Consider the following 52079-nt stretch of genomic DNA (forward strand, 5'->3'; position numbering starts at 1 on the left):
CTTTCCAAACAAACTCTAAGAGAGAGAAATGTTAAAATTGTTAACAATTTGTTTTTTTTTTGTTTTTTTTTAATCTTATATTGACTAGCAAAATTAAGCAAACAGGGTTGATTATTACGATATCGGTAATTCTGAAAATTCAATATGGTGATCTAATCTTTTAACATATTCTTTAAATATTGCCTTGGAGAGAAATACAATTAGTAGTATTATTCAGAGCAAATATTGTAAATTTTTAACGATGTTACGGTATTTGTAGACATATTCAACTCATAATGTATTTCATGTAAGCTAATTGTTGTACTAATCGCAATCCAACCACAAAGTGGCCAGTAAAATTTGTGGAAGAACTAAGTTAAATAATACTACGGTCGCCCACACGATTTTATTCTAGTGGTAAGAGCACAACACGTGATGTGTGAGTTAGGCGTATACTGCTCTAAACAAAATCTTGATATTTAAGTAGAGAAGGGTAGAGGGAGCGAATCCATTCTCTAAGTTTTGTCATTTTTAATTTGTACTACCTTATAAACTTTCTTAGTTAAAGAAATAGCATCCACCCAAACCATTAAATCTTGAGGGAGTTACACACATATATATACTTCTTCACAATTTGCTACAAATGATCTTGGCTTGAACAAAGAAATGGTGGGCCTTAAGGATGTAATGGACAAACTAAGAGGTAGACTAAAAGAAGGATGTTCAAACCTTGATATCATTTCAATCGTTGGCCTGCCTGGAGCGAACTGTAGAGATCGAGATTCAAGTCTCAAAGTTAACATGGTTGTGGATATATATTCGTCAAATGGAGAAGCTTTTGGAGGATATAGGCATATAGCAAATGAGTATCTGTTGGACATCTTACCGAAATTAATACTTTATCACAAACACTTGTAAGGAATTCTCAAAGTTCTTGAGGATATTTCACCCAAAATAGGGTGATTTGCAAGCTCTTCCTCAACATATTTTTCTTGTAAGGAACATGTTGATATGATCTTGGAAAGGACACCAAAACTTTTCGAAAGATTCGATGTGAAGTATTGAAATTTGATGAACTAATCCCTGCATTTAACAAACTTACCAAGGCATTTACCTTGATAATCAATCAGTTGAATCAAGAAATTGACATGAATGTCCAATTTCGGCATAAATCTTGGTGAAGTTACAACTCTTTCAAATCCTGACGTACTCAAACTGCTACGAGTTACCATTAGTTCCAATACATGGAAAGTGAATACTGAGAAATTCGGCAAACTCAAATTCTCAGAATGGGATGATCATGCTTTTCCATGCCTTGAACACTTGATGTCGATTCCTTCTTGCTTTGAATACATGCCTTTCCAAAATTACATTGAGGTGTAACAAATCACTCACTTCTGGTTTTGAGGTCTTCATCTATAAGTAGATCAACGATGCTAGATAGCTCCAATACTATCATGTCTCGTATTGGTTATATATATTTTTGTTTAAACCATTATGCACGAGAATTTAACTTATTTATAGATTTTAAGCAGTTGTATCAGCTGAAGCAATAGGAAAGACCAATCGAGAAGCTTATATTATACTCTGCCACTGATTTTACTGCTTTCTTTACTTTTATGGATTGAGATACATTGTGTGTGTGTCAATGGTTAATCGATATTGTAATAACGGTGTTTTCATCTGTCAATATCAAGGTCTTTGACATGATGATTTTTTTTATCGTCCATTAGACGGACATTGTTGTCTCCGTATATGGTCTAGTGATGATGGGATAATTAATTTACAAGCAAGTCCACACTGTCGAGCAGGTTGTAGAAATAACATTGCCTGCTTACTCAATGTTTCTTGTGATGGAACAGAAGTAATTAAGAATGTTATATATCCAAACAAGGAACATCTTTCTCTGCTACAAACAATCCAACATCTTCCTATGGAATCATATCAGCAAATAGAAGAAACACAATGTCATCTGCTATATAACGGAGATATGCATCCGAATACAACAACTTCAACCAATCTTGGACTCCATCCAAGAGGGCACAAGCAAAAGATAACTCGCTGCCTGTCTTACGTAGTTAGATGATCTGAATAAATATATCAAACAGAGGATTGTCCTTGAAGTTCTCCCACATTGCTGCTCGAGCGCCTCTTGCATAGTGTTGCAATATATTGTTGCAACTCTGAATAGACAAGTTGAAAGGAATCAATCAGTTGGAGTGTCTAACCCGCCCCCTCTACCCTTTTCCACTTAAATACCAGACTTTTGTCAAGATCACGCTTCAAATTCATAACGTGCGTCTAATTCACACATCATTTACTACGCTCTTACCACTAGACGTCTAGACCAACCAGACATCATCTACTACGCTCTTACCACTAGACGTCTAGACCAACCACACCATTTACTACGTTCTTACCACTAGACGTCTAGACCAAAGCTAGGGGGCAACCTTGTTTAGTAGCACTACTTCCTCAAATTTTCTTAGGGTAATGTATGCATATACCCCATCCGATCAAGAACTTACTTGTGGGACTATAATAGGGCATGTTGTTGTAAAGTTAAAAAGATGAACTGATCGAACATTTGCCTAAAATCCGCCGATGAATTGGTTGGAACACCATAGAAATTGACTGAGATCCAAGAACTGATTGAAAGTTGAAACAATCAAGCAACGGGCTGTCTCAACAAGTTTGGGGGTCCAAAGTCAAATTTGATAGTGATGCCTTATTTTTATTTAGTCCTCATATATAAATTGAATAACTATAACATACTCAACGTAATCTTACAAGTGAATCTCGAGAATATAAGATGTACGCATACCTTATGTAGTAAGAAAAATTTTAATGAAAAAAATATACTATAAAGTTAGAATAATAAAACTTATCTAAAAAAGTTTAAAAGCTTATATAATGATATTGAAATAGTTGCTCTCAATTTGATAAGTTGCGTTGATATAATGATATTAAAATAATATAGATTTGTTGCCGTGCTTGCAATTTAAAGAATACTACACCATATTAAAAATAAGTTTGTTTTTTTATAATAAAAAACACAACAATTTTTTTTGCAAAATGCAAAAGATTTTATCATTTGGTAGACTTTATAATATTCAATAATGAGAGAATAAAATTAGAAAGGGGAATAAAAAGGGTGAATGAAGAATAATAATATGGGTTCATGATAATCGCCAAGTTATAAATAAGTCAATAAAATAGGAAGTCAAGTAAGAAATGATATTACAATTAACTAAACATCATTCCATTTCTCAGTTATTATAATATATCATAAGTGATTGCTTTAGTGGTCTTATGGTCAAGACGACCCTGGCAACAACTAAGTGAAATTAGACTGAGATGGTTTGGGCATGTGCATAGAGGAAATGCATAGATATTCCAGTACGGAGGTATGAGAGGTCGATGAATGATTTAAAGAGAGGTAGAGTTAGGTCGAATAAGTATTGAGGATAGGACATGATGCAACTTCAGCTTACGGAGGAGTGAAGACATGACGTTACATAAAAAATGATCTTTTGCTGTAATTAATTAATGGCAATAGCTTAATTACCACTAAATATGTATTTTTAGCAGCAATTAACACTATTTGTATATGTCCCTAAAGTTTTTAGTAACATTATATCTAACGACACTTAACTAATGCCGATAAAGACTTTAGCACTCTTTTTTAATATGTATATTTATTGTCACTAAAAATTATTTCTGTTGTAGTATGACCTTAAATAAGAGGTTATCGAGGACACAAATTAGGATAGGAGGTTAGTTAGATAGTTGAGTCTTGTCTGCTTATTCTTCTATACTATTAGTCGTGGTGTTGCTATTGTAGTTTCTTGTCCTTTCAGTTTGATATTATTATGGATTTTTTACATTTTCCATTATTGTTGTATTTTGTTATGACTATTGTTTAGAATGATTTATTTGACAGGTTGTCTATAGTATTTTGTGAGGACTTTCTCCATTTCCATTAAAACTTCATATAACTTTGATCTGTTTTTTCCTTGATCTGAGAATTTATCAAAAACAGTGTTTCGACCTCCGAAGTAGTAATAAGATATGCATACTTTTTAAAAAAAATGAAAACACATTTTATTCAATTAAAAACTGGACTCATTACAAGGCCAGTGGCCTAACTCTTCAAAATATAACAAAAAAAGGATAAACTCTCACCTACCCACCCCTACAAATTAACTTTCCCCTTTAGTCAACAACAACTCTCCAATTTGGAAAGTAACCCGACAAATTTCCTTCTCCGCCACGGCCATCGGGATCTCTTTGGAATCAATGTCGGTTCTTCCTTCATGGGCGGTTCCTCCATCTGAAACCAAATAAGTATTTTTGCACTTTGATGGATTATGCAAAGTACGAATTTCTTCTTCTCATTTTTCTTTATCTGTACTTCCCGTTCTTGACCTTTACTCCTTTCATCAGGGTCTATGTGTAATACTTCCTCCAAGAAACGATGAGAGATGATGTAGCTCGGCTGTAATCGAAGTCTCTGAAGTCCATTAGCTAAGTACTTGTCCCCTAAATTTATAAATTCATCCCTTCCCCCCTTGTATTTTTAGAATAAGTTGCTTGTTATGGTAGGAAATAACTCTTCCACCAGTTTCACCATGAATACTGTCATTATTCTCGTACTGTGTTGCTATGAAATATATATGCTTACTGTTGATTTGTCTATCTTCTTGATCTTTGTCTTTATTTGATGTCTCTTGGCTTCTCCTTTTATTTTCTTAATCGAAATCATTGTGCATTAATTTTGTGTGTCCTAATCCTAAAGTTTGGTATTTGTGCTTTGTCCAAATTGAAGATCCTTCTTTCCTTCAAAGGCAGCTCTTGCCAATTGTGATACTCATACTCCATTTGTGAGTCCATAGCTATATTAGCCAAAGAATCAGCCAAACAGTTACCCTCTTTGAAAATATGAGTGATTGTTGTTCTAATCTTCTGAGTTATCTCCCTTATCTCCTCTACCTTCTCTATTAGTTCCCAAGGTACCCTCCAAATCTTTAGGATGAATTTCCTAAGGCTTAGTGAATTCGTCTCAATTATGACTTCCTGTAACTTTCTCTTGAGACACTCTGTAAGTGCTGAAAGCATAGCCATTGCTTCAGTTTCCTGATTTGTTGCCCAACCTATCCCTTTAGCTTTGGCATAAATTAGATCACCCCTACTGTCTCTAATGCAAAATCCATATGAGTTTTGTCCTGGGTTTTCTCTGCATTCCCGCGTGTGTTACATTTTACTTGATGTGTTTCTAGTGGTCTCCAAATGACACTTAAGAAGTGAAGTTTAGGCTTATAATTATTTAGGCTGAAAATAAGTTCCTGCCAGGACCAACTTATCTTCATTATCCATGGGAATTGACACTTCACCATCTTTCTCACCATTCCTTTACCAGGTCCACCATTCCCTCATATCTGATGTCATTACCATGTTTGAATGCATTTCTTCTTTTCCATAAACTCCACATGATGATTCCTGGCATAACTTTATAGATGGTCTTTAGTTTGTGTGGTGCCTTCTGTTTCCACCAAGAAATGGTGAGTTGTTGTAGATGCATCCCCTCTATGTTTATTCCTGCAAAATTAGCAAAAAAGCTTCATAGCTTGGTAGCTATGGGGCTGTTAGAAATAAGTGAGTTATTGTTTCCTCCTCTGTTTTTTTATCACAACACAAGCATCTGGAGATTATGTTAATCTTCATCCTTTTCAAATGATCATCTGTGGAAATTCTTCTCTTCCACAGGAAGAAGTTGATCTTAAATGGTAACCCTCTGTTCCAGATTAGATCATAGTCCCTCATTTGTTCATGTTTACCCCTCATCAGCTCCCAAGCTGACTTCACCTTGAATTTACCATGTGAGTTTGCCATCCACCATGCTACATCATTTCCAAGTTGTATGCTTGGTGGTGAGATGTTCTCTATTATGTACTTGTCATCTCTATTGACAGTTATTGTAGCAATTTGTGTCTATTCCACCTTTCTTCTGTACTAAAATCTTTGACCTTCACCTCTTCTTTTTTTGCCCCTTCTTCAATGTGATATAAAGCTCCTTGTTTTGTCTAATTGTCAAACCAGAAGCTAAAGTTACCAGACTTAACTTGCTAACATATTTCCTATTCTACCTCTTCCTTGACTGCTGTCATTTTCCTCCACACATGTGAAGTCCATATCCCTGAGCTAGGATAGGGTGGTATTTCTTGCAATATTTGTTCCACATATAGGCTGCCCATATTGAGTTTGTGGATGTTCTAAAATTCCACCAGAGCTTAGCAAAGAGTGCCTTTGAGACATCATGTAGTGATCTCTACCCCAAACCTCCTTCCTTTGTTGGATAACACATTTTATCCCAAGCGACCCAGTGTTTGTTCTTAGCCCCTGTTGTGTTAGCCCAAAAGAATTTTGCAAAAATTCTATGTAACTAGTTAATGACCCCATCTGGTGGGTTCATGGCTGATAAAATATATATTGGCATAGATTGTAACACGTGCTATCAACACATGTCTTCCTCCAAAAGATAGTAGCCTGTTTTGCCAAGAACTGATTCTCTTAATCACTTTTATTATCAAGGCCTCAAAATGGTATTTGTTCTTCCTTCCATAGAAAATGGGGCAACCTAGATAAGTAAATGGAAAAGAACCTTGCTTAATATCTGTAATTCTTCTTATTTGCCTGCAAACTCTACCTGGTACTTTTTCATGCAAGTAAACTAGACTTTTGCCAAGGTTAACCATCTGTCCTGACACCCTTTCATAACCTCTTAACACATTCATCATCTTTTTCATGGAGTTAGGATGTCCTGAACAAAACAATATGGTGTCATCTGCATAAGACAAGTGATTAATCTCTGCACTCCACTTTAGTACTCCAAAACCTTTAAAATCTTGATCCAAGAACAAATGATTGAGATATCTAGCCAACACCTCTGCTGCAATGATAAACAAGGTTGGTGATAGTGGGTCCCCTTGTTTCAATCCTCTTGTTGAATGGAAAAAGCCAAAGGTTTGCCTATTTATGAGCACTGAATACCAATTGTTAGAAACCAATCTCACTACCATGTCTATTATTCTCTCTGTGAAGCCGAAACTTCTTAGCACCTTAGTGAGGAAAAGCCATGATACTCTATCATATGCCTTAGACATATCCAACTTCACCACCACATTATGGGACTTATTTATTCTGTTAATGTCTCTGATAATCTCCTGAGCCAAAAGGACATTTTCAGTGATATTTCTCCCTTTTACAAATCTTGCTTGATTCTGTGAGATTATATCAGGGAGCACTGTCACTAATCTGTCATGTATCAATCTTGATATGATTTTGTTAGTGAAAGTACTTAAACTGATTGGTCTCAGATCACCAAAGTTATCTACCACTTTTTTTTGGGATTAGTATCAAGTTGGTATGAGTAATCAATCTTGAAAGCTCTTGTCCACAGAAAAAAGCTCTTACCATATTATTGATATCCTCTTTTATAATGTCCTAGCAGCATTGGAAAAACTGACTAGAGAAACCATCTGGACCACTTGCACTGTCCTCATTTAGGGCAAAGACCACCCCTTTAATCTCTTCTTCTGATGGTGTTTTTTCCATTTCTTCATTTTTCTCATCTGAGATTAATTTAGGAATGTTATTCAGCATTAAATAATCAGTGGGATTATTGTTCTCCATAAATTGTTCTTTAAAAACATTCAATGCCTCATCTCTTATATTTTGAGTTGAATTTATTATATCTCCCTACCTGGACTTTATTGCTGAAATCTGCAACTTTCTCCTTCTTTCCTTTACATATTCATGGAAGAATTTTGTATTCCTACAACCGTCCTAGAACCATCGCATCCCAGCCTTTTGCTTCCAGTATTCTTCCTCAATGTGTAAATATCTTTTCAATTTTGCTTCAGCTTGTTTTAATAAACTCTTGTTCTCTTATGTTGGACTTATTTCTAGTTGAATCTCCTTAGCCCTCACTGTGTCTTCTAAAGTTGCTCCATGTTGGAAGATATTTCCAAATGTTGTTCTGCTCCACTGCACCAATGTTGCCTTTACCCTTTTCAATTTGACGTGGACAATATTAAAGGATGATCATGTAGCTTCTTTCTCCCACACTTCTTCCACCACCTTCTGAAATTGTTGTGCCTCATCCAGAAATTTAAGAATCTGAAAGGCTTTACTACATGTTCTTGAGTTGTGTTACAAGTAACATGTAATGGAGCATGATCTGACCCTTCTCTGATCAAATGGTGAACATCTTGTAACACATTCATAAACTCATTATTTCCAAAGACCCTATCAAGTCGTTTGAATATACAATCTTGTTCAATTCTCCCATTCGACCATGTATAGCAACTTCCTGTGAACTTTATTTCATTTAATGCACATACATTTATACATTGAATGAAATCTTCTACCTCTGTTTGAGTAACTGGCAGTCCTCCTAGCTTCTCAGAATCATTAACTATGGTGTTGAAGTCTCCTCCTACCAACCAAGGGCAATTAGTATAGTTTGACATATCCTCCAAATCTTTCCACAACTCTAATCTTTCTAGGGCACTGCATCTAGCATAAACTGCAGTAATCTTGAATGATTATTGTAATGTTTATGCTTGAAAGAAACAGTAAGTTGTTGTATTGTATCAGTATAGTCTTATTCATCCCATTCCTCATCTTAAAACACCCAAATCTTGGATGCGAAATTAACTTTGGCATGATGCTTGCCAAGCATTCTTCTATATCTGCCAAGATCTTCTGGACTTTGAAAAGGCTCTAAAAGAGCAATATATGAGTAGTGATGTTTTTTATTTAGGTCCAGTAATCTCTCAAAAGAGTTTTGAGATTTTACTGACCTGATATTTCAAAATAGAACTTTGCTTATCATTGATTATGATCTATAGGTCAAATCTTTCTACTCTTTGTATTGACATAAGACAGGTCTGCATTATTGTATCTATTCACCCCAAGTCTTCATTTTATCTGCTCAATTTGTCTAGGTGATAAATCTCCATCCCTATTAATCTGTTGTATGCTTGAATCCTATGTGTCTTCTTTTCTGTGTCTTGTTTGTCTTGCATGGTTTAGTTTATTCCTTTTGATAGTCTCAGTAGATTAAAGTTATGTTGCAGTGACTCCCTTTAATGTAACATGTATTTCCTTTGTTGGTACTGGTGTATCAATCGCATCCCCTGAAGTTACCTTTTCTGATGTTCCTATATTGATGGCATTCTCTTCTTGTGTTGCAGTAATCATTTTTCCCCCTTCTGTTTTTGTGTATCTATACTGCCAGGAAGAATTGTATCTGGAATCTCTGCAATATCCTCTGACACTCCTGTGCAAGTTCCTCCTCTGTGCATTGTTTTAGAGGATACTATCACACTACATTGTCCTCCTGCTTCGATATTTTCTACTGATCTTTGTAATACTGCTTCTGAGCTTTTGCCCTTGCTACCCTTAGATTTGTAGGTTCTTGCTCATTGATGTTCTTTTTAAGGACTGTATATCTTCTACTAAAGCCCCAAACTGATTTTTTGTAATTACTTTTGAGTTTATCTCCTTTGTTGTGCTTTTTAATTCCAAATTTGCTCTGGTTTTCTCCCTCGACTGTATTCTTTGTCTATCTTCTTCTTGTTCCTTAAATTCAACTCCTCTTTCTTCTTCCCCTTCTCATTTCTTTCTCGATCATTTTCTTCTTTAGTGTTAGAGGTTTCTTCTCTTCCTTCCCCTTTGTGACTTGAATCTCCTTCTCTCCATTTTTTTCTTGCTCCTTTCCTTTACTCAACTCCTTTAGTCTTGTGGATACAACTCTGGATGAATAATATAACACTCCTTCTCGTTATGTCCCTGCAATTTGCATGTTTTGCAATACTTTGGAACATAGTCATAGTTAATTGTCACTCATTTTTCCATGATCTCTCCTGACTTTCTCCTCGTTCCGATGTTAATTCGTTTTGGGAACTCTCTTAGCAGATCCACTTCCACCTTTACCCTAGCACAACTTGGCCTAGTTTTGTTTTGGGTAGCCATATTACTTGTAGTGGTCTCCCCACTGCGCTGCCATTGAGAAAATTGTCTCCTTGCCAAAAAAGTTTGGAGGAAGGGATGGGAAAGAAATCCATGCTATGGATGTGGCTGTTTCCTCCTCTAGTTCAAATAGTGGATCCCATTTGAGTGTCCTCATTGGGTATGACCAATAGTTATGTGTTATGTAAACTGGAGCTTTGATAGCAGATGCACATAGTCTTCCAGTAACGATGCCCTTATCAATACATACATGTTGCTAAGTAACCCAATATTTACTTATCCTTCAGTTCGCATTGTTTTAGTATTAATTTTCTGAGTTCTTGAATGTCTGGCCACCCATATGAGAATTTTCCCATCACTGATATTGTAAATTTTCGTTAAGGATCATTGTTAGACCTCCTCCTCTCCTAAACTATCTTTGGTTCCCCATGTAAATATGTTATAGGTTTTCTAGGTATGGCTTGATATGGTGTTGTAGGTGTTTTGACAGTGTCTGCGTACGAATTTTCTTTGCTTCTGCCATTACTGGAATCACACCAACCTCCCTGGTGGAGGTTGGCCGGTGGCCGTGGCATAAGGTGGTGATATGGCGGTAGGCAAAATTAAGGGTACGGTTGACGGCGGCGGCTGTAGTCTTCTTGAATAATGAACACATAAAATCTAATAAGATATGCATACATTTTATCCTCCCTAACTTTATTTTATATAATTAAATGTTATCGTTATTTAATATTAACAACTAAGTGGAATGTATGATAAATATGGATTTAGACATCAACTGACAAGTTTTACTTTGCAATGTTGCTCAAGTAAGAATAAAGGATTGGTTCAATGAACTTAAAAAGCACAAGATTTTTTCAACATTATGATGTCAACCAATTGATATATAGCAAAACTGCCATCATAAGTTCATCACTCATGTATTGTCACACTCAGGAAACTTGTGTAAATTTTATTTATCTATTTTAAATTTTACAACTTTTTAAAAAATAATAAACAATATGAACATTTTATTGCAATATCTATATTAATTTATATATAGTTTTAAAATTTGAGAAATAATTTAGATAATAAGTAATTAATGTTTAGGATAAAATTAGAAAAAAATAATTATATAATTTTAATATATTAAAAAAGATAAATACAAGCAAAAATTATTTTTGAAATACCAATAAGTAAAAAAAAAATTGAACGAAAGGAGTAAAGCAAATGTAAATTTGTGATGTCAGACATCTCTTTGCTCTTTATTGGGGACATAATGAAAACTTCACAATAATAATATAAGTTATTATTTAATAAAATAGTAGTCCTGAAAATAGATAAATATTATTATGATGATATATACATATTAGTGCAGAAAATTAATACTTGAGTCGTGCTGGACACTATCTTAAAGAAATGATTTCAACGGTGTGAAATATTTTCCTAGGATTAAACAAGTCTTTTCTATTTAAATAGAGAATACAAGAATTGGCAAATTAATTAACATCAACAAGTTATTAGTGAGAAAATAAAATAATACATCATATATTTGGCTTTGTAAATACACTTCAGAATAAATTCTTTTGAAATATATATTTACTTCCACTCTTTTCTCACAGTGTTTACAACAAGGTGAAGGAATCTGTTGTTGTGGCATTTGCAATATAAATACTATTTTTTTCTATTAATTTATATCATTGATAATTTAAAATATTTAAAAGATATTATATAAAAAAAAAATTGATTAGTTAAATTTTATTGTATTGTATGTTTTTTATTTATCATTGCTCTTAAGAAACGACCCATCTAAAACAATGGCGTGTTATCTTAATGTTTTTTCTAATTTGGATTTACTTATTATTTAGTAATCATTTTATATTCTTTAATGTCGAGGGGGCGATCAGCCACTTGACAATAAGAAGAGGGGGGTTTGGTTTGTACCAGGCTCTAAAAGAGTTTTCTTCGAGCAATACCTTTTTATTTTTAACTCTAGCTCATATTCTACTTTTTTGTAGGTTTATCTTTTGAATTGTTGATTGTGACATTATGTAACGACGACCAAGCAATATGGTATCATGATATGGAATCATGAGATGAAATTGAAGGTTTGTTTGGACATGCGATATGAAATTTTTGTGTTGTATATTTTCTCATAAACATAAAAATCTCATAAGTTGTAAAACTATTAAAATAGCCCCAATTGTTTATTCAATCTTATCAAATAAACAAAATATTATAAAATCGCATAATAAATTATTACAAAGTTATTTGTTCTCCACTTAAGTAATTGTTTCATCTAACTTTAATTTAATAAAAAAAATTGAACATAAATTGTAGTGTACTAGTCTAATATAATCCTCTCACATAGTACGGACAATTTTCTCACGTTGAACTTGCATTTCTTGATCATGTGACCGAGAAGACAAACCAACATTGTTACTTTGAGTCATTTGTTGGTCAATATCCTCCGCAACTATATCTTCATGTTCATAGACCATAAATATTTCATCACTGCTTTGGTATTCTCGCAAATAATTATGTAACACTGCACAAACTATGACAATTTTCACTTGTGTATCAATATCATAATGGTAATGCCTTGTTTCAGTATTCTAAATATATTTTTCCAAGCTCCAAAAGTTCGTTCAATCACATTGCGCAGAGATAAATGCCTATAATTAAATAATTCTTTGGCATTTTGAGGCTCTCTTTCACTTCCTCGGTAATCTTGCAAATGATAGCGTAGTCCTTTGTATGGAGCTAAAAATCCTTGTGTTTCGAAAACCAACATCAACAACATAATATTTATCTACCAAAAAACATTTTATAAAGAATTACTAAAAGCATATGTGACGTAAATGAGACAGCTTTGGGTAAATAAATAATATTTATTCTAAGGATGTAATTTAAAGTTACCATGTGGCGGAAATGGAAATTGTGATGTTGGTTCAACAAGTGCATTCTCAAGTACTTTACTATCATGTGCAGTACCTTCCCAACCAGCAACAACAACAAAGGTAAATCGCATATCAAAATCACAAGCACATAAGACATTTTGTGATGTTCTTCCTTTGCGATTACGATATGCTTATTGCACCGCTTTAGGAACCTCCCCTTCTATATATGTTCCATCAATCGCACCAACACAATCCTACCAAATAAAAAATACATCAATATTAGTTTAGTGAACATGAAATAAATTGGAAGCATTATAGAATGCACTTCATAAAAATAATGTTTGTAAGAGTAATAAAAATAGTGCTTCCAAGACAATGCAAAGTCATAAAATAAATATTATCTCTTTAAACAAAGTTGATAGGAAATATGTAACTAAATACTAATAACTTACACATAAAATATAAATGTTCACTTATTAAGGCCATAAAATAAATTTATTAATGTGATTGAAATTTTAACTTAAACCAAGGCCAAAATCGAGTATTATGTCGAATTTTGGAATGTACACCAGTCATATTTTTTGGTTGTATAAATGTTGGTGCCATCTTGCTAATTGCCTCGGCAACTATTTTAACATGCCGGTTAATTGTTTCAAGTGAATGTTGAAAAGTTTCACAATCATGAGGTGTGAGTTAAAGTGACTATATGTTGGTGAGAATAATAAATTTTATGTCGGTGAGAATAATAAATTTTAAAAAGTAGTGATGTGATTATAAATTTTATTTACATGTGAAACAAATGGTTAGTAGATATAAATGTGGGGTTGTTTTAATAAAATATAAACTCATGGATCAATTATTGTATTTAAATATCTCAAATCATGATATGGAATCACCATATAATTCCATATCATGATTTTTGGAGAATATGGTATTACCTCTCATGATATGGAATCATGAGATGAAATCAGCGTAAAATCGCATGTCCAAACGCTGATTCCATCTCACGATACCATATCGTGATATGGTATCACATGGCCAAACGCCTACTAAGCATAATCGATCTTCACACCCGACTTATTCATGACCTTCAACACTCTCAACTTAACCATTTGCTCCTTGAAATGCACAGTTGCGAGACCCATGCTTCAGTATCATGTCTATTTGTATTTATATAAATAATACATATATAATAAAATTGTGTTCTGCCAATGGTAGAGAGAACGAGAGAGGGCAGAGAGAACATGAGCGATCAGGCAAGTGAGAGAGGATAGAGAGAGACGAGAGATATATGCGCAAGAGAAGGAGAAAGAGAGGACATAAATTTGTTATAAAATTCTAACGGTAGCTACAAATTGTAATTATTTAGACTATAATTATGTATAGTAAATTCATATCACATAATTGTCATATTATGTAATTTTTCCTACATTCAACCGCTTGTCTTATTTCAGACTTATTATACACTACTCTATTCTCCTCGTGGAATGGAACAAATCAATGGGCCGAGCATGACTTTTCATCAAAAGTATATTATTTTATCTAAATCATCATTATATCATAACTATAGTCTATAATGCATTAGGACTTGAATCCATCATATTATCCTTAATTAATGACATAATTACTCAAAATACAATGAGATTAACTCTCAAACCTTTTAAATATATATATTATCACCGTTGATGATTATAGACTTAAGCAAATTTAATCATAATGAGATTTTATTATACCATCTCTCACTACATCAAAAATGATTTTTAGCAGCAATTAATTAACGACAATATCTCAATTGCCGCGAAATATGTAATTTTTAGCGGCAATTAGCACTCTTTGTATATGTCCCTAAAATCTTTAGTGAGATTGGATCTAATGACACTTAACTAATGCAAGTAAAGACTTTAGCACTCTTTATTAATGTGTCTATTTATTGTTGCTAAAAGTTGTTTTTGTTGTAGTGTTTACTGGATATAAATATATACAAATATTCCATATTAGCACTTGAAAGAAAATCAATATTAAATCTGCCCTTTAAATTCTTCAATTCTTTTCCGAAACATTTAAAGTCGTTAGAACTTATCATAATATAATAAGGGTAAAGTGATAAACTCACTAATTATTATTTTCTTAATAGGTGTGTCAAATAAAATAAATTTATGAATACATAGAAAATATATGTTTGTATGAATAGTTTATCCGAAAAACCAGAGGCTTGGAATGGGTGACAATTTCATCCAAATTAGGCACCTCGATATTTTGAAAAGTATCTGGGTGGAACATATCATTCATATTTAATTAAATTGGACCAATAGAAATAGTGTATCAAAACTCCTTATTTGACTCACCAACTCATTGATAGTACTCCCTCTGTCCCTATTTAGTTGTCCACTTTAGAAATGACATACAAATTAAGGTAACAATGATTAGCATAGTGAAGTTACAATTTTATCCTTATAGTACATTTTATAATTTCAAAATAAATTCACTCAAGATAACTAATCAATGTTGGGAAGTTCATAAGTTTATTTACTTTATTTATGATAACTTTATTTAAATAAGGGTGTAATAGGAAAAAAATTGTTGTCCTTTCTTGATATGTCAAAATTGACAACTAAATAGGGACAACTAAAAGAGGAAATATGGACAACTAAATAGGGACGGAGGGAGTATATCACAAAATTAACTTTGACACGTTCTTTTTAAAAAAAAATTATGGCAGATTAGTTTATCCATATTAAAGAGAATTTTTCATCGTGTATGACTAAGAAACTAAAACAAAATATTATACAGATGAAACCATGGCAAAAAGAGTAATATTTAATTGCTAAAATTGTAGAATATAATTGAAATGTATGTTAGATTTGCGTACCTGCATACCTCATTCATAAAGAACTTTCAATAATTGGACAAATAATGACATGCACCAATTTTATCTCTGAAATTAACGTGTGACTCACGAATATGTTTGACTAATTATGATGGCTTTGTTATCTCAATATTTCGTACTGATAATGTGTTATAAAATTTTACTAACTTAAAAGAGTAACAATATAAAACAAGAAAGTAGACAAGAAATGAGAGACACGAGAAGAGAGCTTTCTTATATTTTCAATAAGTGTTTCTCAAATCTTCAAGTGCGTATACAATATGACTTATTATTCTTTATTTATAGTATTGCATAGAGGCATGTAGACAAAAAAGAATATTATATACATGACAATTAGGGGAAAAATCATGGACAAGTGGGAGTTGCTTGGATGATAAGCGCAAAATAAAAGTTTCTAGAGGCTGGGTAAAAATAAATATTTCCTCTGTTCAATAATAGTTGTTCACTATTGACTTGACAGTCTTAAGAAACAATAAATAATAGGGATAATATTACTATTTTATCCTTTGACTTTATTAAATTTAATATTTTTGAAAAATGTGTTGGATGAGAAATGTGGGAGGGAGGTGAGACGTAAGTCCCTCGGCATGAGGCGACACCTCATGAATCTTTAATTTTTTAAAACTTATGATATAGTAAATTAAAATTGTATAAAACCATAAAAAATATTCTAAAAAATAAAATAATTGTTTAATTTTTTTAGAACATAATCAAAGAAACTCATAGCAAATAAAATTTCTAATATAATTTTCAAGTAAAATTATGCAATTATATAAAAGCTATTATGAGATACAAATCAACTCATAACATGCATCTTAAATTTCAAACAATTAAAGAATCACAATTTCTTAATATATATTACGATCATATAATCAATAAACTTTGTAAGTATCATAATTAATTAATCATTTCTCCATGAATAAAAATAAAATTACTTTCACATAACGAAATACTAGAATATGATAATTTTGAGACGTAGGACAATAAAATGAAAATCAATGATAAGTGAACGATGTAAAATTTGACCATATAGCTCTTATAAAGAAATGTTAAGTGATATTCACCCTTACGGTATTCTCAAATAGTAGATTAGCAATACTACGACTTATTATTCAAGTTACTCTCAATTTTGTTATTTCTATCGATGAAAAACTATTAAGCATCATTAATTTATCAAAAGATTATATATGAGGATCAACAATGTTAATTAAGGAATTTGACTCATAATTTATATAGAAACTCTTAGGTGTGCACTGGACATTAAGCATGTTTAGAGGTTTACCGTCGACACTTAAAGGCATAAGCCTCACATAACTAATCCCCACACGTAAACCTCGAAGCGTTTTGTCAATACCTCACCCTAGATGAGTCCCAAAATTACCTTTTAAAACACTAATTAAATTTCTTGGATAATCCTTTATTTATTTCATCAATCAATATCAAGAGGAAAAGTGTAAAATTACCCCTAGTTTTTTCTCCCAACAACCCAAAGCAACTCCAAACACTATCCTAAATCCACCAACCCCACCAAAATCTTCTCTTTTTTCAATAAAAAATAAATTAATCCAATGTTGCATGAATTAATCACGTTATCCTCAAATCTCAACCGTTAATTACACTTAAAATTCACCACTTTTAATCTTTACGTACCAACATTTGTTCCTCTATTTATACTCACCACACTTGCCTTCTATCACAACCAAAAAAAGAAAAAAAATCAAAACATTTTTTTTTGTTATAAGTAAATTCCATTTTTCTCTTAAGTTTTTCAATTACAATTCTAGCCATTTTCTTGATCCAATGGCCTCATCAATTGCACAAAATGTACATGTCAATGTTCATGATCCATTAAATTGGGAAATGGCTGCTGAATCTTTAAGAGGGAGTCATTTGGATGAAGTGAAAAAGATGGTGTATGAATTTAGGAAGCCAATTGTGAAACTTGAGGGTGAGAATTTGACTATTGGACAAGTTGCATCCATTGCAAATGCTAATAACAAAACTAGTGGGGTCAAAGTGGAACTTTCTGAAAGTTCAAGGGCTTGTGTGAAAGCTAGTAGTGATTGGATTATGGATAGTGTCAGTAAAGGAAGAGATATTTATGGTATTACTACTGGTTTTGGTGCTAATTCTAAAAGAAGAACCAAAAATGGAGGTGGTCTTCAAAAGGAACTTATTAGGTAAATTAAACAACTTAATTTTCATCTAAATTTTTTGATATACAAAAGGAACTTATTAGGTAAATTAAATAACTTAATTTTCATCTAAATTTTTTGATATATATACTGATAGTGTAAATAATTTTTTTTTACATTTTTCGAAATAGCTTGTCGACTACCTTGTTTTTTCGATCATTGATGATCATGACGGTACTCGTAGAGTTTTAGTTATTCTTCGTGTGATCTAATAGTGTAAAGACTTCTATAACTCTCTGTGTTATGTCGATTATCTTATTTTTTTGTGTTTTTGTCGGTGCATACTTTATAATTATTTTTCATATGATCTGATAACATAAAAATAAAATTATATTTTTGTGACACGATTATAAAAAAAAATCTCAATCTCTATATAGAGAAGCAAAAATGATTAAGCATATTTAAAAAATAATTTAGTAATTTTGAGTCAATAGCTATTACAATAATTAATTATTCACTATAACTCTCATATGTCCTTACAAAGATTATTTTACACTCTCGATATAACATGTCTGACTGTCTTATTTTTGTGTGTTGTTTGATTTCGTCGTTACTTGTATTTATTTTTCATATGATCAGATAGCCTAAAAAAGATTTTATAGGATATAGGTATTTTATCGAACTATCTCTATTAAATGATGTTCAGTATTAGGTTTGAAAAAGTGATTTGGAGAATAAATATTTAATGCACAGATAAAACATGGAAAAATATAATTGTTTTTTCTTGATATGTAAAAAGTGACAAGTAAAAATAAAAATATATTTTAGAAGTAAATGACAGATAAAAGTGAGCGGAAGGAGTATATACTGTCATATTGTAAAATAATATGATCATATTAGCAAGTTATTAGTTTATTTTTCAAATTATCATATATTAAAGTTAGTATGAAAAGTTACTTATTAGTGTTATAAAGTCAATAAATAATGTGACATATCATATTACTCCTACTTTAATTGATGGGGTTTATGGAAATGGTGTGTGTGATGGGTGGGAATATTTTAATCATTTCACTTCATTCAAAAATTTTCTTTTCTAAAAAAAATAATTCTTTATCAACTTGGAAGGACGTGTGCAGACTTACGAAGCATAAAAAATGCCTTTAAACTATGTGAATTGAACAAAAAAATAACTTGAGTTAGTAGTTTAGTCTAAAAATGTTTCTGTTGTCGATAGTTTGATTCAAATAATAGGGTGCTCTTCCTCGAAGTATCGACATATGCTCTATTGACACTTGTTATATTTTGTATATAGTTAGTAGAATTCAGTTCAAAATCTAATCTTGGATGACACTGATTTTACAGGTTCTTGAATGCTGGAGTATTTGGCAATGGAACAGAAACTTCTCATACATTGCCACATTCAGCAACAAGGGCTGCTATGCTTGTTAGGATCAACACTCTGCTTCAAGGCTACTCTGGCATTAGATTTGAAATCTTGGAAGCAATTACAAAGTTGATCAATAGCAACATCACCCCGTGTTTGCCCCTCCGTGGCACGCTCACTGCCTCGGGTGATCTTGTCCCTCTATCATACATTGCTGGTTTGCTCATTGGTAGGCCTAATTCCAAGGCTGTTGGACCCAATGGTGAGATCCTTAATGCTGAAGAAGTGTTCCGTGTTGCTGGTATTAGTGGTGGATTTTTCGAGTTCCAGCCTAAGGAAGGATTTGCAATTACAAATAGCACAGCAGTTGGTTCTGGTATGGCATCAATTGTCTTGTTTGAGTCCAACATTCTTGCTGTAATGTCTGAAGTTTTGTCAGCGATTTTCGCTGAAGTGATGAATGGAAAGCCTGAATTCACTGACCATTTGACACACAAGTTGAAGTATCATCCTGGTCAAATTGAGGCTGCTGCTATTATGGAACACATTTTGGATGGCAGCTTTTATGTGAAGGCAGCTCAAAAGCTTCATGAAATGGATCCTCTTCAAAAACCAAAGCAAGATCGTTATGCTCTCCGAACATCTCCACAATGGCTTGGTCCTCAAATTGAAGTCATTCGCGCTGCAACTAAGATGATTGAGAGGGAGATTAATTCAGTGAACGACAATCCATTGATCAATGTTTCAAGAAACAAGGCATTGCATGGTGGTAACTTCCAAGGCACCCCTGTTGGTGTCTCTATGGATAATACAAGGTTGGCCCTTGCATCAATTGGGAAATTGATGTTTGCTCAGTTCTCGGAACTTGTCAACGACTATTACAACAATGGGTTGCCATCTAATCTCACAGGAGGAAGGGATCCAAGCTTGGACTATGGTTTCAAGGGAGCTGAAATCGCGATGGCTTCTTACTGCTCAGAACTTCAGTTCTTGGCAAATCCAGTGACTACCCATGTCCAAAGTGCTGAGCAACACAACCAGGATGTGAATTCCTTGGGCTTAATCTCAGCTAGGAAAACAGCTGAGGCTGTCGATATCTTGAAGCTAATGTCATCAACCTATGTAGTGGCACTTTGCCAATCTATAGACTTGAGGCATTTGGAGGAGAACTTGAAGAATGCAGTTAAGGACACAGTTAGTCAAGTAGCTAAGAGAACTTTGACAATGAATGCTAATGGTGAGCTTCATCCAGCAAGATTCTGTGAAAAGGAATTGCTTCTAGTCGTGGACAGGGAATACTTGTTTGCCTATGCTGATGATCCTTGCAGTTCCAACTACCCTTTGATGCAAAAACTGAGACAAGTACTTGTTGACTATGCAATGAAGAATGGTGAAAGTGAGATGAATGTGAACAACTCAATCTTCCAAAAGATTGGAGCATTCGAGGACGAATTAAAGGTTGTGTTGCCTAATGAAGTTGAGAATGCAAGAGTTGTTCTTGAAAGTGGCAACCCTTCAATTCCTAACAGGATCACAGAATGCAGATCATATCCATTGTACAGGTTTGTGAGGAAAGAACTTGGAACAGAATTGTTGACAGGAGAAAGAGTCCGATCTCCCGGTGAGGATGTTGACAAGGTGTTCACAGCATTGTGCAATGGACAAATCATTGATCCATTGTTGGAGTGTCTCAAGAGCTGGAATGGTGCTCCTCTTCCAATCTGCTAAGTGTTTGCTTGCAAAAAATGGACCTTCTTTTTGGAGGTAATGGTGAAAAAGATGTCTTGTATTTGGATTTGGCTTTGTTTTTTTCTTGCATATGTTTGTTTCAGGTTGTTTAGACATCTCATTTAACACAAGACAACAATAAATGTTTCAGTTTCAAATAAGTTGGGTCGGTTATATGAATCTTCATTTCTCCATTAAAGTTCAATTCATGTCATCTCCATTTTGTGTTAGGAGGATTCATCAAATGAATTGACAAGTTTTACAATGGTTGCCAACCTACCGCTTGATACCGGCAATGCGAGCGCTCACATAGGTTGAGTTTCATTTTAGTGTAACACAACAATAACCACGCTTCAGTCCCAAACAAGTCAATATCAGCTATATGAATCATTATTTTTCAAAGTTTCACTCATATCATCATCATTTTGTATTAGGAAGATTTATTATGAATTGACAATGCTTGTTGCCAACCCTACCACAACCTTCCTTCTATACTCACGTAATTTCATTTTAGCACAAGAAATTAAACAAAAATAATGAACAGTTCAGAAAAAAAAAGAATGGCAATGGGTACCAAAAGCTGAATGTTTATTGGTTGACATCTGAACCTGTAACAAATATCAGGTTTTCCTCACATATGAAATTAAGATACTTTCACCTGGCTGTAAACATCGAGTGTGAATAAGATTTTTTCGTGCTCAAATGATCGTGATATAGTCAATGGCATAAAAGACCATGAAGCTAGCGCTCATATCGACATACAAGAAATAAGACATTGTTTCAACAAAGCTACTATTTTCTCTGACAGCATATCTTCAAAAAAACTGTAAAAAAATAATAGGCAATTTCATTCCTGTTAGATCAAATATTCAATCGGTATGAAGCCAAAATTTTCAAAATAAATGGGTGAAAGGAATCATTACCTGTATACTAGTACTATATTCAGTGCCTAGAATTCCTAGAAATTTGACAAGCCTGATCTGTAACTCACCATTCTAGAGACCAGCAAAAACCCCTAACACTAGCACTTCAGAGCAAAGTGACCAAATTTAGCTTCCTGTGCCAAGCTAAGACTGGTACTGTAATTCACCACTATAGGTCACACCAAAAGATGAGAAACAGTCCAGCTATCAACCCGAGCTAGACCTAATATATGATGCCCTGGATATCGAAGCAAATTTCTGCTGGCAGTGCACCATTCATTGGAAAATTGGTCCTATTTGATCATCGAATGAGAAGTTTCATCACCTTAATTGTGGACTATGTTGTTGGTATTTCCACCAGGTGAGTAAAATTGTGGTGTAAGAGCTACAACAGGCTGGAATTCAAAGAATTCATTGTTGGCAGCGGTCTAAAATGTAGCAGATGTGGAGCTGGTCTCCGTTGTTCACAGCCTGCTCCAGGCCTCGCTGCATACCTCGAAGTTTGGATCGAGAGTTGACTTGGTGTAAGGATGACGGACTGATAGTTTGGCGTTGGGGTCGGACGTGAACCACTTGTTGGCAGATCAGCAGAGGATGTTGTTTGCAAGGTGGCCCTTGCACTTGTCCGTCTAACTACAGCTAACTCTTCAACTCTAGGCAATTCAGCATTCAGAGATGGAATGGCAGCCATTGGAAAATTCTCAGAGTATATTTGAGGATCAGCCACTTGTTGCTCGGAGTTGACAGGTTCTGAGATGGATGCAGTAACTGCTGGGACACTACTTGGTCTGTTTGGTAATGATTCTCCAGATCCGTTAATAGTCCTCCCAACAACATCTGGAGAAAGCACACACTATAGACATCATTTATAAAACTAGACAAAGTATCCAAGAGACAGGAAATGTTTAAAGTTAATAGAATCCGAAAGTAATAGAGCTTGACATGTTATTTATCCTAATTATGTTTCACATTTATATCCCAAAGTTATATCAAAAGACTAGACAAGTTCAGGCTCTGTGGATAGACAGAATCAGAACAGGGAAAAAAGAGAAATATGAGACTATAGCTTTATATTTGAACATTTTGTCCACTGCTAACAATAGAAGTTCTAAAATGCTTGGCTCCACTAATAACAGATTGATTGAAGTGCTTTCTTTTAAAGCATATGCAACTGCAGATACCATAGTTATAATCAAGAGATGAATCATTAGGAATGCATACCTACAGTCATCTCCAGTGGCCCAACTGAATCAGCAGTATCTTGTACTTGTGTCATGGCCTCGGCAAGCAACTTATGCACATGCACTTTGTTGAAGATCGTATCAAGATCTTCTTGCTTTTGAGATAATTCCATTTCAGCAATCTGAAGCAGCAAATCATACTTCTTCATAATTGAATCTAGCTCTTTTTCAAATTCAGATTGCAGGAGCAATTTCTGCATAACAATTATAAATCAAACCTTAAGCTGTCTTTGCAATGTGAAGCATTGTCATAATTAGATTAAAAAAATAAACAATAAATGAAAAGACACAAATGAACAAGAAAAGGACAGAGGTCAGAAGGACAAACCACATCTTCATGCAATTTCGTAATTTGTTCTCTCTCCTTTTGTATCCTCTCCATCTCCATATGAAATGGGTGTAGGTAAGGGGATTGAGGCAGGTTAGGTGTGTTTGGAGAGGCATCGGGACGGCATTGATCTTCGTGGCTGTTTCTGCTTTTCATACTTGTACCATTCACTGCACCCATACTCGCATGTTGTTGCAGTGGCAAATTTCCTATAGACCGCTGAATAGAAGAGTCTATTGACCAATTCATGGAATCTAAAATCTGGTGACCGGAAGAATTAATACAAATCTCATGGCTCTGATGATTGTCTTTAGTTGGTTTATCACACTGAGGACTACGATTAGTTGCAAGACGCCTGCATATATTCTTATCACCAGCAGAAAGATGAGATGTTCCTAGAAAATGGGATTGGCATCAAAAACCAAATATGTCAGTGCCTGATGATAAAAGAAAATTACCGGGAACAAAGACATAAATTAGGCACTACATACCAAGTTTACCCTGGACATGCAATTTCCTTTTCTTCCTTAACTTGGGCTCTGGAGTAAGATGAACTTTATTGCCCTCTTTTTCAGAAACTTGTTCCCCTTTAGATGGCTGATTCAAATCACCCTGGAGTCTAACTTTCCTTCTATTCCCTCGTGATGGACTAGGCAAGTGTTTCCACCTAGGAACCTTTCCATGCAGCAGATTTGTCCAGAAAACGTGGGGAGATTCATTCTCCAGCAATCCTCTCACAAAAGAAGAATCATCCATTTGTTGCATTTCCAGTTCACCAAGTAGAGATTTTTTACTTGGATAAGTCCCACCATTCTGCTGTACTTTCAATATCTTTGAACAGCTGTTATAAACACTGTTCTCACAGTTACTAGACAGTAAACCTAAGCATTCAGCAACGACATCATCTAAAGCAGCAACTTCAGATGATCTCTTTGAGATTGAAGATTGTACATGGAAACAATCAAGCATATTGAAAAGATAAGAGGCACCCCAAGTTAGCAGCACATGGCAAGCGGCTTGTTTCATATTCTCTATATTACTGTCAATTGTCAGACCTTGCTTTGCAAGAATTAGTGCTTTCTCTTCAACAGTAAAACATGAATATAGACGTAATACCTTTATATGCTCCGACTGTGAATAAACTGTAATCTTCTGCAGGGATCTTAAATCATTATTTGGGTCCCAGTCACTGTTAAACAAAATAATTATATCTATTCCCGAAAGCTTGACACTGGGAACACAGGCACGAGTTTCCATCAAAACAGCAAATTTCCCACTTCCCTTATTGTTGAACTTGTTCAAGGTAGCTTCCTTCATTTTACGAGTAACATTCCCACTAATGCTCGTATAAGAATCCCCACCAAACTTCCGATAAATAAAATCATCCAAGATATCCCCAATGGAAATAACACCAGAGCCACCAAGAGACTGTAACATTATCAACATAGAATCAGTTAAATTTACAAACATTGGCACTAGCCCTTACGCAAAGTATTAGGAGACAAATAAAACAAGATCACATGTGTATTAGAGCAAATCCAACAAATAACAATCAATTCAATCTTTTCGAAAGATCATTTCCTGACGGATATATACATCTCCACAAATAAAAATAAGAAAGAACATACAAGAGAGCTCCAATGGGGGGGGGGGGGGGGGGCACTAATCATCATTTATATGGTCGCATGCAATTACTTGGGGATATCAAAGTCACATATGGAAATCAGAAAAGAACTAGAATGAAAGAAAAAATTGAAGTAAAAGCAGATACCCGGAAAAGAACGAGGACTCTTTGTCCTTGCTGTTTGATCTCCTGAAGAATTTTATTGAGGAGTTCCAATTTGCCACTTAGTTTAATTTCAGCATCAAAGTGTTGATCTACAGGAATGCTATCCATAACTACGTCTTGCAGAGATCGATCTTCGAGGTAAGGGTGATCACAACACTAAAAACAAAGTGAAAGTCCACGTCAGAGATATGGTGATATGTCACACACAAAAGCTAAAGGTATTACATTTTAAGACTGAATTACTGGAAGCTAAAAAAGTCAAACCAGACCGAACCTTCCTGGTAGATACTAGAATATCGCAGAGGGAGCTTGGTGAGTCATTCTTCAGACATGAGCAAAGCCATGCTGAATTTGAAAAGAGGCAAGCGCAATATTGCTCAATTTGTTCATTGGAGAGTTTGACAGGAACCCAGTATTCAATGAACTTGGAAGCGGAGGACTTGCACTCATATGCAACAAAGTGTTTAAGCCTTTCCTTGAATTCAGTTAGATCTATGTCAGAATCAGTGTCTAACAGCTTATTGTTGGCCTTGTCATGTTTCGGATCAAGAAAAGAGAGAATGTTGCAACGATTGAACCTTCTATCACATCTATCCTGATACATCTAAGAGACATAAGTTACTGTAGATACTTGGGAATCTATTCAGAATAGAAGAATGCAAACCTCTAGTTGACGAAAAATAAGTAATCTCATATCAGCAATGAGCACTTTAAGTTGTGAGTGATGCATTGACATGGAAGAACCCTGACACTGATCTATAATTACTGCTCCCCAACCTATTGGTCTAAGCATTTCAAGATCCTGCATGAGGATAAATGTTAAATATAGATCAGAAAAATATTACACTGTATCTGCAACCCCGACTAATGGGTTTAAGCATTTCAAGATTCTGCATATAAGTTAAGAAACTGGACCTTATCACAACCCCAAACGCTAGTCCATGAGGTGAGGATTGTCCAAAACCATATAAGGAGACCACAACACACTCCATCAACCAATGTGAGACAATCTAACATCCCAGGCACGCCAAGTGCTAGACATCGGGAGGATGGACAATATAACACGGGTACCCAACATTAAGTAAACGAAAGATAGAAATGGGTCTAACACTGATACCATGTAAAAAAATGAATCAAGAACCCAACTCAACCCAAAAGTTAGCCCAGATGAGGACTGCCTAAATCTATACAAGGAGACAACAACTCATTCGATCAACTAATGTGGGACAATCTAACAATAAGGCTAGTGCTATATATAGGTCAGAAAAATTATCACCCAGTATCTGCTTCCCAGCTACAGGATTGGGCATTTCAAGATCCTACATAAGGATGAATGCTAATATAGATCAGAAAAACTATAATACCATACTGCAATGTGACTGAATACAATGTGGGGTAATCATTTAAGGTGGAGCACAACTTCCGAAAAAATCCATCTTGAGAAATAAGACATGAATACTTCATCTCTCATTATAAGTCATATGGCAAACAAATGAAAACGAAAAAAAAAAGAAAAAGGTTTACCTCAACAATAGCATCATAACATGACAGGAGAACCTGAAACATAAGGGCACCTTGTTTGTTGAAAAACTCGAGTGTCCTAATAATGGCCCGTATATCTCTATTACTTTTGTACACAACAATGTTAGCATAACCCCAACGTGAGAACTCAGCTTCCCACAGAAGAAGAGCAGCAGAAGTTGTGATTATGAGAAAAGGAAGACCAACATCCTTGGGCAAGGACAACAGAAATAAGAACACCTTCAAAATCCTTCCTGTGAATTATAGACAGTGAACAGTTCAGCTCCAGTTAATATTTTAGACTCAAAAGAAGGAGCAGCAGGCATTTATAATAGGTAAAAATCTTGGAGGATCAGATTACAACAAAAGAGAAATTGGAGAATCATCAGCAAGCTTGAAACTCAATGTATCAGAATGTATGAATGACTTGAAAAGAAATGGAGGTTCAGCAAAATTCCAAAGGCTGAAACCTCTGTAGTGCAAAGGAACGAAATTCAGACAGCAGAGGCCACAAGCCTGCTACTGTGTTCATTGGAACTTTAGATAGAATTTGGCTGCATAGTTGTAGTTGCAAAGAGGATGTGTGCATAAGAAGGAGAATTGGAAAAGCATCCACCCACCTGGTCATCAATGATGACAGCACTCTGACCCTTTTGCCAATATTTACGAAGACTGTTGATAAAAGAAAGATGATTGCTATAGACTTGAGGTGCACTTCCAAATAAAGGCGTCGGTAGTTCTGGAAATTTGGCTTTCCTTTTCTGCAGGAATATTGGAAAAACATGACCTCATTTAGGCTACAGAATTACAAACACAATAAAAACATGTTGGACAGTTAACATTTTTCCCTTTCATTGGTTACCTTAATAAGGAAGAAACTTCAGAAGCAAAATACTTTTGACAACAAGAAATTTGAAAATACTTTTAAATAATCTGAGATAGGCCCGACTTCGAGTTATGGGGCCAAGAGAGAAAATCCCTTCCAGCATTGAGATCAGCGATGGCGACCTTATTTTTACTCTTCCCGTCTGGATTGAAGCTCCGGCGAGATACAGGAAGAAGGAAGAAGATGGGCTCAGGGATCGAGAAGTCAATAAGATGAAAGAAAAAGGGAAAGCTATTGCAAGCCCTAGTCTGTACCAGATTGAGACAGAAGAGAGATTTAGGGACAAAATTTCAAATTTTTATCCAGCGGATATAGAGAAGACAACTGTTCCTAGTACTGCATTGCTCAGAAGTCACAGGGATATTGCAAGGCACGTGGTTTCATATGAGGAGGTGGACCCAGGAGATGCTGAGAGTTTAAAAGGTTTTTGGGTATGTGGGAAATGTTTTGGGCCTCCTAAGGTCCAAGCTTCTAAAAGCCCAAAGTGTGACTTCATTAAAGGAATAAGCCCAGACCCTCTTCTTATATCTTCTCAAGAAGACCAGATCTTCGTTCCAACTTCTCCAAACTCATATACAGAAACTGAGTTGGAGAATATGATGAGAATGGAGTCAAATTTGCCTACGGCAAACGGCGGCAAAGAATTGATAATTTCTGACTTTCAACACACTGAGGTAAGAGACGAAGTCAGCTCAAATTCCTCTAAGAAGAAGGATTATGGTTCGAATGAAAAGGATGAAGGTGATCAGGGGGAGAAGTCCAAGGGACACATGATAATTTTTGAAGAGCCGATGCCATTACAGATGGAAGAGCCTCTCTCAGAAAAGGTGATTGAAGATAGAGCCACTTTATGGGTGCAGTCTAACGTTCTTGAATTCAGCAGGAGGTTTGGAGCAGCTTTCGAGGGATGTGATAAAATAGCCTTTGAATTACTCATGAAGATAGACCAAAAGAGAGGCTACTTGGATAAAAAAGAAGAGGCCACCAAGAAGGAATACAACCAGAATAGCGTACCAAAGGAGCTAAGAAACTTAGAATTTCATATGAACTTTAAAGATGGGGAACCTAGAGGTAGAGGGAGAACAACACCTCTTAGACTCAAATGAAGATAAACATTATTTCTTGGAATGTAAGGGGGCTGAATGGGGGGAGCAAAAGGAGTCTCATTAGGAGTTTAACTAAACAGTGGGGGGCTGATGTCTATGTCTTTGTAGAGACAAAGTTGAGGGGAGTTGGCAATGCATTATTCAAAGAGGTGTGGGCAAACAGGTGGATGGGTGAGTTCCACTTAGATGCAGTGGGTAGAAGTGGAGGGATTGTAGTAATGTGGGACAAAAGATATTGGAAGGGGGAGCTAATAGGGACTGCTGGTCAGATGCTTACATGTAAACTAGAAGGCATAGTACATAATCTCTCTTGGTTTTTAAGTGCAGTTTATGCTGACTGCAATCCAATAATAAGAAAGGAACTGTGGAGGGAGCTGACAACAATTAGAAACTCCTTCGAAGGACCATGGGTGGTGTGTGGCGACTTCAATGTTACAAGATATCCAAACGAAAGAACTGGCAGCCATTATCTGTCTGGAGAAATGACAGAGTTCACTGACTGGATCAACGAGATGGAGTTATTTGACCCTCCTTTATTTGGAGGATCTTATACTTGGAGAAGGGGTGAGAACCACACAACAGCCTCCAGAATTGACAGATTCCTCTACTCTAATCATTGGGAAGAATTGTTCCCGCAAATTAGACAAAGTGTGCTCCCGAGAGTAGGCTCTGATCATAGTCCAATAGCTCTAAACTGCGGAAAGCTAAATCTCAAGAACACTTATTTTAAGTTTGAGCAATGGTGGATGAGGGTGGAAGGGTTCAGAGAAAAAGTAATAGAATGGTGGGCATCCTTCACTGTAAATGGAACAGCTTCTTTTAGGTTGGCAACAAAACTAAAGCTACTCAAAGGGAGATTGAAGGAATGGGAGCTGGAGAATAGAGGCAACTGGAAACATAGAAAGGAGGATGTGCTGAACCAGATTGCTAGTCTTGAAACTATCCAGGAGCAGAGAACACTCAATGTGGAGGAGAGTCTACACAAAGCTAAGTTATTCAATGAGTTTGCAGAAATTTCCAAGAATGAGGAAATAGCATGGAGACAAAGGTCCAGGGTACAATGGCTCAAGCAAGGGGATAAAAATACCAAATACTTTCAGAAAATGGCTACATCACACAGAAGATTCAATATAATCGAGAAGTTGGAAGTGGAAGGTGTGATTATTTCTGAACCAGAGGTGATCAAGAACGAAGTTGTAAGCTTTTACCAGAAACTCTACAAGGAATCAGAACAATGGAGGCCACATTTTAATCTCCAAGGGAGTGAAAGCATCAGTGTGGAGGAAAAAGATTGGCTACAAAGACATTTTGAGGAAGATGAAGTCCTTGAGACACTCAAGTTGTGTTCCAGTGACAAGGCCCCAGGACCGGATGGTTTCCCGATGAGTTTTTATCAAAGCTTCTGGGAAATGCTTAAGGAAGATATACTGAGCACCTTGAGGCAATTTCATGATCACCAAGTGTTTGAGAAGAGCCTAAATGCAACCTATGTGGCATTGATTCCCAAGAAAGTGGGAGCTGTGGAACTGAGAGATTTCAGACCTATAAGCTTGATAGGTGGAATATACAAGATCATTGCCAAGATACTAGCAGAAAGGTTAAAGAAAGTGATCAGTAAGCTTGTGAATAAACACCAGATGGCCTTCATAAAAGGTAGGCAGATCATTGATGCAGCACTTATAGCAAGTGAGTGTGTGGACACCAGAGTTAAAGGAGATGATCCAGGAATTATGTGCAAGCTGGACATAGAAAAGGCTTATGACCACGTCAATTGGGGCTTCCTAATCAAGATTCTAAAACAAATGGGTTTTGGGGATAAATGGCTGAAGTGGATCGATTATTGCATAAAAACTGTTAGGTTCTCCATTTTAGTGAACGGAGAACCTGTTGGTTTTTTCCCATCAGAAAGGGGTCTAAGGCAGGGAGACCCACTCTCTCCTTTCCTTTTCATCCTAGCCATGGAGGGCTATAATAGTATGATGAGAGTAGCTACCCAAAACAATTGGTTAAAAGGCTTCAAGGTCCGAAACTCTTCAGGAAGGGAAATGCAGATTTGTCATCTGCTTTATGCAGATGACACTATTATTTTCTGTGAAGCCAAGGCTGAACAGGTTGCCTATATAAGAATGACTTTGGTGGTTTTTGAAGCAGTCTCGGGTTTGTCAGTAAATTGGAGGAAAAGCAGCATCTTCCCAATTAAAGAAGTCCCTCAACTTCAGAGCCTAGCAAGGACATTGGGGTGTAAAGTAGAACATCTTCCCACTACTTACTTGGGCATGCCATTGGGACACAATCATAAGGAGCTAGAAATTTGGGACGGCATAATTGAAAAGACAGAGAAGAAATTGGCCAATTGGAAAGCTCAGTATATCTCTTTGGGAGGGAGAGTCACTTTAATAAACTCTGTGTTGGACTCTCTTCCAACTTATGTTATGTCTTTATTCCCTATGCCTGCCAAAGTGGAAGAAAGACTTGACAAATTGAGAAGAGATTTCTTGTGGAAAGGGAATAAAGAAGGGAAGGGTTTGCATTTAGTCAAATGGCAGACTGCACAGTTACATAAACAATCTGGTGGACTTGGAATCAGAAACTTGGGGTTGCAGAATAGATGTCTCTTGTCAAAATGGCTATGGAGGTTCAACACTGAGGAAGAAGCACTATGGAGGGAGGTGATAGTCAATAAGTATGGGTTGAATAGGAATTGGGTCTCCAACTCTGTGAATAGCACTTACGGGGTGTCAGCTTGGAGAACAATAAGAAATTTGTGGCCTGATCTAAGTAGAAACATAGTCTACAAGGTGGGAAATGGGACGAAAATCCTATTCTGGAAAGAGAATTGGAATGGAAATGAGGCACTGATGGGCTTATTTCCTGACCTATTTTCCTTGTGTACCAATCCGGAAGAAACAATGGCTGAGGTATGGTCAATTCATGGATGGAATATTGTGTTTAGAAGGCATTTAAATGACTGGGAGATCGGGAGAGTGGCTGAGCTATTACATGTTCTCAATGATTTTAATGGGTTATCAGCAGAAAAAGATTCTATCATATGGAAACATTCTAGAGATGGAAGCCTTTCTGTTAACAAGCTATATATTAAAGAGGTAAATGAGTATCCAGGTGGTAAACCTGGCCCTTGGAAGCAGATTTGGAGGAACAAGGTGCCAACCAAGGTAAAGTGTTTCTCCTGGTTGGTTGTCAGAAGAGCATGCTCCACTCATGAGAAATTAAAAAGTAGGGGTTTCTATATTGCTTCTTGGTGCTCTCTCTGTAATGAGACTGAGGAAACCAATAACCATTTGTTCCTCCATTGCAAAGTGACAACACAATTGTGGAACCTTTTTTTGGGACTAACACATACTGAATGGATTATGCCTGAGCATACAGCAGATCTACTTAGTTGCTGGATCAGCAGAGGGGGGAGAAAATCTAAGAAAAAGTGGTGGAGTATAATACCATCATGCATTTGGTGGTGTATTTGGAAAGAAAGAAATAGCAGATGCTATGATAACAAAGCTAATTCAATAGAGAAAGTCAAATGGAACTGCTTGACTACTTTTTATTTTTGGTGTAAAGAGGAAGGGATAGAAGATATTGCACAAATTTTGGATTTTATAGGCACTTTGTAATCTATTAGCCTTTTTGTTTTTTCTCTTGGTGGAAACCATTTTTTGGAGGTCTCCAGCATATCCTTAATGCTGATGAATACAACATTACCTTTATCAAAAAAAAAGAACAAAATATTAGATACTAGTTTGATCTCAAACTGAGTGTCAACTTCAACTGCGTTTCTGAGAAGCTGAAGGCAGGAAGATTGAAACTCCACAATAAACTCCATGAGTGATCTGAGGTTCAAGTTACACACTCATTAAAGTGCCAAGGGCCAAGCGAGTCTACAGAACTAGTGAGCAGGAAAGTTGTATGTAAAAGTTACCGTCTCAAAATATATTTTTTGGGTGTGAATATTTTTATACATTTTTCCGGAGTTAAATTTCAGAAATCATGTTTGGCTATTAAATTCAGAAATTCTAAACACTAAAAGTTGTTTTCACTTTTTTCACTCCAAATCACTCGAAAAAATAAAAAACAACTCCGATTTGTATTCATAGCAAAACACAACTCCAATTTCCAAATATCATTGTTCACTTTGAAAAAAAAAAGGACTTTTTTCAAATTTCACAATTTTTATGGCCAAACGAGCTCAGAATAGATCAACCGATCAAGGTCGATGCAATTCCTAGAATAATGAGGACATGTACACTAGTTTCTCTCTCCTTCACACACACTAGGTTCAGTTTAACTACTAAAGAATCATGCAGAATGGATCAAGGCCACTGCAACTTTTTTTAGAATTTTGAGGGCATGCAGAACTCTCCCGGTGAATAGGTGTATCCTCTATCAAATGTAAGTGATTCCATGGAATTGCTAAACTTGTTCTAGCAATAAAAAGTTTAGCATCAGCTCAATACTTGACGAATTCCATAGCAACAACTGAGACTAAGATTAGCATGAAAACTGCCAAGATTGCATAAATTTCGTAATGGGGAAGTCAAGTCCTAATTTGCTCATAAATCTATGTAAATGAACTGAGAAGTGTCCAAGTCTTTTTAAAGATGAAGGTGACCACATTGAAATTCAAACATAAAACTGGAGAACAATAGTTGATAGTTTTGACCAACTGCAGAACATCATCCAAAGATGTGTATCTTGACAAGGCAAACATGTAAATGATAGTTGCATATTAGCTAAAGAAACATCAAAATAACAACAGCATCAAAAGCAATTTCAGTAGAAGCATAAAGATAAATATTCAAAAGCCTTCGGTAAGCAGGTAATGACAGAATAATTTTGTGAAACAGGCTAAGGAGAAAAAACAAAATGTGTGAACTTTTGCTCTATTCATTGAAACTGAGTAACTATGTTTTGTCAGTAGAAGGAAAAGGGATGTGAAATCAACAGTCTCATGTTTCTTGACAGGTTTCAGTCAAAAGAATGTTTTAAGTGTCATACTGCTCCTAGTACTCCATGAATTTGGTGTACACCCAAGGCATGTTGAACCGTTGAAGAGAAAGGATCCTCCTGAATCTCAAGCTTAGCTTTACATCGATGATTGGGTGGAGTTTGTAAAGAATAATATTGTTTTGTAGATTATGTACCTTTTGGTATACCCCTGGTATAAGGCTATTTATGCCATGTTTATGAATGAAAATACTTTTACTTGATAAAAAAGAAAGAACTACCTCATCTTCCGTCAAAGGATGTGATTCTTTCTTAGCCTGCTGATGACGGATTTCATAATCTGTCATGAGTTTGACTGCCTCAAGCGACATTAGAAATGAAGCATTCGCCAATTCCCATGTGGCATGACTGTAGTCAAGATCTGTCCATTTCACAAGCCACTCATAATGGCAATCTGCATCATCATCCAGAACTGCTAACTTCCTCTTGTCTAGAAAACGATGAGGAAGACTCCACTCAGTTTTCCAACTTACACTCTGGAGAAATCATCATAGAGCTTTCAAAGGTGACTTGCAGAAGAAAGAAGGCAAGAAAAGATTATGATAATCATTGTACCTTGTGATTTTTCTTGAATCTCGTAAGGGCTATTGGAGCCTCAAGACGCACCTGCTCCTCTGTAATCCAGCGATTATGAACATGAGCATGACCTTTGTACTTCACTAAATACTCCCGCTTTTGCACCACTGGTTCCATATTAGAAAAGTACAAATAGACCAGTCGATGTCACACTGTAGAACGTAATCAAAACAAGATATAAGAAAAATTGTAGATAGCATGTACCTTCATCACCCAAACTAAGCTGTCTGGCATCCAAAAGGGACTCTATTCCTTCAGATATAGCATGAACACCTAATTTCATCTTTTTTCTGATACACCAATAACAATGCCATGGTCCAGGTGGAAAATAGGTCACAAGGGGGACAAGACAAGTAAGATGGAAGTTCCTTTTACATCCTCTTCCAGTACAGCATCTGAAAAAAAAAAAAAGGAGATGTGATGCTCAGGTACAAAACCAAGAAGTAGCTAGAGTCTATTATATCAGGTTTGTTACAGAATGTATATAGATCTATTGCTTGATATTGTACAAAGATAGATAGATAGCATATCTTTAGGATTTCCTCTTTATTTCTTTCCTTAGTTAGCTTCTAATGTTATTGTATTTTACCTATTGAATAAGATACAAGTTATTCTCTCCAATTCCTTGCACAAAAAGCGCCCACGAGTTAGCTAGAGCCCTCTTTGCTTTTTTCCGCTTCTCACTTCCAAAACACCGGCATGGAAAGGTTTGTCATTTGAAGAAGTCCTTGTATGGCTTGAAACAGTGTCCTCGAGCTTGATGTGGAAAATTTAGCGAGGTAGTTTAGGAGTTTGGACTCAAAAAGGGCAAAAGTGATTAGGGATGGCAATGGGGCGGGGCGGATGCGGGGCGGGCGGGGTGGGTTTATGGCTATGTGGAGAGGAGCGGGTTTAAGGTTGTGTGGGCGGGTCGGATGCGGGGTGGATTGAAGTGGGTTTTTTAAAAATTAATGTGGGGTGGGGCGGGTTGCGGGAATATGTGATTTTATGTGGATTCAAACTTAATTTTAACTTTTTACATGTTATAAGAGTGATAGAGCATTATTTATTAAGATAATTTCATTAAAGCTACTAAATTATTCAACATAATAAATGAAAATGGTTCAATAAAAAATAATACAATTTCTTACATGTTTCCAAATTGACCTCTAAAAAATAAAATTTTAAGTCACTATCCTATTAAATTAATATAACTTAATGAAAAATGAATTTATTTTTATGAATTTTATTTTTAGTATCAAACATAACTAGAAAAAGAAAATATTAAAAAAATTATGCGCGGCGGGGTGGGGCGGGTTGAAAATGAAAAGAGTTGTTATGCGGGGCGGGGCGGGGTAGATTAAAAAAATTTGAGGGTTAAGCACAACCCGCACCGCCCCCGCCCTACAACGCCCCATTGCCATCCCTAAATGTGATCATTCTGTCTTTTACAGGCAATCTGATGCTGGAACTATTCACCTTGTTGTATATGTCGATGACATTGTCACTACACAAAGTGATTTTGTAGGTATCTCTTCTCTCAAGTCTTTCTTACCTACTAAGTTTCATACAAAAGACTTGGGACAACTTAAATACTTCTTGGAAATAGAAGTATCTAGAAGCAAGAAAGGAATTTTTCTATCTCAGACTACCAGCAGAAACCGAAAAGTTGGCTGCCAAACCTTGTAGCTCCAATGGTTCCTAATGTGCATCTTATGAAAGATGATGACCATCCATTTGAAGATCCAGAGCAGTACAGAATGTTGGTTGGGAAATTAAATTATCTCATTGTGACTCGTCCAGATATCGCCTTTGCATGAAGTGTGATTAGTCAGTTCATGTCCACACCCACAGTCAGACATTGGGCAACTTTAGAACAGATCTTATGCTATTTAAAAGGAGCCCCTGAACTTGGCATATTGTATAGCAATCATGGACACTCTCACATTGAGTGTTTCACAGATGCAGATTGGACTGGATCCAAGATTGATCGAAGATCTACTATTGGTTACTGTGTTTTTGTAGGTGGAAATTTGGTGTCATGGAGAGGTAAGAAACAAAACATTGTATCTCGATGGTACACACTCGAAGCCTATGTTCACTAGATAAATTGAAAAGGGTATGGTACTGATCTCATTCCATGCATTGCACATTTTGTTCATCCAAGCTGCGCAGAGCTAGGTTCAAGATTGGAAATTCCTTTCTCTTTTTTACCATCTAAAATCGAAGAAAAGAAAAAAGGGCGAGATAAACAAATAAAGAGCTAACTAATCCGAGTATAGAAAAATGGCACATTCTACATGTGAAATCATGTGGATGCATCATCTTTTAACTGAAATTGGATTGAAGCATTCTACTTCATCAAAACTTTGGTGTAATAATTAGGTTGCCCTTCATATTGCTTCAAATCTGGTATATCATGAAAGAACGAAACATATTGAGGTTGATTGTCATTTTATTTGTGAGAAGATTCAAGAAAACTTGATATCTATGGGCAACGTGAAGACGGGAGAACAAGTAGCTGATTTGTTCACGAATGCATTGCATGGAGCTCGAGTTGATTACCTTTGTAACAAGCTAGGCATGATCAATATACATGCTCCAGCTTGAGGAGGAGTGTTACGGAATGTATATAGATCTATTTCTTGATATTGCACAAAGATATAGATAGATAGCATATCTTCAGGATTTTCTCTTTATTTCTTTCCTTAGTTAGCATCTAATGTTATTATATTTATACATGTTTACCTATTGAATAACATACAAGTTATTCTCTCCAATTCCTTACACATAACTTCTTTTGTCCTTCCGGAAACAGACAGCACTTTCCCAAGCAGTTGTACCTTCTTCACTATAAGAATCCTTCAGCATTATAAGGTTCATGCCGAGAGATCCAATTCATTAAGGGACATCCAATTTCAAAGAACCAAACACAAAATAATTGAACATTGTCACCGACAAGTCATTGTTAAAAGTGTGGATGCTCAAGTTCTTTCACAATCATAATGACAAATAGTGCCAGAATTACATATAATCTCTTTCAGCAAACATTCCAAGTCTTTCAAAACCAAGGCAGCTAAAATAAAATGGTCTTAATGTGTTTCTGATTATTCTCCTTTTTCATTTATAGCCAAGACATCTGTTGTTCTCAGCTTCGAAAAATGGTGGGGTAATGGATCTACTCCCCTACCTTTCTCCACTAAACCACCAGACTTGGTTCAGAAGGCAGAATTCATACTGGTGACATGCTCTTAACGCATCTTGCTTTGTAATACCTTTCCCGTTAGACCAAGACCCTGGAAACATTGACTATTTTCCTACTTCAACTACAGCTTTTTGATGCATTGTGTAGATTTTAAATTTTCAAAAGATTAAATAAGAAACTATGAGATGACTTTATAAAGATATTGAGTTACATGATATTTCCTCTGTTTAACTTTTGATATCTCTATGTTGTGTGGATTTTTTCTTTTTCTTTCTACTGAGTGAAGGTTGGGGGGACGAGGGGTGTCAAGAAAATTTAAAACCAACCACACCAATGGAAACAAGCCTAACTAAACCATATTTGTTTTCATATATAGGTTCCCGTATGAGCATATAATCATACCGAATCATTAGGTTCATTTTTCATTTAGAGAACTTAATCATTAGGTTCAAATTTTACTTGCATAAAACATTAGTATTTTGAGCCTTAGCAGGTATCAAGACTTTTACATGCCTATATTTTTTTTTGAGAAGGTAACATGCCTATATAGATTTACCAATTTAAGTTAACTATTGAATGATTCACATAATTTACTCTTCTTTTCTGTTATTTTTCTTATTGTTGTTAAGAAATAGAGTGGTATAGTTTCACTATTTGGAAAGTACAACAATTAAAGTAGTAGAGATATATTCCAAATGAAAATGTGCAACTTCGCATTACCTTTTCTTATAAGGTAATGGTAATTTTATTCAAGCAAATACCAAGAAGGTACCAAAAGTACTTCCCCTTACCTTTTTTATTTTACTTGTGCTCTATGCTATACAATATTGAATTAGCCCCTTATGACTGTGAATTGAAGGAATAAACGGATGAAATCAAGAAATAATTCAACTAATTCGTACCAACAAACTGAAGAATGGGGGAGTCGAACTCTTTTCAATATATTCTCCGGTTGTCTTAAATGAGACAAAGTTGAATGAAAATAATTAATTTCAACAAAATCCATTACACTATCAGGTTTTTTTAATCCTTCTTTTCTTCAGTCACCTAATTTTAGTTTGGCTTTTCTTAATGTATGTTCAACAGAATAGCATCAACAAGAAGCAATACTTTCAAATGATGTAACCTTGATAGTTGAGGCATGATGCACCGTCAAAAATCATAAAAAACTTTAGAAAGTAGGTTTGTTTTAAAAGTAAATGTTACTCGGTTCATTTTTTTTCTTAAAAAGAGAATTGGAACTTTTTATATGTTATATTGAAGTTGATATGTATTTTGTAACAAATAGCAATCCCAGTAACATTTATATTCTTTTTTTTTTTTTTGAGAATAACATTTATATTCTTATTCAACTTAAATTTAAAGGACCAAAAATTATCCAAGCCGAATTGAAACCCAAGAGAAATCAGGATGATTGGAGTGGTTCGGAAAAGTTTAATTTTGGTTATACACATTAAGATACTTTTAAAATGGTATGATATAAATTTCTTGATATAATCGGTCGAACTAAAACCATTGACACCCTAGAAGAGTGAGAGAAATAGACGCAAAGCTTACAGTGGGTTATGGCTCATAGTTCCTTTTTTCTCAAACTTTTAGAACCATGATGTACCTGGATTTACAATGAAGTAACTAATGGTGTTTGATCAACTCACAATAGATTTCCTTTCTGCTTGCATATTGAACAGTCCTTAGATTCACCTCCACTCTTATCATCCTGTTTGGAGCCCACACAATTCGCATCATGAGTCCTGTCAACTTTAAGCTCTGCTTTAAAAGGCTCAGTGACCTTTTTGACCTACAAAGTATAGAAGACAAATTATCAGTTAGTTCATATTGTCCAAGATTAAAAAAAAATGACAATCAGCCTCCCAAAAAAACATTTTGCATCACTTCCAGAAGGAAAGATTAGGCCAAAGATTAAAAGACCAATATAGCAGCAGCAACAAAACTTTTCAAAATGTCTGTTGTACAGGTTCTTATTAGTCTCACTTAGAACCCTAAAATTTACATTCCAACTTCACATGGTGCCTTCCATAAAACCTGTTAACAGGAATATTTGTGTTCTCTTTAACAGGGATGTTGTATTCTCCTTATGTCCGAAAGACCTTAGTATATCAGACCTCTTTGAGCACGAAAAACTCTATTAGTATAACATAATAGAAGGAGATATCTGAAGATGAAAGAGCATTCAGTGGTTAAAGTAAAGCTAAAAAGATTTTAAGAACTTCTCTCAGCCTATAAAATGTTTAAAGACACTACCAACATTTGCTATATGAAAAACATAAAACTTGAGGGGAAATATATTTCTTGGAAAAGCAAGCAATCAAACAAAGAAACAACAGAAACAACTGCATCAAACATTTCACTTGTAGTCTAGAAAGGAGAATTGAAACAAGGATTTGAAAGACTGCAAACAAGAGTAAAACATTATCAGAAGACCGGTTGTATGCACTGCAACAAAATACCAAATAATAGGGATGCTTAAACCACTTCTGTGTGGGAAATAGAAGATTTAAAGTGTAAAGACTGCAATCATGAGATCAATTAATTGATATTTTCCATTACCTCATTGGAGATGAGAAATTATTTTATGCAGCTCGAAAAGACCGCAAGAATATCTTCCATAGTATATGGCATGTAAGTATGTCCATAAACACAATGGAGTTGCACCAAAATTTCAAACTACCAAATTAACCTACCATTTTGACATTTTAAAGTTTCTGTCTAGTTCAGGTTACTTATTGTCCTAATTTAACAAAAAAAAAAGCTGCTTAAACGAGCAGCCAAGTATCATCATTTTGTCTCATTGGTACGTTTCCTTCATCATAGTTTACTAGGTAAATGTTGGTTAATGGTTTCTTTAAAAACAAAATGTGATAACAATAGTGTTCAGGTCAATTTGCACACTCCTCGACCATTAAACCGAATGTTTGCATCCTTCCACAAATACAAATAACAGTTAACTTTGCACACCAAGCTTAGGTAAATAGGAAGATATCACCAAACGGTTTTGCCTCTGCGAAGATATGTCCATTAATTACCATAATATATATTCCAAGTTTCATCGACGACTAGGCAACACCCTTGCATACCTGGCTTTCTAAATTAATTTTAAAAAAAATTCTGTAAAGTTCGAAGATAACACTTCTGCCACCTAATATAAATAGGAAGTACCTCCTTTGTTATCTATCGACTATCTTGTAAATTTGATCTAAGGTACTTAAATCAAAAGATTTGGTTCACCTTAAAGATTTGATTGATATAGGTTCTATCATAATTGGGTTATATATTAAACCTAAAGCTACTAGTAAGGGTTCAGTCAAACATCACCACTTATGCATTTTTGGAAATACCAGCACTTGTGCGAACTTCATAATAAATTAACATGATTTTTTGACATTGCAATTGTAAGCACACCAAACGAAACCTTTATATCCATTAGAACTGATTAAAAGAGGAAACAGTTGAAGATCAATCTTAAACATTTACTGACATTCTCCTTTGATGAACAAATTTGTTCTCTTCGATCATCCACCCTGAAAAAGAATAAGAACACAATAGAATGGTATCACAACAATGAATGTGGAAAAAAAAACGACAAACAGAGAAATACTCCATAATAACAACAACAATTGCGCCTCAGTCCCAAACAAGATGATCGGCTAGATGAAAGAGTTTCAAAATAGAAGAAGTGAACTTGCTAATAAGTCGAAGGGTTCAAAGTACTGTTTAATCTTATATAACAGTATAATTTTTTTGACCTAGAAGTCGGATAAACTCCTCGGCCCTACCTTGCTCCGTGCCTGGATGAATACCCATTTCTTCATTTAAGCTCATTTATGACTGATTATGCATGAAGATTCTCGGATAATAGTGTGCAAGATAAGTTAGAGAATTACACATTATGCCAAAAAATAAAAACCAGAAAACTGCAGAATCAAAATCTCACACAACAAATTAGCTTACTTAATAACCAACTGTTCTGCAGCTTCATTTTGGTTGGTAACAAAAGCAAGAAGTACAAATAATATTAATATTTTGTTTAGCACATAACCCCAAATACTCCAAACCAAAAAAAATATTATTTCTACAATTATTTTTATATTTATGTACAAAAAAAAATTAGTAGGCATAAATAATTTATATAAAAATCATTTAAAAAAATTGATCCAAAATTCAGAAACAAAAAATGTAACTCCTTCTCTAAAGCACATACCTGTGTGCATTTACTTCTTCCACCTTGTGTTCTTGCTCTTGAGCCGATTGATCCTCCTTTTTAGCAGCATCTTCTGAACAGGGTTTTTTTTAAAAAAAAATTGAAAAAATTTATTATTCCACTGATTAGACCTTTTAAGAAAGTGATAAAATCTACTGTTTCATACATATATTTATTTATTAAAAAAACAAGTACAGGGCTTTTCCAAAAAAAAAAAAATCACCAGAGTGTTTGGATCTCTGTTGTGCTCGTTGTTTTAGCCATTGTTTATAGCTTCGCCCAGTCATTCTCTTCTTCAAATTACCTTCCTTGTTTTTCTCCATTGTTCTCAAATAAACTCAGCAGTTAACAGTCTCTATTGTTTGTTTGTTTAAGCGTCAATGGCGAAAACATTGGCTGTAGCCATAGCCATAGCCAGATTTTCTCCTCCTCCGTACGCTTTTCTGCCACCTACACAGTGCTGCCTACACTCCTTTCCGCCTTCAGATAGTGCTCTGCATCAACTGTGCATGCAGTTAATGGAGTGAGAGAGAAACTGTGTTAACTTTTTGAGAGATGGTTACTCAAATTTGTCTTTATTATATAAGTCACTAACACATTGTTTGGAAGATTGTTATGCATTATATTGTATTGTTAGTTTAAATTATATTTGTTTTTATTATGAATTAAATTTTATTGTATATTTAAATTTATCATTAGGTAACAATAATCTTTAAAAATTGCTTATTATCTTAATATTTTCTTCGTATTTGTCTTTACTTATTATTTAATAATCATTTTTTATTCTTTACTTTACCTTAGCTCTAACTCATATTCTACTTTTTCTTATAGGTTTATCTTTCGAATTGTTAATATGTGACATTATATAACGACGAACAATAATACAATCCATACAAACGTTATATTTATTAAAATAATATAATACAATACATTACAACATAATACAATATATTATATATTGTATTGTATTATGTTAGTATTATTTGTTCATAATATTAGTTAAGAACATATGTTTATTAATTAATATATTTTCAAAAGATAATATATATCTTAAATATTTAATTCAATATCATTTATATAGCTTCTTATTTGTCTACTATAAATTTTAAATAATTAACTTTTATTTTTAAAATTTCATATAATCTTATGGTTGCAATTGTGCGTACATGTGTAGTTACGCTCTAATTACATTATGGTAAATAAGCAAGTTAGTATAATTATTAAATTATGTAATTATTAGGCTGATAATTACGGATTTGGCTCCCCTCCATTACACTTTCCCTCAATTTCGTCAAGTACACTTCTAAATGAGAGACATGTGTCTGATTTAATTTTTAAAGGTTAAGATTACAGTATATTAATAAGTATTATAACAATAGTTAAATCAACAATTTTCAAAAACTATTCTCCAAATTTGGTAAAAACAAAATATTCCCTACAAATTTAATATTTGTTAATATCATTAATTTAATCTAGTAGAACATGAATCTAACAATATTTTTATTTAGCATAAATAACAATCTTCAAAAATATTTTGGCTTTAATATGTTTTCAAAATTCACAAAAAAATAACGAAGAAGATAAAAGAATATTTCTTAAGAATATTTTTTAAAAACATATATACTTTTTTTTCTTCTTCAAACACAGCAACAACACCTTCTCCTAAACTTTAGAATTTTGATATTTCACATTTGTAATCTTGATAACATCTCAACTTTTTTATTATTATTTTTATTTCCCGTTCTTTTATTTTATAATTTTGTCAACATTGATAATTTTTCACCTTCTTTTTTGTTTCTCAACATAATATTTCAAAAATAAATTTTATTGGCACAAAATTTTTTTTGGTCGATTCCCATCTTAAATATCGCATAGCTTAATATTTAAATAAAAAAAATATAAGATGAAAATAATGATATTAATGGATATTAAAATTTATGTGGAATAGTTTGTTCTTATCAAATATGAAGAATAATTTACCAAAATTTGTCAACTTAACTATGATTATAATGCTTATTAATATACTATAATCTTGACTTTTAAAAATTGAATAGAACACATGTCTTTCATCTAAAAGTGTACTTGACGAATGGAGGGGAGCCAAATACTACCCTAATAATTATACCAATTTCAATTATAGGTGACTTTCCAAACAAACTCTAAGAGGGAGAAATGTTAAAATTGTTAACAATTTGTTTATTTGTTTTTTTTTAATCTTATATTGACTAGTAAAATTAAGCAAACAGGGTTGATTATTACGATATCGATAATTCTGAAATTCAATATGGTGATCTAATCTTTTAACATATTCTTTAAATATTGCCTTGGAGAGAAATACAATTAGTAGTATTATTCAGAGCAAATATTGTAAATTTTTAACGATGTTACTGTATTTGTAGACATATTCAACTCCTAATGTATTTCATGTAAGCTAATTGTTGTACTAATCGCAATCCAACCACAAAGTGGCCAGTAAAATTTGTGGAAGAACTAAGTTAAATAATACTACGGTTGCCCACACGATTTTATTCTAGTGGTAAGAGCACAACACGTGATGTGTGAGTTAGGCGTATACTGCTCTAAACAAAATCTTGATATTTAAGTAGAGAAGGGTAGAGGGAGCGAATCCATTGTCCAAGTTTTGTCATTTTTAATTTGTACTACCTTATAAACTTTCTTAGTTAAAGAAATAGCATCCACCCAAACCATTAACTCTTGGGGGAGTTACACACATACTTCTTCACAATTTGCTACAAATCTTGGCTTGAACAAAGAAATGGTGGGCCTTAAGGATGTAATGGACAAACTAAGAGGTAGACTAAAAGAAGGATGTTCAAACCTTGATATCATTTCAATCGTTGGCATGCCTGGAGCGAACTATAGAGATCGAGATTCAAGTCTCAAAGTTAACATGGTTGTGGATATATATTCGTCAAATGGAGAAGCTTTTGGAGGATATAGGCATATAGCAAATGAGTATCTGTTGGACATCTTACCAAAATTAATACTTTATCACAAACACTTGTAAGGAATTGTCAAAGTTCTTGAGGATATTTCACCCGAAATAGGGTGATTTGCAAGCTCTTCCTCAGCATATTTTTCTTGTAAGGAACATGTTGATATGATCTTGGAAAGGACACTAAAACTCTTCAAAAGATTCGATGTGAAGTATTGAATAAATTTGATGAATTAATCCCTGCATTTAACAATCTTACCAAGGCATTTACCTTGAATCAAGAAATTGACATGAATGTCCAATTTCGGCATAAATCTTAGTGAAGTTACAAATCTTTCAAATCCTGACGTACTCAAACTGCTACGAGTTACCATTAGTTCCAATACATGGAAAGTGAATAATGAGAAATTCGGCAAACTCAAATTCTCAGAATGGGATGATCGATCATGTTTTTCCATGCCTTGAACACTTCCTTTGGATACATGCCTTTCCAAAATTACATTGAGGTGTAACAAATCACTCACTTCTGGTTTTGAGGTCTTCATCTATAAGTAGATCAACGATGCTAGATAGCTCCAATACTATCATATTGGTTACATATATTTTTGTTTAAACCATTATGCACGAGAATTTAACTTATTTATAGATTTTAAGCAGTTGTATCAGCTGAAGCAATAGGAAAGACCAATCGAGAAGCTTATATTATACTCTGCCACTGATTTTACTGCTTTCTTTACTTTTATGGATTGAGATACATTGTGTCAATGGTTAATCGATATTGTAATAGCGATATTTTCATCTGTCAATATCAAGGTCTTTGACATGATGATTTTTATTTATCGTCCATTAGACGGACATTGTTGTCTCCGTATATGGTCTTGTGATGATTGGATAATTAATTTACGAGCAAGTCCACACTGTCGAGCAGGTTGTAGAAATAACATTGCCTGCTTACTCAATGTTTCCTGTGATGGAACAGAAGTAATTAAGAGTGTTATCCAAACAAGGAACATCTTTTTATCTGCTACAAACAATCCAATATCTTCCTATGGAATCATATCAGCAAATGGAAAGACAATGTCATCTACTATTATAACGGAGATATGCATCCGAATACAACAGCTTCAACCAATCTTGGACTCCATCCAAGAGGGCACAAGCAAAAGATAACTCGCTGCCTGTCTTATGTAGTTTGATGATCTGTAGAAATATATCAAACAGAGGATTGTCCTTGAAGTTCTCCCACATTGCTGCTCGAGCGCCTCTTGCATAGTGTTGCAATATATTGTTGCAACTCTGAATAGACAAGTTGAAAGGAATCAATCAGTTGGAGTGTCTAACCCGCCCCCTCTACCCTTTTCCACTTAAATACCAGACTTTTGTCAAGATCACGCTTCAAACTCATAACGTGCGTCTAATCCACACATCATTTACTACACTCTTACCACTAGACGTCTAGACCAACCAGACATCATATACTATGCTCTTACCACTAGACGTCTAGACCAACCACACATCATTTACTACGTTCTTACCACTAGACGTCTAGACCAAAGCCCAGGGGCAACCTTGTTTAGTAGCACTACTTCCTCAAATTTTCTTAGGGTAATGTATGCATATACCCCATCCGATCAAGAACTTACTTGTGGGACTATAATAGGGCATGTTGTTGTAAAGTTAAAAAGATGAACTGATCGAACATTTGCCTAAAATCCGCCGATGAATTGGTTGGAACACCATAGAAATTGACTGAGATCCATGAACTGATTGAAAGTTGAAACAATCAAGCAACGGGCTGTCTCAACAAGTTTAGGGATCTAAAGTCAAATTTGATAGTGATGCCTTATTTTTGTTTAGTCCTCAAATATAAATTGAATAACTATAACATACTCAACGTAATCTTACAAGTGAATCTCGAGAATGTAAGATGTACGCATACCTTATGTAGTAAGAAAAATTTTAATGAAAAAAATATACTATAAAGTTAGAATAATAAAACTTATCTAAAAAAGTTAAAAAGCTCATATAATGATATTGAAATAGTTGCTCTTAATTTGATAAGTTGCGTTGATATAATGATATTAAAATAATCTAGATTTGTTGTCGTGCTTTCAATTTAAAGAATACTACACCATATTAAAAATAAGTTTGTTTTTTTATAATAAAAAACACAACAATTTTTTTTTGCAAAATGCAAAAGATTTTATCATTTGGTAGACTTTATAATATTCAATAATGAGAGAATAAAATTAGAAAGGGGAATAAAAAGGGTGAATGAAGAATAATAATATGGGTTCATGATAATCGTCAAGTTATAAATAAGTCAATAAAATAGGAAGTCAAGTAAGAAATGATATTACAATTAACTAAACGTCATTCCATTTCTCAGTTATTATAATATCTCCTAAGTGATTGCTTTAGTGGTCTTATGGTCAAGACGACCCTGGCAACAACTAAAGTGAAATCAGACTGAGATGGTTTGGGCTTGTGCATAGAGGAAATGCATAGATATTCCAGTACGGAGGTATGAGAGGTCGATGAATGATTTAAAGAGAGGTAGAGTTAGGTCAAATAAGTATTGAGGATAGGACATGACACAACTTCAGCTTACGGAGGAGTGAAGACATGACGTTACATAAAAAATGATCTTTTGCGGTAATTAATTAATGGCAATATCTAATTACCGCTAAATATGTATTTTTAGCAGCAATTAGCACTATTTGTATATGTCCCTAAAGTCTTTAGCAACATTATATCTAACGACACTTAACGAATGCCGATAAAGACTTTAGCACTCTTTTTTAATATGTATATTTATTGTCACTAAATTATTTTTGTTGTAGTGTGACCTTAAATAAAAGGTTATCGAGGACACAAATTAGGATAGGAGGCTAGTTAGATAGTTGAGTGTTGTCTGCTTATTCTTCTATACTATTAGTCGTAGTGTTGCTATTGTAGTTTCTTGTTCTTTCAGTTTGATATTATAATGGATTTTTTACATTTTTCATTATTGTTGTATTTTGTTATGACTATTGTTTAGAATGATTTATTTGACAGGTTGTCTATAGTATTTTCTGAGGACTTTCTCCATTTCCATTAAATCTTCATATAGCTTTGATTTGTTTTTTCCTTGATCTGAGAATTTATCAAAAACAATGTTTCTACCTCTGAAGTAGTAATAAGATATGCATACTTTTTTTAAAAAATGTAAACACATTTTATTCAATTAAAAACTGGACTCATTACAAGGCCAGTGACCCAACTCTTCAAAATATAACAAAAAAAGGATAAACTCTCACCTACCCACCCCTAACAAATTAACTTTCCCCTTTAGTCAACAATAGCTCTCCAATTTGGAAAGTAACCCGACAAATTTCCTTCTCCGCCACGGCCAACGGGATCTCTTTGGAATCAATGTCGGTTCTTTCTTCATGGGCGGTTCCTCCATATGAAACCAAAGAAGTATCTGTGCACTTTGATGGATTATGCAAGGTACGAATTTCTTCTTCTCGTTTTTCTTTATCTGTACTTCTCGTTCTTGACCTTTTCTCCTTTCATCAGGGTCTATGTGTAATACTTCCTCCAAGAAACGATGAGAGATGATATAGCTCGGCTGTAATCGAAGTCTCCGAAGTCCATTAGCTAAGTACTTGTCCCTTAAATCTATAAAATCATCCCTTCCCCCCTTGTATTTTTAGAATAAGTTGATTGTTATAGTAGGAAATAGCTCTTCCACCAGTTTCACCATGATTACTGTCATTATTCTCTTGCTGTGTTGCTATGAAATATATATGCTTACGGTTGTTGCTTTGTCTATCTTCTTGATCTTTGTCTTTATCTGATGTCTCCTGGTTTCTCCTTTTATTTTCTTAATCGAAATCATTATGCATTAATTTTGCGTGTCTTAATCCTAAAGTTTGGTATTTGTGCTTTGTCCAAATTGAAGATCCTTCTTTCCTTCAGAGGCAACTCTTGCCGATTGTGATACACATACTCTATTTGTGAGTCCATAGTTATATTAGACAAAGAATCAGCCAAATAGTTACCTTCTCTGAATATATGAGTGATTGTTGCTCTAATCTTCTGAGTTATCTCTCTTATCTCATCTACCTTCTCTATTAGTTCCCAAGGTACCCTCCAAATCTCTAGGATGAATTTCCTAAGGCTTAGTGAATCCGTCTCAATTATGACTTCCTGTAACCTTCTCTTGAGACACTCTGTAAGTGCTGAAAGCATAGCCATTGCTTCAGTTTCCTGATTTGTTGCCCAACCTAGCTATCCCTTTAGCTTTGGCATAAATTAGATCACCCCTACTGTCTCTAATGCAAAATCCATATGTGTGTTACATTTTAATTGATGTGTTTCTGGTGGTTTCCAAGTGACACTTAAGAAGTGAAGTTTGGGCTTATACTGAAAATGAGTTCCTGCCATGACCAACTTATCTTCTTTATCCATGGGAATTGACACTTCACCATCTGTCTCACCATTTCCATTACCATGTCTACCATTCCCTCATTTATGATATCATTACCATGTTTGAATGCATTTCTTCTTTTCCATAAATTCCACATGATGATTCCCGGCATAGCTTTATAGATGGTCTTTAGTTTGTGTGGTGCCTCCTGTTTCCACCAAGAAATGGTGAGTTGTTGTAGATGTATCCCCTCTATGTTTATTCCTACAAAATTAGCAAAAAACCTTCATAGCTTGGTAGCTATGGGGGCTGTTAGAAATAAGTGAGTTATTGTTTCCTCCTCTTTTTTTTATCACAACACAAGCATCTGGAGACTATGTTAATCTTCATCCTTTTCAAATTATCATCTGTGGAAATTCTTATCTTCCACAGGAAGAAGTTGATCTTAAATGGTAACCCTCTGTTCCAAATTAAATCATAGTCCCTCATTTACCCCTCTTCAACTCCCAAGCTGACTTCACCTTGAATTTACCATGTGAGTTTGCCATCCACCATGCTACATCATTTCCAAGTTGTATGCTTGGTGGTGAGATGTTCTCTATTATGTACTCTGTCATCTCTGTTGACAGATATTGTAGCAATTTGTGTCTATTCCACCTCTCTTCTGTGCTAAAATCTTTGACCTTCACCTCTTCTTTTTTTGCCCCTTCTTCAATGTGATATAAAGCTCCTTGTTTTGTCTAATTGTCAAACCAGAAGCTAAAGTTACCAGACTTAACTTGCTAACATATTTCCTATTCTACCTCTTTCTTGACTGCTGTCATTTTCCTCCACACATGTGAAGTCCATATCCCTGAGCTAGGATAGGGTGGTATTTCTTGCAATATTTGTTCCACATATAGGTTGCCCATATTGAGTTTGTGGATGTTCTAAAATTCCACCAGAGCTTAGCAAAGAGTGCCTTTGAGACATAACGTAGTGATCTCCACCCCAAACCTCATTCCTTTGTTGGATAGCACATTTTATCCCAAGCGACCCAGTGTTTGTTCTTAGCCCCTGTTGTGTTAGCCAAAATGAATTTTGCAAAAATTTTATGCAGCTGGTTAATGACCTCATATGATAGGTTCATGGTTGATAAAATATATATTGGTATAGATTGTAACACATGTGCTATCAACATATGTCTTCCTCCAAAAGATAGTAGCCTGTTTTGCCAAGAACTGATTCGCTTAATCACTTTTATTATCAAGGCCTCAAAGTGGTATTTGTTCTTTCTTCCATAGAAAATGGGGCAACCTAGATAAGTAAATGGAAAAGAACCTTGCTTAATATCTGTAATTCTTCTTATTTGCCTGCAAACTCTACCTGGTACTTTTTCATGCAAGTAAACTAGACTTTTGCCAAGGTTAACCATTTGTCCTGACACCCTTTCATAACCTTTTAACACCTTCATCATCTTTTTCATGGAGTTAGGATGTCCTAAACAAAACAATATGGTGTCATCTGCATAAGACAAGTGATTAATCTCTGGACTCCACTTTGGTACTCCTAAACCTTTAAAATCTTAATCCAAGAACAAATGATTGAGATTTCTAGCCAACACCTCTGTTGCAATGATAAACAAGGTTGGTGATAGTGGGTCTCCTTGTTTCAATCCTCTTGTTGAATGGAAAAAGCCAAAGGTTTGCCCATTTATGATCACTGAATACCAATTGTTAGAAACCAATCTCACCACCATGTCTATTATTCTCTCTGTGAAGCCGAAACTTCTTAGCACCTTAGTGAGGAAAAGTCATGATACTCTATCATATGCCTTAGACATATCCAACTTCACCACCACATTATGGAACTTATTTCTTCTGTTAATGTCTCTGATAATCTCCTGAGCCAAAAGGACATTTTCAGTGATATTTCTCCCTTTTACAAATCTTGCTTGATTCTGTGAGATTATATCAGAGAGCACTATCACTAATCTGTCATGTATCAATCTTGATATGATCTTGTTAGTGAAAGTACTTAAATTGATTGGTCTCAGATCACCAAAGTTATCTACCACTTCTTTTTTTGGGGATTAGTATCAAGTTGGTATGAGTAATAAATCTTGGAAGCTCTTGTCCACAGAAAAAAGCTCTTACCATATTATTGATATCCTTCTTTACAATGTCCCAACAGCATTGGAAAAACTGACCAGAGAAACCATCTGGACCACTTGCATTGTCCTCATTTAGGGCAAATACCACCCCTTTAATCTCTTCTTCTTATGGTGTTTTTTTCCATTTCTTCATTTTGCTCATCTGAGATTAATTTAGGAATGTTATTCAGCATTGAATAATCAGTGGGATTATTGTTATCCATAAATTGTTCTTTAAAAACATTCAATGCCTCATCCTATATTTTGAGTTGAATTTATTATATCTCCCTACCTGGACTTTATTGCTGAAATCTGCAACTTTCTCCTTCTTCCCTTTACATATTCATGGAAGAACTTTGTATTCCTACCCGTCCTAGAACCATCGCATCCCAGCCTTTTGCTTCCAGTATTCTTCCTCAATGTGTAAATATCTTTTCAATTTTGCTTCAGTTTTAATAAACTCTTGTTCTCTTCTGTTGGACTTATTTCTAGTTGAATCTCTTGCCCTCATGTGTCTTCTAAAGTTGCTCCATGTTGGAAGATATTTCCAAATGTTGTTCTGCTCCACTGCACCAATGTTGCCTTTACCCTTTTCAATTTGACGTGGACAATATTAAAGGTGATCATGTAGCTTCTTTCTCCCACACTTCTTCCACCACCTTCTGAAATTGTTGTGCCTATCAGAAATTTAAGAATCTGAAAGGCTTTACTACATGTTCTTGAGTTGTGTTACAAGTAACATGTAATGGAGCATGATCT

General features: G+C 34.8%; 2 protein-coding genes across 3 annotated transcripts; one reads left to right on the forward strand and one right to left on the reverse strand.

The window, feature by feature from the left end:
• The first annotated feature begins 17538 nt into the window (after window positions 1-17538).
• On the forward strand, window positions 17539-21045 carry LOC125838920 (phenylalanine ammonia-lyase-like). Of its 2 annotated transcripts, none has more exons than XM_049517921.1 (2): window positions 17539-17960; window positions 19278-21045. In XM_049517921.1, exons 1-2 carry the CDS (start codon window positions 17581-17583, stop codon window positions 21025-21027), a joined length of 2130 nt encoding a protein of 709 aa, XP_049373878.1. In that variant the 5' UTR covers window positions 17539-17580; the 3' UTR covers window positions 21028-21045. The 2 variants fall into 2 exon arrangements, with proteins under 2 accessions (XP_049373878.1, XP_049373879.1); XM_049517922.1 differs by lacking the exon at window positions 17539-17960 and adding an exon at window positions 18015-18019.
• Window positions 21046-22195: 1150 nt separating this feature from the next.
• LOC125838952 (protein CHROMATIN REMODELING 4-like) lies at window positions 22196-42149 on the reverse strand. Its single transcript, XM_049517952.1, has 16 exons — window positions 42043-42149; window positions 41820-41892; window positions 41097-41139; window positions 39256-39398; window positions 34621-34811; window positions 34396-34523; window positions 34062-34316; window positions 27446-27590; window positions 26833-27083; window positions 25973-26110; window positions 25583-25903; window positions 25291-25464; window positions 24011-24947; window positions 23520-23914; window positions 23172-23385; window positions 22196-22787 (listed from the first exon to the last, which is right to left on the reverse strand). The coding sequence occupies exons 1-16, from the start codon at window positions 42140-42142 to the stop codon at window positions 22336-22338; spliced, it is 3960 nt and encodes a 1319-aa protein (XP_049373909.1). The 5' UTR covers window positions 42143-42149; the 3' UTR covers window positions 22196-22335.
• Between the last annotated feature and the right edge of the window lie 9930 nt (window positions 42150-52079).

The sequence above is a fragment of the Solanum verrucosum genome, unplaced genomic scaffold, assembly GCF_900185275.1.
Source record: "Solanum verrucosum unplaced genomic scaffold, falcon-dt-bn FXZP01000163.1, whole genome shotgun sequence".
Classification (NCBI taxonomy): Eukaryota; Viridiplantae; Streptophyta; class Magnoliopsida; order Solanales; family Solanaceae; genus Solanum; species Solanum verrucosum.

Coding starts and splice junctions, on each gene's coding strand:
- LOC125838920 (XM_049517921.1), top strand. CDS start 17,581: ATGGCCTCATCAATTGCACAAAATGTACATGTCAATGTTCATGATCCA. Junction 17,961..19,277: donor CTTCAAAAGGAACTTATTAG/GTAAATTAAACA, acceptor CTGATTTTACAG/GTTCTTGAATGCTGGAGTAT.
- LOC125838952 (XM_049517952.1), bottom strand. CDS start 42,142: ATGGAGAAAAACAAGGAAGGTAATTTGAAGAAGAGAATGACTGGGCGA. Junction 34,317..34,395: donor GATTCAAGAAAAATCACAAG/GTACAATGATTA, acceptor TGATTTCTCCAG/AGTGTAAGTTGGAAAACTGA. Junction 27,591..34,061: donor ATCCTTTGACGGAAGATGAG/GTAGTTCTTTCT, acceptor ATATTCCTGCAG/AAAAGGAAAGCCAAATTTCC.